At 39.4% G+C, this 72089-nt stretch overlaps 2 protein-coding genes across 3 annotated transcripts; both read right to left on the bottom strand.

Annotated features, from left to right (window-relative positions):
- Positions 1-917: 917 nt before the first annotated feature.
- ISCA1 (iron-sulfur cluster assembly 1) lies at positions 918-8356 on the bottom strand. Its single transcript, XM_050329792.1, has 4 exons — positions 8145-8356; positions 6051-6104; positions 4260-4365; positions 918-3355 (listed from the first exon to the last, which is right to left on the bottom strand). The coding sequence occupies exons 1-4, from the start codon at positions 8223-8225 to the stop codon at positions 3207-3209; spliced, it is 390 nt and encodes a 129-aa protein (XP_050185749.1). The 5' UTR covers positions 8226-8356; the 3' UTR covers positions 918-3206.
- Positions 8357-12582: 4226 nt separating this feature from the next.
- TUT7 (terminal uridylyl transferase 7) lies at positions 12583-46919 on the bottom strand. 2 transcript variants are annotated; one of them, XM_050329684.1, is made up of 29 exons: positions 46809-46919; positions 44374-44894; positions 40186-40361; positions 39549-39665; positions 38661-38838; positions 38097-38185; positions 37135-37186; positions 35305-35374; positions 34299-34425; positions 33435-33554; positions 31268-31399; positions 30351-30531; positions 28850-29988; positions 28574-28724; positions 27805-27891; positions 26958-27058; positions 26395-26452; positions 25558-25661; positions 23502-23591; positions 23300-23413; positions 23114-23191; positions 21709-21886; positions 20668-20715; positions 20464-20555; positions 19914-20029; positions 16988-17304; positions 15198-15274; positions 14984-15047; positions 12583-13330 (listed from the first exon to the last, which is right to left on the bottom strand). In XM_050329684.1, exons 2-29 carry the CDS (start codon positions 44861-44863, stop codon positions 13263-13265), a joined length of 4614 nt encoding a protein of 1537 aa, XP_050185641.1. In that variant the 5' UTR covers positions 44864-44894; positions 46809-46919; the 3' UTR covers positions 12583-13262. The 2 variants fall into 2 exon arrangements, with proteins under 2 accessions (XP_050185641.1, XP_050185642.1); XM_050329685.1 differs by lacking the exons at positions 35305-35374; positions 37135-37186; positions 38097-38185; ... (3 more) ...; positions 44374-44894; positions 46809-46919 and adding an exon at positions 35141-35147.
- Between the last annotated feature and the right edge of the window lie 25170 nt (positions 46920-72089).

Raw genomic sequence — 72089 nt, 5'->3', positions numbered from 1 at the left:
GTCTCATTACCTGCATCTTATTTTGTAGTTCCTATTCATTTTGTCCTATTACCTGTTGTGCAGATGACTTGCATATTGAACTGTACAATATTTTCATAAACAAAGTTCATCTGAGCCGTTCAAAAAGAGTTATATAAACAAGGATACTGACCTGGTCCTGTAAGCAATTTGTTTCTATAGGTTCTGTATGAGCTGGAACAGAAAGGTTACTGTTGCCTTTGCAGGCTCCTGAGGAATGAAGGATTTGTTTCTCTCTCTCCAGCATCATGAGTATGCAATTGTATCAGTGATCTCTCACATTTTTCCAGAATTTATTACTCCACCTTCTGTTGTTCAGAATCTTCATGTAACAGGAAAAGGAAACCTAACTTCAGAGATGGAAAGACTATACCTAAGAGAAAACCCCAAGTGTATCGTGAGCACTGTACACTACAGGGTATTAATGCCATGGTACAGCACTTAAGTGGAATGGCCAGGTATGCCCTTTGACTCTCCCCCTCAAACTGTCTCACTAGTTAAAAGAAAGTTTTATGTCAACAGTTACTTTGGTCAAAATCATTATCCTGCATTAAAACATACCACAATGACTTTTTGGTACATAAAAGCCTTCAAAATCTTGCCTGCCAGAATTTTTACCCCGAGAAAGCTGTGTTATGAAGTTTAATAGAAGCCTGTGCATTTAGTCACCCTTCTGGGTATGTGTAAATACCTTACATATGTAGTTAACTAATTCTCCCCCACAATATGTTTCTATGCCCTTTCAGTGGTGGAATATAATAATATTTGGAAATGTTTAATATTTTTGAGAAATACTAACTCAGGTAACAATAGCATTGCCTCAACTTTGTAATCCCAGCACACAAACCTGTTCTCTCCCCACGCTTTATTACTTAAAAAAATTGTTCAAGATAGGAATATTTCATGGTTATCAACAGGTAATATTTATTATTATAATTGTGGACTCTACATATATAGTTGCATAAAATTATAATAGATCAATCAACAAAGTCATGTTCATATGCAACTGTAAATAGCACTTTAGCAGAAGTTTAACACATTGTGCATTAGTTGTCTAAGTAAGGTGACAACTTAGATAATTATTTCATGGGAATACAAAAGTGCAAACTTTCATTCAGGGTATACACACAAACACATGAAAAGGATTGCTATACATGCCACAGGTGTAAAATAAATCTCAAACCAACCCCCTCCACCACAAAACAAGTTAAATGAGTAAGTACCAGCACTTTTAGCAACCACCAGTGTCATCACATTTGAAGTCTTATTTCTAGTAAGAAGCAGAGAAATGCATTGGAGTTTCAGGTGTAATGCAGCTATGTCATGTTTTAGTTTGGCAAGACTGAAAGACTTACGGCACTACAGAAGCACTCAGCCAGTGTATTACCAGTGATTTCCGAATTACTACATAAAGTAACTCTGCACAGCACTTGACTGTTCAAGGAAACAGTGTTTTTATTTCAAAAGTTGACATACAGCCACAATTCAAGTATTTAGTGTTAGACTATAGGTAATTCTGACATTCTGTTCCTGTGCACTACATAAAGCAGATGAAGCATTATTTCATTTTTCAATTTTTATTCTTCCCTCTGGCCTGGGGAAAGTGAAGAGGGAAGAACCAAACCACAGTTGCAGTTCTATGTCTACAGCAGTTGGTGAAAGGCATATGGGCACAAGTGTCCAGATCAAGATGACCTCCAGACTGTCAACATGCAGCCTTAATGCTCTCAGTTCACTCCCATCTCAACCCTTTCTTGTTCTTGACTGCAAGATCCCTGTTGTCCTCTGCTTTTTATTTGCATCCATTTCACCACCTGTTCCAATCAGTTGCCCAGGCAGACGTTATCTTCTCTCATGCACAAGTGAGCAGCTTAGCTGCACAGTGTATTCTTTGGATAATCAGGACATATATGGGCAGAACAGTTCCTCTCTCGTAAGAGATTTTGGGAACATCTGGAGAGATTTTACACTTCCACCTCAGCACCAGCAACAAAGTGCTGAAGACTGGATAAGCTTGAAAAACATTTGTTTTAAAAAACCCAAATTCTTATTAGGTACATTTAAATTCCAAAGAAAAAATGGCCTTTTATACTATTTTAATTACTGTCTAGATTAAAACTACTATGAAATACTAATTTTTTTGAAATTATAAACACACGTTCTCTTGTTACCAAGTTAACCTCAATACAGGAGTTAAATAGAAGCTACCATAAGCTTTGGTGAAAAAACCCTATACCTAGAGAGTTACGAAGAAGAGTTCACACTGTAACAAAATTAGTAGCAGACATGACTACAAACAAAAAAATTAGTAGTAATGAGAAATCTAAGATTTGTCTCTCAAAAAAAGCATTCATAGCTTTTGGTGCACACACAGAGTGCTCACTCTTGTGAGCATGGGGAATCAGAATGTGGAGGCAGTTTTATCAACTCTTCAATTTAATTGAAGATCGACAAAACAACAGAAGTGTGAAAAACAAGGCCCGTGTGTATCGTGGTTTAGTCCTCCAGTGCCCAAATATTTCATGTTCTGAAAATGACCAAGTATAGCAGAGACTGTTCCTTCAACAAGAAAAGGAAAAGAATTAAATTTAGGCTAGCCCTCTCTGAAGCATTTCTACAAGCAGTGTAGCCACCATATTAATACAAGAACAACACTTCTATTTCCCTGGATTTAAGGGCAGATAAAACACCAGAAATGAACTTGCAAAATGAAGAAAGCATCAGAAAACTATAAAGCAAGCAAGGACTGTGTGCCTGTATGTAAAAACTGCTATAAACACACACGTGCAAATGGTTGGGGTTTTTTGTTCATTTGTTTGTTTTCTCCGAATCAAAGCAGAACACATCTATTCTTTCAAATGGGTTTTGGACGGGCAAGTATGAGTAGGATGGACAAAGAAAATGACAAAGGAAAAGAACAGTGAGATTTTATTTCCTTGGCAAGTGGAAGTACAGAGATGTTACTTGTAGCACTTACTGTTCTTACCTTTTAAATCCTAATTCATGACAAATTACAGGATAACTACATCAGTGGTAGAATTTACCACACAGCTTACATTTTCAAAATTATTTATTTTTCTTAATAATATCCCCACTTTACACAGCCTACGAACCTGAAGGAAACACATCTGCTTCCAAACGTCATAATAGTATGGGCTGTTCAAAGTCAAAGAAGTAGTCCTGAGATTTCAGATGTTAAAGCTTTCTCCACAGCCACATGTTCCTTTGATGTTTGGGTTATTGAAAACAAATTCACTGGACAGCTTATCTTCTACATAGTCCATTTCAGTTCCTAGAAGTGTCAGCTGTGCCTTCTTCTCAATAAACACTCTAACCCCTTAAAGACAACAGAAAAAAGAAGGAATTACATACAGCAAAATCACTGTTCACTTTGAAATTCTCTTCTGACAGGTGATTAAAAAGAAAGGAGCTAAATAGAAGACTACCAGTACAACTTGGGTTTCCCTGGCCTAATTTGGGGCACTTTCATCACTGTTTTCACTCTACATACAGAAGTCTGGCAACAGTCTAGAACTGTTACTTGTGTGTGGACATGCATGTCTGTATTTTGATGGGGGACAAAAAACAATGATAATAAGAAGCTGTAGAACTTGGGAACGAATCTCAGTTTCAGTACACAATTCCCATGCAATACAGACAGTAAACCCTTTCACACCCTTCTTTGTAGGAGAATTAGAGACCTTTTGGGTCAAGGCAGTAGTGAACCAGCTGATGGGACTTTGAGGAGTCTCAAGGACTAAGTGTTTTGAGAACACAACAAGGACTGAACATCTGCAGGAACGAGAAAAACAACACCTGCAGGCAGGAGTTTGAGCTAGACCTGTCAGGAGGCATGTAAATAATTTTTAGAAGGAAATTTAGAAGGAAAGAATTTAGAAGGAAAAGAATTTAGAATATAAGATATGTTGGCTAGCCAATAATAATCGTGTGAACAGTGTGTGTTTTGTGTGTGTGACCAATAATAAGTTAAGTAGTCAAATATGTGGTAGTTACTGAACTGTATAAAAGTAAGTATAATTTCCAATAAAGATGAAGCTTCCAAAATATCATATTGGTGTGTGTGAAGTTTCCATTGGGTCTTGCACGTGGCAACACTTCTTAAAGTCTGTGAATCCAACAAGACGACCCAAAACTTTGAAAAAACAAATGTTCTTCTCTCAGAATTACTGGTTTTTATCCCCACCACCACCAAATGTTCTTCTGTTGCACCAGAAACTCACCATCTTGAACTACTTCTTCGTCAGAGTCTCCTTTTGATTTTGTATATTCTAACGTGTAAGAAAGTCCATTGCATCCCCTTGTACGAACACCCACTTTCACACCCACCTAAAAAAAATAGATAACAGAAAGCCACCACCACATGCATGACTTGTCTTTTAAAACCTATTATGGAACAACAAGTTAAAAAGTATGCAGAACAACAAAACGCTGACGTTTATTACTCTTCACTGCCTTAATACACCAGTGAATTTCCTTAATGGATTAAGAGGTAACATGTTTTTCCTTTTACAAATTTGACTGCCAAGGTACAAGAAAATATCAGATACTTGCTGCCATGGATCAAGCCTTAAAGGATGTCAAAGTTTTGAAATAACAAATTGTTGGCATCCTAGTAAGTACCGGGTCTCATAAGATAGTCAAATTTCGAAGACTATTTTTGTGACTTTAAATGGAAGTTTACTCGGATGCTAATTAGGGTGCTACATTAAGATTATTGACGGTAAATTAATTATAAAGCTGTGAGACCAGACAAGGGCAGTTACTAGATTTTCACAGAACTCTTGCAATGACACCATCAGAAAACTTACTTCAAACCAAAGTTCTGAAAAACTTACTTTGATTTCATTACCTTTATTGCCAGTTTCACCTAAAAAGCAATCCCTTCCCTTAAATCAAGTATGTGTATTTGCTTACTGTTTCAATTGACCTTAAAAGCTAACCTAGTCAGTAACACTTACAGCATTCAACAAGTCTGACAAAAAGAGGATACCTGTAAGGAAAGAGCTAAGAAAAGGTTTTAATGAAATTGAAAAGTATTTCTGCACAACAATCTTTCGGAAGTATTTGTATCACCTTCCACACACCAATGCTTCATAACTGAAGAGGCTAATTTTATTATCTATCTCTGTAATCAATGTTATGATAAAAATGTATCAAAACATATTACTTGTCATCAAATGGGCTCTCAAACTGTGTCTGATTCTTTCGGACCTTTCTCTACAGGAACTGCTACCAAGTAACAGCTTGGAAAACGTAAACACTGTTTATAGCAAGGAAATTGCCATGTAACTTGTAGGCCCAAGGATTCCTTAGGATGGTTTAAAACATTAGAACAAATAGTCTAGTGAATTCCAGATGTGCAGGAAGCAAAACAAACAATGGGCCTTGTACTAAAGAGAAAAGAGAAATACTCTTCTTGTAATAATAATATTTACAGTAAAGAAAATCTAATGCTTTGTTTTACAATGGCTATAAAGGAAGACTTGTGTCTTTCGCCAAAGAAGAAAAGATGACAGGCTCAATTAGTTATCTAGGGAAACAATGATTGCTTGAAAAAATACATTGTCTGGTAAGTTTCCTAAGAATTAGATGTTTTCTAATGCATATGAACATAATTCTATTATTGCATACTTCACAGTGAGAATTTCTAAAAGAACTTAAATAACTTCTAAATATCAACAGCTGAAGATCTCTTTCCCCTCTAGAAGTCACCACTGTGACTTAAAATTTCTTCAGCTTCTTTAATCTCAATGGTAACTGTACATTGAAATCTCATTATAGTCAGTTATTTCCTGCATTTCATTTCATTCCTGTATTTCATTTTGTAACAAAATGAAGCTTGACAGAGAAACAAGCTTATGCATTCCCCTCCAAAAAAAGATGTTGATTTCACTAATGAACACCTCAGTGTTTATTTCAAACTTCTAAGTTAGCCAGAAATTGTTTGCAATCATGAGCTGTGCTAATACCTTAGCACCACCTACAGACTGACCCCGCCTATCTATACTTACATGCTCAGGTTTATCTTTCAGAAGCTCTTTTATCTTCTGAACAGCAGATGGGGTCTGAAAGACAGAACCATATACATACATTTGAAATTTTCCTGTTTATTTGCGGTGTTTGTATGTATTAAAGTGTGCAATGTACTTAATTTCACTATAAAAAATTCTATTATTCCAACTCCGTGTACTCAGATTTTCTTAGTTTACATTTGTTTTCTACCTGCAAAGTCCCCCTTCAGCATCAGCCACCTATCAGTATTGACTGTTCTGTGTTCTACTTGAAACTGATGCCTGTTCTGGAGATACACACTCTGCTGTAAAACAGATGTCTGTTGAAACTAATCTATACAGAACACTAACTCTCCACTTGCCTCCCCACCCACACTGTCAGCAAACAGATACCTCAAGAACTGCAGTCCTATTAAAGTAGGGGTTTTGGTTGTTAGAATCATAGAATGGTTTGGATTGGAAGGGACCTTAAAGATCATCTCGTTCCAACCCATCTGTTGCGGGCAGGGAACCTTCCACTAGACTAGGCCACTCAATGCCCCATTCAGTGTGGTCTTGAACATTGCCAGGGATGGTGCATTCAGAGCTTCGCTGGGCAACCTGTTCCAGTGCCTCAGCACTCTCACCGGCAAGAACTGTTTCCATAAATCTAACTTAAACTTCCCTCTTTCAGTCTGAACCCACTACTCCTTGTCCTATCACTACAGTTCCTGACGAAGAGTCCCTCTCTGGCTTCCCTGTAGGTCCCCTTTGGGTACTTGGAAGGTTGCCATGAGGTCTGCACAAAACCTTCTCTTCTCCAGCCAGAACAACCCCGACTTTCTCAGCCTGTCTTGGTAGGGGAGGTGCTCCGCTCCCGTTATCAACTTCATGGCCTCCTCTTGACTTGCTCCAACAGTCCCATGTCTGTTTTGTGTTGGGGGCACCACAGCTGAATGCAGTACTTAGGTGACATCTCACTAGAGCAGAGTAGAGCGGCAGAATCACCTCTTTCATTATGCTGGCAACATTGCTTTTGATGTAGCCCAGGATATGATTGACTTTCTGGTCTGTAAGTGCACACTGCTGGGTCATGTCCAGCTCTCATCCACCAGTCCTTCTCAATTAGGCACTGGAGGGCTTACAGCCTACTTCTCTCTTACCACTATCCTCGAGGGTGACTTTACAGCAAATAAAATTCAACTTTCGTGCAGATCTAGCTGTTGCAGAAATTCAAGAATGCAACATAAACATTAAAATTTCCATTACATGCCTGCAAGTTTCTAAGACACTGAGAAAAGCAAAAGCACTAGTAAGATGAAGTTCTTACTATGAGCCGGCTTAAACACACAAAGCAAACGACAAACAGCCTTGCAATAGAAATTTTTTTTCTAACTACAGCTACCAGTCTTCGTTTGTTACAGAACCACTACTGGAAAGGAACTATCTGCTCTGAAAAACGACTGTAAACTGTGCGTGCACACGATCTGCCCCTGCTCCTGCAGGGAAAAGACTTTAAACTGTAATTTTTCTCTGCACTTATCCCTCACGATCAGCCAGGCTAGAAAAAGACCTCTGAGATCATCGAGTCCAACCTACGACCCGAACACCGAGTTCTCAAGCGCGGCCTCCCCCCCCACCCCCCCAAGTACGACCGCTAGCACGGAATGCGCTTCCTTCCACCATCAACAACAGGATACAAAGAGCCTTCGCGAAAACAACCACTCGTCAGCTTCGGTGGGTAAAAACTTTAAAAATTTAAAATTAAAAAAAAACCAAACAAACAAACAAACAAACAAAACCCACAAAAATTTAAATAAATACACAAAACACACTCCTTCGGGTGCCCGCGCAACATTAGGCCCTGCGCACCGAGGGCCCCGCTCCGGTGCCGCCCCGGCACCCCGCGGTTCCCCAGCCGGCCCGGCGGGGCGACCCCTCCCCGTCCCCGTCCCCATCCCTACCCGCCGCCGCCGCCAGGGGCGGCCGCCCCTCCGCGGGCCAGCGACGGGGGGCCCGGGGAAGCCGTGGCGCAACTCCCTCCCGCAGCCGACGAGCCGCGGGCCCTCCCCCGGGGTCCCGCCCCGCCCGCTGCCCGCACCGGGCGGCACTGACCAGGGTGAGGGCGGCGCGGGTCGCCTGGATCCGGCGCTTGCTGACGGCGCGCACCGTGGCCCGCACCACGGACGAGGCCATGGCGCACCGCCGCCCTCGGCCATGGGCAGCGCCGACCGCCCGCCCCGCCCGCACTGACGACACCGCGATCGGCGCCGCCCGGCCGGGCCGCCTGTGACGGGCGGCGGCTCCGCCCCCGAACGGGGCGGAGCCGCCGCCCGTCACAGGCGGGCCCGGCCGGGGCGGACGCGCTGCCCTTCAGGCCTTGGCGGCGGAGGACGCAGCGAAAAACCCCACCTCCTTTAGATAGTGGAAGGTTTCTTGCCCGATCACCACTGGGGAGAAGATACTGAATGTTTATTGACAGTCTCATAGGCAAGCGTTTAAAAAAACAACTGTGCGTATGGCTATTCCGTAGGGAGCTTTGGCTCAGCAGGCAAAAGATGTGCGTGGAGTGATGCAGTTTGGACAAATCCCTGAGCAAAGTGCACAGGACTCAGAACCTGCAACTGGTGCGATACGCCCCAGACAGGTTATGCCAGAAGGAAAACAACAACTACCTTTTTTTGTTTTAATTTCCTCTAACAGCATCCTTAAACATGCTAGATAATACTTTAAACTTGTATTTATGAAGCCCAAGCACAAGCGACACATCTGGGTCTTACCACCTCTTACTTGGGATCCCCAGTTCCGGGCTTAGCAGTTCTGAAGAGTTTGGTAGTGAGTGTACAGTATCTTTTTCCACACATAATTAAGAAAGTTGCATTGTCTTTAGATACAAAAAATCTGTCTTTTCACACACAATTTGTGCAAGCATCTCAACTAAACCACTCCAACTTAGGGGCAGGTGGGTTTAAATGCACCTTTGGCCTGAAGCTGAAGTCTTCCCCACTTGGGAGGGGGGAAGCCTATGTACAAATGCAATTTATACCTCCTTAATCCCTGTAGTGGGTTTCTGTGGCTGGAATTTGGCAGTGGGGGGACTACAGGGGTGGCTTCTGTTAGAAGCTGCTAGAAGCTTCCCCTGCCCAATGGAGCCGATGCCAGCCGGCTCCAGGACGGACTTCCTGCTGCTGGCCAAGGCTGACTCATTGAGGAGTAACAGTAAGACCTCTGTGATAACATATTTAAAAACAGAAGGTTGTGGCACAGAAAGAATGCCAGCCAGGGAAGAGAGGAGTGAGAACATGTGAACAACAAGGTAGACACCAAGGTCAGCGCTGAAGGAGGGGCAGGAGGTGCTCCTGGCGCCAGAGCTGAGGCCCTGTAGCCCGTGGTGCAGACCATGGTGGGGCAGCTGTGCCCCTGCAGCCCATGGAGGTCCCTGTAGGACCATTGGGGTGCAGAGACCCATCTGCAGCTCCATGCTGGAGCAGGTGGATGCATTAAGGAGGCTGTGACCCCATGGGAGGCCCAGGATGGAGCGGGGTCCTGCCAGAGACCTGCAGGCTTGTAGAGAGGGAAGCCCACGCTGGAGCAGGTTTTTCCTGGGTAGGACTTGTGGCCCCTGTGGGGGACCCATGCCAGTACAGGTCATTCCTGAAGGACTGCACCCCATGGAGGAGTGACCCACAGGATAGCAGTTTGGGAAGATCTGCTGCCCAAGGGATGGTCCCATGCCAGAGAGGTCCATCAAGGACTGTCTCCTGTAGGAGGGACCCCACAAGAGGAGGGGAAAAACTCCTCTCCCTGAGCAGCAGCAGAAACAACTGACTGTTAAATCCATTCCCTATTTCCCTGCACTGCTGGGGCAGGGGGAGGGAGAACATGGAAGGAAGGAGGGTTGGGGGAAGGTGTTTTTAAGACTCTTTTATTTCTCACTCTTTGGCTCTTATCCTGTTACTAATAAATTTAAGTACTATCTCCAATTTGAGTCTGTTTTGCCTGTGAAGGTAATCAGTAAGTGACCTCTCCCAGCTGTTATCTCAACTCAGGAATCCTTAGCTGTTTTTTTTTCTCTCTCCTCTGTCTAGTTGCAGAGGGAGAGCGAGAGAGTGGCTTTAGTGGGTACCTGACATCTGGCCAGGATCAGCCCACTACAGTCTTTTATTCCTCTATCATTCCCAGATAGCCCCCCAGAAGGTAACTCCCCCAGCATAACAAGGCCATTAGTGTGCAAGCAAAGCACGGAGCCCTTGTTTATATTACTATGTTCCCAAAACTTAGCAAAATAAAGTGATAAACAGTGCAGCCAGCAAACTCCATGTCCCACACAGGAGCTTGCTATTCAATATCTACTACTACTACTACAGCATTACATATTTTATATATATATATATATATAAAAAAAACCCCCTGCCTTCATCTCACCCCATGTTGGGCGCCAGAAAGAACTGTGGCAGGTTGACCCTGGCTGGACACCAGATGCCTAACCAGCCACTCTATCACTCCCCTTCCCAGCTGGACAGGGGAGGGTGTAAGGTAGAAAAACTGCTCACGGGTTGTGATAAGGAAGTTTATTTAAAGCAAAAAGCAAAGCAGAATCTTTCATGTGCAAAAGTGAAGCAAAGCGAAAGATAACGCGGTTTATTCTCTACTTCCCACGAGCAGCGATGGTTGGCCACTCCCGAGCAGCAGGGCTTCAGCACACCTGACAGTTCCTCAGCAGGCAGCCACTGGAGACAATGAATGCCTCCCTTCCTCCTCCTTGCCTGAGCTTTTATATCTGAGCTGATGCCCTATGGTCTGGAACATGCCCTTGGTTAGTTTGGGCCAGCTGGCCTACTTGGGTCCCCTCTCAGGATTTTGCCCTCAGTTGAGGAAGGAATGTTACAGTGCTGGTGCTGTGCTCAGCAGTAGCCAAAATAGTGGTGTGTTATCAACACCCTTCTAGAGACCAATGCAGAGCACAGCACTGTGAGGGCTACTGTGGAGAAATAAACTGCAGCTCAGTCAGACCCAATACAATCACTCACAGTTTACCATGCAGGTATAAAGGGGCAGAGTATGCACCTGGCTCAAAAGAGATCTTCTAAAACTATTTGTTTGTTAGTATTTATTACATTTTATTAGTATGAATCTAGTTGTAAACTATTATTTTATTACTGTTACTTTTAATTAATTCCTTTTCTAGAAGCTTTTTATTAATGCAGTGTGTCTATATGCAAAGTTGCTCCCTTGAGAACATACTGTCATAAGGCAAACAGGGTATCTTGTATGTCAAGAATTGTTATAAAGAACTTACATGTCTTCAATTTTAATTTTCAGTCTCCTACACTTTACAACTTAATACAGCAGATATATATGCTATGCCTTCTCAACTGTGTTTCTTCTCTCATGCATCCTGTAAATTATAACTGTGGTATTTAAAAACTTTTTAAGCAAACAAAGGATTGGTAAATAGTTTAATGTCTGTAATGGATATCCCAAGTTCGGGCATTTCACTTCAGGGCTATGAGATTAGTAACTATATAGAACTAGTAGTTTCATACGAAAACAGCATCTTCAAATCAGAAAACTCCTAGATCTCCAGAATGAGTTTTTATCCAGATGCAAGTTTAGAAATTTCACTGTTGTAAATGTAACCACTGAACTACAAAGTATCACAAACAGAAAAGGGTGATTATATATAAATCTCATTGTGTTTTTCTTCTAAAAATAACTTCTGTCTTTGAGATTAAGCCATAGTCCCCTGGAGGTTTACACAACTCATTCTCATCAGCAAAACTGGAACTCTGAACAGAAGTCTAAATAAAGCACACAGAATTCATGTCAGCCTTTTTTTATATATATATGAATGAAAAACTACAATAATTAACTTATTTTTGAGGGAAAAACTGACTTTATTTCAGATGATGAAATATGCTATAGAAGACAAAGTTGGAATTATTTTCTCTTTGTTGCTGGCTAATATTTTGCCCGAAAATATGTTTAGGAAAGAACACAGAACAAATTATTTGTGAAAGTAGCACATCTAAAAGTTTGCAAATAGCTGACTTCAGATGGATGAAAACCAAAACACAAGTTAGGATCCCAGTTCCTTAAGACCACTTTGGCAATTCTAGTTTTCAACTTTAATAAAAACAGATGGACAAGGAAAAAAAATTGAACATGATATTTCCAAAACAAGATAATTCTAATAATTCATCATTAACTCTACATTTATGTCAGGAACATTGAAAACTACAGCCTAAAAATAAGTACAAGAACTTAAATCTTATTTTTAATTTTTTTTTTTTTAATTTATTTCAGATTCATAAATTAACAGTGGTTTCCATTTTAACATGTAATTTATTCTTTACTGAACAAGATAAAATGGTACATTACCAGCTCTGGAAGGACTTCAAGTAAAGCTCAAGTTCATACTACTAATGAATGTAAGGTTTTGACTGGTACAAGGATTCTCTTCACATTCTATGAAAACGGATGTGTGTTTTTCCCCATTTGCCAAATATAATACCTCTATTCTGTAAAATACCTCTGTTCCTTTTGTCTGTATCCCCAAGTCCTTGAAAAAGATTCTTAGCAGCAACAAAACAGGACAGACCTGTTCCTTAGTTTTTTTTTTTTTTTCTTCTTGAACACAAGCACAGCAGCAAATGAACTCCCATGAATTCACAGAACAGAAAAAAACCTCACAAAATCTCAACAGTGCTGCTTGGCCAGAGACTGTTTTACGTACGTTTACTAGTTTCTATGTTTTCAGTTCTCTACAGAAATTAAAGATAATGTACCAATCTACAAACATTTCAAACACTTACACAAGGATTCAGTAAACAATTAACATTAATAAATATAATTTGCTCCTTCAAAAAAATTAATTTTTGAAGAAAATATAATTTATTTGGCTTGCACACAATTTTAGTGCAGTTTAAGATGGTCAGGTGGAACAACATAATACTTGAAAACAGTTCATTTTTAGTACCTGCCCTTTTCTAGATGATTTACCTAGTAAACAAATACAAAACATCATGGCTTTGTATGAAAATGTTTAAACAATCTATTTAAGAGCAGGGTTCCATATGAAAACACATAGTTGCTTGTACTAGCAATCTAAAACAAAACTGAAGTTGAATGTTGTCTGTGCTGCTGTCCTGTGAATCCAGATGCTTTAGCCAAGGACATTTCTTTTAAATGAATGACGGGCCTGTATTGCAATTTGCCAGTGCTTAATAACGCTCATGATTCTTGTTGGGTCCTCTTCTGTGAGGCTTTTCCCTGAGTCATGTATTTATTGGAAAGGCTGCCTAAGATTGGGAGGAAGAAAGCATCACACTTTAAAGGTATTGGGTTTTTTTTTTCTTTCTTTCTTTTTTAACAAAAGACAAGGCATAAACCAACTGAAGCTATCAGAAAGGGGAAAATTACTGTTAAGTCAAACTGTAATGAAAGGACACACAGATCAAGTTTAGATAATTACCTGCTGAAGGAAAGTAAGAAATATTAAAATACAAAATTGAAAATGAGCATTTTTTTCAAATAAACACCTAATAACAGATCACTTTGTGTTAAAAATCCCCAAACACAGATTTAAAAAAGCCTTGCAGTGAAGACAAAAACCACTGTGTTTTCCCAACAAAACTGATGATTTGAGATAGCTAATTGCAGTCTTTACAATTTTGGAAAACTAATTAGGTCCCCCTTCACCTGTCTTAGAAGATATTTGTGTATTATACACCCAAGCTGCTAAAAGGTTTGAAGAGTTGTACTAGAAAATCAAAATAATTGAAAAAAAACCCAGTTGTTTTTAACATCTTCATTGTACCTGTTAATAAGTGTGTGAAATTACTGTAAGCAAGCTACATTTGCAATCACGCATCTGAAGCAAAACATCTCTGATCCAGAAAGAATACATAAAGGCCTTTATAATATAATCTCACTACTACTTTTAAATGTAATTCTAACTTGTTTGCATTTTGGCAGCTCAGACCAAGGATGTGGTTTGATTGTCTCTCCTAAGTTATTTCATCATGTATAATTCTAGACAATTACTCTGAGGAAGATGCCCAAAAAAGCACTCCACATTTTGTCCCTGAACAATCAAAGAACCCCATCTGTGCCAAAACAGGAGAGAGGTATTGATAAAAACCCACCATTATCCTTCACAATGAAATAAGTGCACAGAATTTTTACGGCAAAGTTTTGCTTCCAAAAGAAAACTCAAAAATTGTCAAAAATGTTTCCAGCTTAAAAAAAAAAAAAAGAACTGTGTTTTCAATCTATCCAGACTGCCACTGTGTTCAGCAAATTAAGCAGAGTTCCCATAGAGAGTGATGGAGAATCATGTAATTATAGAATAGTTAGAGTTGGAAGGGGCCTCTAAAGGTCATCTAGTCCAACTGCCCCACCGTGAGCAGGGACATCTTTAACTAGCTCAGGTTGCTCAGAGCCACACACAACCTGACTTTGAATGTTCCCTGGGATGGAGCATCTACCGCCTCTCTGGGCAATCTCTGCCAATGTTTTACCACCCTCATTGTGAAGAATTTCTTTCATTAATCCGATCTTAAAGTTGACTCCCAGTTTTAAAGCATCACCCCATGTCCTACTGCAATAGTCCCTGCTAAAAAGTTTGTCCCCACCTTTCTTACAAGCCCCTTTCTAAAACTGAAAGGCCAAAATAAAGTTTTCCTGGAGCCTTCTTTTCTCCATGTTGAACAACTCCAACCTACTCAGCCTGTCCACAGGGAAGATGCTCCATCCCTCTAATCATTATTGTGTCCCTCTTCTGGGCTTGCTTCAACAGGTCGATGTGCTGGGGTGCTTCCTGTGCTGGGGACCCCAGGGCTGGATGCAGTCAGTGCTCCAGGTGGGTCTCACCAGAGTGGAGCACTGCCCTCAACCTGCTGGCCACACTGCTTTTACACAGAGTTTCTAAATTGAAATGAAGAGATACAAACCTGACTGGGGACTCAAAAACACTTTTCCTTTTTGTTTCTTTTTTTCTTCATGTATAAGCACTCCCTATAAAAAACATACACACATCAACAAAATTGAAATATGTCATTCCACAATATAAAAGGTTTTTCCTGAAAGTTATCATTAATTACTTTATATGGACTTAAAAACATATAAAAAATAAAAGATCAAACAAAAGGGACTCTTGGTGTTTACCTGATTTAATCTACCAGCATGTTTGACAGCACTGGGCAAAGAAGGGGATCCACACAACACTTCTGGTTTTAAGCCACCTGAAAAGGTCGTAACAATGAGTTGAAAATTTGAAACTAGTTTCCATGTCAAATATCATATGAGAAACATATCAAAATATTTGCAATCTAGAATCACAGAAAGTAGAAGGTAAGACACTGTAAATTTCCTCAATTTTAACATGGAAAACTTACATAGGTGACATGCATCTAAGTTAGAAACCCACCCAGAACCAGGGAACTTAGAATGAATGAAGATATGGCGATAAATGAATTGTCCGTAGTCTCACAATACGTAGCAGATCAAAGAGCAAAGTCTGACCTCTCGGGTTCATTTGTTCACAGTACTTTATTCAACTAGAGAGAACACTTCAGACACTAAGCAAGCAATAAAAGACAAAGCCCAGCCTACAGCAATTCCTTTCAAATTCAAATAAAGAAGTTCCCAAAATTCAGGTAACAGACAAAAATGTCTACTCCAGAATTTATTATTTTAGACATATATACCATACAGCCTAAGCACAGTTCCCCTATGATCGATGCTAAATACTATTAACTACAAGTCAGGCATATTCCCCTCTACCTTAGCAAGCTCAGTATCATGGCAAACAGAATGGTAGAAAGAAAAGTTGAACGAGACAAGGTCAATGATAAACAAACTCAAAAGTTAAATTTAGACTTGACATACACCTTCAAAAGGTCAGAGGCTGAATGAAGCATGGCTTCAATTTTTAAACATCTTTTCTGTCCATCCAGTACTAGCAGTGGTCTATCAAACTAAGAATACTTCTAAATACCTTCACAGTTCTGATTATATTCGCACCACTTTTCTCCCTTTTCCAGTATATTAATAAAATCTAATGTCTTCTTTCACTAAATACATCTGATTATGAAGGGTCTCCTAACCTAAGCCAGACAGAATATTTTTGCTAGTAGAGAAAAGCTGGTTTGAAAAATATTCATCCACAAGATTCCTATCTGTTCCTTTAAGAAGTCAAGTCATGAGTAATCTGTTAATTCCAGCCTGAATTTAAACGCACTTAGGTTTACCTACAGGGAAACGGTGACACAGTGTTCCTTTGGAACCTAACCACAAGTACCATCTGCTGTCTTAAGTCTCAGTTTTATCTTAGAAAGATATTCCTTTACAACACAGGTGATCCAACTTATTTGAAGGATGACTTAGATACTGCTAAGCAGAAGTATTTAATTTTTTTCATTCAGGTCTGTCAGTAAGGATCTGTAAGACAGACTGCTGTATCCCTCCAACAGCTGAACTGGAAGAAATATTCTTTATTTCATTCACAGTGTTCTATCTGAGCAATCTGTGTACTTTCATACTGACTTCAGGTTCGTATGGAATAATTCTGATTTAGGTGATGTGAAGAGCTCTATAATGCTAGCTTTTGTTGCAATTATGATGTACTGGAAGAGAAGCTGTAATCTGACGTGTTAGCAAGCTCATATATTGTGACGACACTGGAAGCAATTTCAACATACCTGATACTCATACCCTTTTCCTTACAAATATCTTATCTGCTAAGGGAAACCATGCCAGATCCCTTGGGATACAGCAAATTTCTGAATGGAAGGTGAGGACGAGGGGAAAAGAGGTAAATGTGACTACATTAAAAAAAAAAAAAGCATTTACATGATGTCTTTCAAGGTAAAAACCTTATCCATTAGTTAACCCTCAAAAAATTACCAAAAACCCGTAAGTGCTGTTTAAACTACTTGGCCTGATCTGCTTCATACCTGTAACTCCTTTATAGTGTGGGCATTCCTTTTTAATATGACCTTCTCTTCCACAGATAAAACAACGTTTTTCTCTTAAGTCTCTGTCTTCCAGGCGCTTCCACTTCTCTGCTGATTGCCTGGGAGTCTTCTCTCTTCCACTTTCCACTACTACCCTTGCTAGTTTCCTCTTCTGAGGTGTACATACATGCAACTTCCCCTCCTTGATGGAGCTCTCCTTTTCTGTTGATTTACCCTGTATTTCTTTGTCTTCTTTGCTTTTCTCCTTGACTTCAGCATATCTCTGTGTACCTTCATAATCACGACGCCGTCTTAGTCTGCAGAAGTAGAGAAATGCTGCAGAGTTCATAGGCCTTATGTTCATACACAGAGTCAAAAAAAACCAGAATGAAAAACTATGTGCTGTCCACAGACAATCGTAGTTCTTCAGTGGGTTAAATAAACTGAATTGATGTACCTTTCCCTTTGGTGCTCTTATCAAACAGTGATTTAACATGTATTTAATAACTTAACTTTACAATTAGATGACAATGCAGTCCTAAATTCTAATAATTATAACTCAAAAAGTATAAACACAACTGCAATTCTGGGTGCTCAAGTTGCAGACAGTGGAAGAAAAGAAACACCAAGCAAAATGTCAGCAAAGTGTAAAAAAACAGGGCTATTGTTCTATTTTTTCCTATTTGTACAATTTGATCAGAACTCAGTTCCTTCCTTCTGAAACTGTGCATATTCACTCTAAAAGTCTCTCCTATTGGGAGAAGCTTCTATCACTCTATGTAACTTAAAGATCTAGCAGTAGGGAAACAGCTACCACTGCCAGACTTGTTCCATATAACATCTTTATACATGACCTAGAGACGGAAACATCAGTGAAACCTCCAAGTCTGAAAATGATACTAGGCTCCTTCAGTCATGAGATGCAGTGCTAATTGCAAGCAACTTGAAAATACTCCACAAAACTGAATGAATAGGTAGAAGAACGGCATGAACTTCAAGGTGAGCTTCCTTAAAAAAAGCGAAAAGGAAGACCTGGGGCTATTTAGTTTCACCTCTGCCTGGTAAGATCCCAGAGCAGATCCTCCTGGAACCTATTGCTAAGGCACGTGGAAAACAGAGAGGCAAATGTGACAGCCAACACACCTTCACTAAGGCAAATCACACCTGACAAATTTGGTAGTTTTCTATACAAGGGCTACAGAGTTGGTGGGTAAGGGTGAGTTGAGGCTAAGAGTGACTGATATCATCTACCTAGACTTGTGTAAAGTATTTAGCACTGTCCCACACAACATCCTTGTCTCTAAAATGGAAAGACAGGGACTTGATAGATGGACCATTCATTGGATAAGGAACTGGCTGGGTAGCTGCACTCCAAGCGCTGTGGTCAGCGGCCTGGTGTTCATGTGAAGACAGCTATGGGTGGTGTTCCTAAAGGTCTGTATTTGGACCGATATTATTTAACATTTTTATTAGGGACATATCAAGTTAACGGATGACTAAAATGAGATTGCCTTCAAATAGATACAAGAAAGTATTACTTTACACTTCACTCAGAACTCTTATGCAACCGGTTGCCACAGAAGACTGTTAAGGAAATCAGGACAATCAGGTTCAGGAAAAAAAACCAAACCAACAACTAAAAGGACAAAATCATAAAAAAATCCAATCCACAAATGAGCATTACCAGACCAGGGTATGTGTGCGCTCTAACATCTCTCATACAGCAACTGCAGATGCTGAGGGAATAAGAAGAGACTGCAGAAAATAGACAACCAGTTTGACCTCCATAGACAGCACCCCTATTGCAGTGAATAGACAGGGACTCAGTGTATCAGTGGTTTTACCCTCTAAGGCATTTCCCTTCTTAGATGAATAATCCATTTACTTTCCCTGTCTGTGCAAAGAACTGGTGTTTCACTTTAGAATGCAAGATTAAAACTCCACGTGAGACAGTAGTTTAGACATTTCACACCAACTTCAGCACTCTTTAGTTTCAAACTATCATCAGCTACTGTACTTGCATTTGCTGCAAGTTGAGTAAAAGTCCAAATAATAAGTCTCAACAATTTAAGTTCACAATTCTCTAATGTATAGCAGAACAGCTACTTCATTCAACCCAATGTATTTTTTTTACTTAGTTATATAAAAGCACAGTTGATTTTTAGTTACAGCTTTTAACATAGATAGACTTTAAACAATGGTTAGATTTTGCCATCCATGTCACAAGTGAGCATAAAGGCTTTCAAGATTTCATTCTCTTTAAGTTTTATTTGCCCGTTTTCACTATTTTATAGACATAAAGACTTTAAAAAAGTTTGTCTAAACTAGAAAACAAAATGGAAGAATCAGTTTCAAGTTTAGATATTTCATAACAGGAAGAGCAACAAAAGCCACATAGCCAATTCATTTGCTGCAAGAAGAAAATTGTTCAATATTTGACATGTGGTTGCTCAGGGTCAGGAAACATTCTCTTGGATGTAAAACGGAACACTGTTCTCATATATGTGTGCTTACAAAAAGTAATACATTCTTGTTTTGCTTTTTGACATTAATTACAGGATTCTGTGAGCATGATAAAATTATGTCTTGCTGGGAGCAGCACAGTTCTGGCAGGAGAAGCTATTGAATAAAAGAAGTACAAAATGCACCCATGAATGCTTTTCACAAAACACAGTTATTAAGCTCTGTTTTCCTCTTTGACTTTCCTATATAATGAAGTGCAGAGTTAGCATTGCTACCTTAAGCTAAATAGTTTTGCAGCAATATCATCCACCGCTGCCAAAATTGTTACTGATATATCTTAATTTCAGCAGTGAAGGAAATAATCTGCAGTATGTACAAGTTTTGCTTTAGCATTACTATTCTAATCTTTCTTAAACAAACCTAAGGAAAAAAAGCTATACACGGACGCCAATACTATACTCACTTTCGTCTCATGGGACAATCTTTCATGAAATGGCCAATTTTACCACAAGTTCTGCAGCATCTATCATTTGGTGCCAATTCTCCTTCTGTTAGTACCTCAGGATCAAAAAAGTACTCCTGTGCAAGAAATCATGCATTTAAAATGAAAATCCATACACTTGGGAATAAGGACAGATATGTAAACTGTTAAAATAACAGTAAGAGTTATAGAAAAGAATAAACTTGGTGTCTGCAGATGAACCCTGAAAGACCCGATAAGTTAACTGGCCACTGACCTTTTTAAAAAAAATAGTGGTTTTAAAAAAATGGTGGTTTTGATCTAGAATAAAATATGTAAGTCTGTACAATGAAACTGTGACTTGACTAGCATTCTCCTTACCAACATATTTTATGTGCAAATAACATTGAAACAGTACTCAGCAATAAATCCCGTAAATATTTGTAGAGTACTGTGGAAATTTAAGAGAAATAGCTTAAAGTAACCGTATTCCTGCTAACAGTAAGTTAACACACCAAAGAGCACACATATACTCCTCTTAGAAGGAACTTACCATTTTTGATGGGTATTCTTTAGGAAATGTTTTTATAGGGGTACCAAACACCCTTCTGCCATTGATAAAAGCCTTCATTATAAAATTTGTCACTGGAGAAGAAAAACAAACTGAAATAATCATCTAAATATCAAATCAGAAATTAAAAAGACATCCAAGACAAGATCTTCACTTTGTAACTGAAATCGTTAACAGAAGACTTACTTTTTCTTGACAATCCAGCTCCAAGATTGTGGTTCAAATCAAAGGGATCTGTAGAAAAAACATTACTCAAGTCCAGAGCAAGATCACTAACATATACATACATATGAACAACCCAAGGCAACTATTCCAGATGCAGAATTAAGACAGTGAAATTGATCTGTTCACAAATCTACTGGGAATAAATTAGGTCCATGGACAAAGGATCCCAGCTGTCCAGCTATGAACCAACTGAATTACTGTAAAAGAGTAAGCTGGACAAGCAAGCAAGAGAATAGAAATTCTTTCCATGAAAGTGAAATGGGCCAGAAAATGGTTTACAGAACACTTCTAAAATGTGTCACTGCATTTTCTTGTCAAAGACCACAGTAATACTTAACAGTGTAATCATACACAGGATGAGTTACATAATTATGGGCTCAGCTAAACTTAGTATTTGAGAAAACCTCAAATGCATTATAATTAATTGCTTTACCAAAGCATTTCCTTAAATCTATTTTTCTGTCAGCTACTGTCATATAATGGCCAGTCTTCGCGAGCGAAGATCCGGGGAAGGTCTTTACACCTTCCAGCCTGCGCATTGGATTTTTTAGGTGAGACACAGTGTGCGCGGAACTGAGCCCACCCTTTAATCCTAAGGTTCATCTGCCGGGGCCAAGCGAGCTTGGACGGTGGCAGCGAGGTCCTCAGGACGTAGATGGGTTGCCTTTAAGGGCTAACGAGCCCCACCTGCCCGGGAGTGGCCCTGACCGGGAATCGAACCCGGGCCTCGGCGGTGACAGCGCCGCACCCTTAACCACTAGACCACCAGGGGCTCCACTGTCATAATGAAAAGTATAAAGTCTGCTATGCAACTTCTTTTCAGCAGCAAAAAAACCCTTAAGCACTACCAGAACTGAATCACAGTTTTGTGATGATTTCAAAACAGGAGCAAATAACTTATAATCTAGTAACAGCAAAATAAATAAGCCTTGTGAGAAAATCAAAATATTCAAGTAGGCATTAAAGAAATTCCATGTATTCACATACTTCATATGCTTTTACCTTCAATTACAATATATTTCGAGGTCCACTGCTTCTTGAAAGTTGTGAGCAGATTTTTTCTCCTAATGCAGATGACATGCTCTTTAAAATCAAACTCTTCCGTGTAGAATCGGAGAAGTCCCAGCCACAGCTGCCCAACAGATTCAGTGTTTTTGCCATAGTCTGGCCAAACAGTTGACTGAAAATGACAGAAATATTTCTATGTCCAGCATTTACATTAAGCAGAACAATTTTCATAATTTCCCAACTCAAACAATAGAAGTCTTATTTTATAAAGAAACACAACTGAGTTATACCAGAATATTTCCTTTCATAATTGGTATTAATAATCCAATATTGATTTAAAATGGTACATTTTTTATCTATTAAAAACACAAGTGGACAATTAACAAAACTTCTAGCATTAGGTTTTGCCTGTATAAAAAAGAATCTATTAATTCACTTTATGTATCTATACTATAAAACAAAATTATTCAACAAGATTAATCAGCTATGACCATATATACAGGGCGTATTTGTAAGAGTTATCTCCACTCGGTGAGACATAAAGAGCAACTAATCATCATAAACACCTTAAAATAACTTTTTGATCTATCTTTTCAGATTTCAGAGATTAATTTTTCACAGATGAATTACAACCAACCATATTCTAAAAGCTTTACAGCACAGAACTGGGATTTCAAAGCAGCAGTTCCTCTACTTCCATTCCTATATTCGTTGGTTTTTTTCAGTTGTGATAGATAGAGTTTCTTCTTTGTAGCTGGTAAAGTGCTGCAATTCGCATTTAGTATGTGAATAATATTGACAACACGCTGATGTTTTAGTTGTTGCCAAGTAGTGCTTACCCTGAGTCAAGAACTTTCCAGTTTCCCATGCTCTGCCAGCCAGCAGGTGCACAAGAAGCTGGGAGGGAGCATAGTCAGGACAGCTGATCCAAACTGGCCAAAGGGACATTCCATACCACAGAACATCATGCTCAGTATATAAACTGGGAGGAACTGGTCAGGAAAGCCCCATGGTTGCTGGGGGATGGGCTGGGCATTGGTCAGCAGGTGCTGAAAATTGTGCTGTGCGTCTCTTGTTTCTCTTGGGTTTATTCCTCTGTTTTCTAATTATTATTATTATCAGTAGTAGTAGTATTGTAAGTATTGAGTTTTATTATTTTATATTGTTTAAATTAACAAACTGTTCTTATTTCAATCCACAGGTTTTTTTTCTTTTGAGTCTCCTTCCTGTCAGGAGAGGGTGGGGTGAACGAGGGATTGACTGTGTGGTACTTAGCTGTTAGCCGGGGTTAAACCACAATATTCAGTCACTATGTTTGGGAACAATGTCTTTAAAAGGAATTTCTTTTCATTTGCCAAGCTACAGGTGACAGCATTTCCAATCAGCTTGATTTACTCACCAACTCGTCTATCTTATCAAAGAAATATATGTTCCAGCCATCAACTAAAATTTCAGGCTTTTTCGGTTCTTTGTAGATCTGAAAGTATAACATTAAAACTTGTTAGAAGAGCCTCTCATATTCAGCACTGACATTCTTCTGGTCAATACTGTGCATGGATACGCATTTCTTTCCAGTATACTGTACCTCTTGAAGAACAGGGATGACAGGTGGATTTCTCTGTTGAAGAAAATAAAGCACCATAAGAGTATATGCATAAGATGACAGGCTACCTCGAGATGCATCTCCAATGTCACACATCTAGAAAAAGAAACGTGATTTGTATCTTTCATGGTTATCACCCCCTGCTGCAGGCACTACTGCCTTTAAATGTCTGAAATATACTTACCTTTGTGAAGACCTTCATTGTGTAACACAGATATTTTACTCTAGGATCAATAGCTGCATATGATGACAGGAGTCTTGTGTTATGCAAGGCCTACAAAAATAAGAAAGTCATATAGAAAACACCGGAGTTCTGAAGACATTAAGGAAGTAAGCTGAAAACACAAAAAACAAAAACTCTAAGTTGTGTCCTCAGGAAATGCAGATGTGAAGCCCTGCAGAGTAGGAACATTGATTAAGAAAGGAAGTATTCCACCATGAGGGTATCACCTGCTCTGTTAAAAAGGCAATCAACTTCTTTAATCTCTGTGGAAGTCGTACAAAGCAGCACTCACAGAACAGTATTTCAAAACAAGAAGTATTAATCTACTACTGCAGTTTAATATTTGGTAGAAGGTAATTTCCTGAACCAAGAGTCAGTCCAGAAATGTGAGAGCTACCAATGGACCCATATGGATGTATAACTGCAAGAAAAGTTTCAGACTTACTTAGTGTTTGAGGTGTATTTCTCAAGACTGCCCTTGAAATCATACAAAACCTTGAGAAAGTTTAAGAATTTCCTTTGTTTCAAGGAACTGGTTTTCAAAATTTAGAGATACTGAAATAAACAAAACCTGGTTTTAAAGTATTTGGCCAAAAATATGTTTTAGTTCAGGCAAGCTGGGTTCAAAATCACTATTTCAGCTCTCAAGGCTAGGCAAAAGCCATGATGGGAAGTGGAGTATAAAAAGACTGAGGTTACATTATTTTCTCTCATTTACAGAAAGACTTAAGACACTTAAACCACTATTTCTTACTCTTAGTGAAGAACTAACAGATTTTTCTTAGAAAAGAGGTAACTCTAAAGTTGCAATTGTACAGCTGATTCCACTAATAGTCAAGTAAAAAAAAAAAAAGTTTTTTTAAAATATAAATCCACAACAGCTAATTGGAAACAGTCAATCAATCACTTCAATCTCAAGAAGGGGAGGGGGGGGTGTCGTGAGGGGATCCCGGGGGCACTGAGGGCATGGGGGATCACCGGGGAAGATGTGGAATGGCATCGAGCTCCTGGTCAGTGATGACACAGGGAATGTGCTGCTCCCTGTGGGTTTGCGACAGGAATGTGGCACTGCATTGTACCGGGTGGATACACAGCAGCAAATCACATCTTCAGAAAAGGTCTCTGTTAACCCACAGCTCCAAGGGTGCAGCTGAAGGGATGGCAACATTGTGGTTGTTGCTGACAGATCAGTGGCACTGTTACACAGCACCAGGCTGTCTCTTCTGCTCCACATTCAGTTTGATACTAATCTGGATGTAGTTAGTATGTGTCAAGAAAAACAATTCCTTGTGGTTGGTGAGAGAAGTGGCAATTTCCATCTTATTCACATTCCATCCAAACAAACCTTGCTAACACAGTTTTTTGTTGAAAATTCTTCAAGTGAAAAGGTGTACTTAAACTTCTTTATTGTAAAAGATAATGCAGATGCAGATGTTTATCACATGTTCATTCTCACAGGCAATGGAAGTTTCTGTACTACGCGTCTCCCACTTGCTAAAACGCAGGAAGCAATTGAGAAGATGGACATGACTACAGAAAAAAAATTATAAGGACAGATAAAGTCAACTTCATTTCCACCGAGGAGCATTACAGTCTGGGGTGTCAGGATTCTGTGATTAGTAACACAGTGAACAAGATCCATTTGATAACGGGGGGTAAAGGAGATCACATGCTCTCCAAATGGGACGTGGACACTACCAATGCCCTGGGGTCTCTTCAAAATTTTGCTGATTCAAGTCTGATTGAAGGTGCTGCAAAACTTCAAGTCCTTGACAATATGCTGTTTTAGATACGGAGAACACCTTAAGCCTGTCGGATATTTATTCTCTTACTCTAATTTGGGATTGGCCTTCAACACATATTGAAGAATTTTTTTTAACTACAGAATCGTATTCTTCTCAAGTCATGTGGGAAGGGCTTGCCACCTTAAACTGATTGTCATGACAATACCAGACAACAAAACAGATCTGCAGTTTTTTGCTATAAAACATAAAATAAGAAAAAGAGATAACCTTACCAGAGTATTATATAAACTGATGTCTACTTCAAGACCACTTCTGACATGGAAAAATTTGACAATGGGGACTTTAGCAGTGGTTATAGGCAAGACATTTCTTAAACCTAGGATGAAATGTTTTATTACTGAATGACTACAATATGGTCCTCATATTATCAAATAACTTCTAACTGTAGCAAAAATGCTACAAAATAAAATCTTAGTTGACACCAAACTTATGTTGGTTGGTTACGTTTTAATAGTGATTTTAGACATGTGTCAAACATGATCTATCTGCTAAATATATTTTATACAAATATACATTTAGCCCCCTCAAAAAACCAAGATCAGTCTAAATAAGAGAGAATAGAATTCCTTTATAGAGAAATAGGCTAAAGAGAATTGACATTTCACTCCAATTATATGCAATTAACTCGAGATCCATCAAAACAAGCACTAAAAAAATAATGATTTCTTGTAGAAAAAACAGAATTCCCATTGCAAACTCGTATCAGGATATTTTTGACTATCAACTTACTACTCACGGAACATGCAAATACAACATAACTACTAACTTGAATCCTCAAATCTTAAATTGTTTGTTCTTATGCATGTAGGTTAGAAATATACTATCTGTCCAGTTCAGATGTGGACCTATTACATTATAACCTCACAGACCTACATATGCAAACAACAATAAATCCAAATGTTCACAATATTTAATCGCACTCTTACTAACATTCTCTTTGCTCTAGTTATATCTTATGGATTTTCATCTACAGTGCCCCAGAACATTCTCGCTACATCAACTGAAGTCACATAAACTGAATCACTTATTTTAATTTTCCAGAAAGTTACCTGACTGTTTCTTGAGAACTTTTGCTAAATCTTCAATGATTCTGATGCAATCCAGTCCCTTAGACATGAGAAAAAAAAATTATATTTTAGCAAACCTTTTATTATGCGCCATTAAGCTTAAAGTTGTATAACTGAAGGTTTCCTGTTATACAGAAGTGTATATATTTGAATATCAGGAATTGTTTCAAAATAGCATGGGTAAAATAAACAGAAGATAATATATTAATGTAAGCTTTTAAAAAACTGGTATTAGGCATGAAGGGAGAGTGTTGTGCCCTTCCACTGTTTCCCATTCCTAGTTGTTTATGCTACAAAGCATGTTATTTATCTGCACAGATAAAACTAGAAGTGCAGCATTCAGAAGAAAATTGGCTACTGAAAGTTATTCTTAAACTCATGCTTAGATCAACAGCAAAGACCTTAAAAATAATCTGCCTTTGTGGCACCTTCTTCTAATATGAAAAGCTTTTATAAAATAATAAATTTGTTAACACTAGATACACAATATAACAATAACATTTTGCATTTTTTTTAACAACAAACACAAAATATTTTCAAACTACCTCAGCTGTTTTCAGACCATCTATTGTCATACAGATATCAAGGTCACTTTGTTTGAAGCCAAAGCCATTTTTTGAGGAGCCAAACAAATCCAGCTTGGTTCCTGTAAGAGATGTGATGTATTACAACCACATATTGAGACAGAATTTTTTACTTGTTTGGTTTTTTGATTTTTTTACTGTTTCAAACAAGAAGTCTGACAAATCCAGAAACAAGTTAGCTTCATCAGCATGCGGGTTCAAGTTGAAATTTGATAAAAAATGTAAGACTGCTCTGTACAGAGATTTGCAGGGTAAGGGATATACCTGGCTCCAGCCAAAAAAAACCCTTCTGCTAATTTTAAAAGACCATGTACTGAAGTCCAAGTGTTACAGATAAGAACTCTAGAAACAAACAAAATAAAAAAATTCAAATACCTAAGTTCTGTGAACAGGACAGATGTTGTGCCTGTATTTTAAAATACTCCAAGCCCAATAAGTTTCAGTAGGAAGTACCACAAAAAACTTGTTTGTTAGAGCAGAAACAACAAGCAGAAGTTGAGCTAATAAGTTAAAATAATTACTACAAAACTACTCCTCTGATGCTTCCATTTTTTTTCCTTAACTTGCTATTGGTCCTTCCTACTGTGTTCTAGATAAAAATAAATAACCCCCCCAAATATAAATAAAAGCCTTAAAAGACTTAGAACAGAAACTAATGTAATGAAGTGTCGCAATGCTGATATAAATGCAACATTTATATGTTAAATGTTAAAAGTGTTTATTATGCTGAAATGATAGGTTTTCTTGGAAAACACTCAAGTATGAATAGTCAAAAGTATAAATATGAAGTTAGAACTGGCCTTTTTACCTGGAAAATCCCGTCTAATGAAAGTTTCCAGGTTTCGTCTTATATATTCCCGAGCCTGATCCTCTACTATATTTGGAGCAAAGTCATCTTAAAAACAAAAGACAATAATTTAGGCATCTGTAGAAAGAGCAAACAGCAAAGATTCAAATGAAAATAGTGAGGGGTTTACAGTAGGGCAGGGGAGGGGAAAGAGAAAAAGCAAGAGAAGATTCACATATGAAGGAAAGAAAGCAAGGATGTAGGAGAAAAATACCTGTTCAAAGAAAAACATTAATTAGACAAATAATGCATTTTGTCTGGTCAGAAATGGCGAGAGAGAAAGGAGGAAAGTTGGGTCACTCTGAAAAGAACAAAAGTGGAGAAGTATTACAAAACAGTATTTTGACTGTTTTTTCCTAGAACACTGAAGTCTTTGTTTACTAAAAACCATAAGTTAAGTAACAGTAACAAAATTCAAAGCAGACAAATGTAAAAGCATCAGTCAAACCCCCCACCCAGAATTAGACTCTCAGAAATTAAATTTATTTGCCTATATGAGTAATCAGCCAGCCACTCAGTGGAAGACAAGTCTAAACACTTTCTGTTTCTCTAGATACAAACTACTCAGTAGTCCTAATAAGCTGTTAAAAATCTTAGAATTGTATCTAAGAGTTGGAGGCTGTGTAGCAAATAAATGGTCACCCTTCGTAATGCCATTAGCCTGTGGTTATTTCATTATTTTTCTGATTTGTTTTTTATGGCACAACAATATTCAAAGGAAAAAACTTACGGTAACACTGGACACAAACTTGATCTAGAATAACTGAAAATTTGGGTGTCAGTGGTGGCAGTGGGTCAAGCTCAATTTTCTTGAAGTCTTCTGGACAATCATTCTTTAAATGACCTTCTCGTTTGCACAAGCTACATACTACTGTAGGAGACTGCATGAACAGAAAGCAAGATTGGTTTTAAAAACTATAGTCCTTTAATGAATTTGAGCAACACCTTCATATAACTTCTAATAGAATATAAGCAATATGTTTATGTTCTGATACAGCTTGCTTACCTTGCCCTTTGTAAAAGCTTGTTTACTGAATTCATAAAAAAGTTCAGATTCTAAGCACTCCTCTGTTGTTGTGTCCTCCTCAAAGTGGCTTTTCTTCTCATTAAGATCCTCTTGACTCAAATTAATCTGCAGAGGTCTATCTATATTTTCTTTAAAATGTTTATTCACATATTCACTTAGGATGGACAAACCACCTTCTTCCTCTGACAGTGCATCATCCTCTCCAGATCCAGCGTATGTGTTATCTAGTTCATCTCCAGCTCTTATGGTGACACTGCATTCTCTCTGAAGGCTTGGTGCTTCCTCCTCTTCCTCTTCATCGTCTGAGTTAATTATTTGGGATATTTGACTCCGTACTGAATGTACGAATTTTTGTGGGGATTCATCCAGTTCATCAGAACCTTCAGTGCTATCCTCATCAATGTCAATCTTGTCATCCATTACACCACCGCACTCTAAACCAAACCCATCATTCTCTGTAAGTGCAGCATATTGAAAACCTTCTAAGTCTGAAGTACTACATGTTTCTACATCATGCTCATTCCCTGTAACTAGGAGATCTCCACTGTCACTGTCTTCATCTATTCTCTGCTCAGCAGCCAAAATATTATTCCATTGTCTTTTTTGTTGTTCATGTTCCTCTTCTTCCTCCTCTTCTTCATCTTCATTTCCACTCTCTGTCTCTTCACAACTTGGTTTAAAATCCTCATTATCTCCAGAAATAATTTCCTCGATTATACAGTCTGAGTCTTCATGGGTAATTCCCAAATGACTTATATCATCAGCCAATTCTTCTTCTGTGAAACCTTCTGAGCCATCACACAGTTTTGAAGGACCAATTTTATGTTCCTTCGGTGTGCATGTAGTCTCTGTTACGCAATCTTCCCCTACTGCTGTGTTTGTTCTACCATCCAAGTTTCGCAAGTCAGAATCCTCATGCTTTATAGCATCTTTTCCGTGGTTTGGCGTTTGGGATTTCTCCTCACTGGCATTTAAAGAGGATCTTTTGTTCAATTTTGCATTTCTTCTATGAGGCAAGGCAAAATACTTGTAAGTTACCCTCAGGCAGTGAAGAATATACTCATACATTAGCTGGCTGTTCACAGTCCTTGCCACATTCCTTTTGATTGAATATGGATCTAGTAGAAAGAAGAAGCGAGCCAGCAATGAAGGAGTTCACTTTTTAAAAAAAGAATATACTTACAGCCTTACAGAATTTGAATATACTACTGTTAAGTTACTCTTAAACATTGTGTAAGGACATACGATCTACGAATTGTGATGAAGACAACTTTTAGGTTTCACTTAATTACTTTTGATAATGTTGAAAATAATACACAAGAGAAATACTACTTAAATTTATTCTTTTCAAAACATACTCTACTATATTGGAAAGCACAGTTCAATATTGAAAATTTCCATGTTATAACACACAATGTCAATAGCCAAGTCAGTACCCTATAAAATTAAAACAACAGTTCTTTGAAGTTTGTTGAGATACCTTCCACAGCAATGCGCTTTTTAGGCCAATCCTTTGATTCACGAGACACCACTTCTTTGAGTCTTATGCTAATCACCAAATCAGCCATATTGAACTCCAAGGCATAGAAACGAAGCAGTTCAAGCCAGAGCTGACCAACAGGTGCTGAACACTGCTGACCTAAACGAAATACTAAGGGAACCTGTCAATTATAGAAGAAAATCTTATATGATATTTAATCCACAGGTGTTCAACTGTTACAATACTTCGTAATTCATCTGTAATACGGTATGACAGAATTTATCATTGCTGCTATACTCCTGCAATTGCAATACAACTGCAATTAAAAAATTGGGAGCCATAGTATAAAATCAGATTATAAAACTTCAAAATTAAAGACTGCAGCAGTGGTAAAGAGTAGTGTCAATGATGAATAACAATTGCTTCTTTAGGTTTTTATGCCATAGTTTATAAACTTCCAAGAAAGAAGCATATCTCATCTAACAGGATAGAAAGGATTATAAAGCTTATTTTTTAGCAAAGCCTAGGCTATACTGTTAACTCATAACATGCAATCATATAGTAATACCATTTCTTACAAAGTTGTTATGGTAGAAATAAGAAACAGTTCAAAGCAAGGAGGAAATATTTTTCATACGATAATCTCGATTCTGAGGTAAAACTGCTCCAACTGTATAAGCTATTCTCCCATGACAGATTGAAACCCAGGGTCCTATTAAAGAGTTTGAAATAACCTCTATTTGCCTGCCAGCTTCTTAGCACCAATAGGTAAGGAGAGCAAGGCAAGCAGTCATGCAATCTCTTAGTTCAGCTCATGGTTTTGAAACATAAATACAAAACTAAAATAGAAGATGGTTCTTTTTTGTGAACAGAAACAATTGTTAGACTACTACAGAAATAAATTTAAAAGTTCCAACCTTGCCCTCTCTAGGACAAGTTTCTTGTGGCAAGTCAGAATCGTCAGTAGGGTTATGCTCCCAAACCACAGCATCATTCTTGACTTCTTTCAGATGAAAATTACTTAGTTTGTTTAACGAGAATCCTCCAATCTAAAGAAACAGAAAAAGAAACATAGAGCTAAACATCATATGAACTTTAAATCTTACCCCCACTCCCTCTGACAGTAAGCCAAATGAGAACAAAGTTTAAAAATAGCTGTTGCAGGTCTAGAATATGCCCCAATCTGTTTCTCTCTTCTCCACATACTTCTCTACTAAAAGCTGTCTAGAGCTTAGTGCTTTCAGAAGGCTATACACTCTGGAAACGTGGACAAACATGAGGTGGACTGAGAACTGGCTGGATGGCAGATCCCAAGAGGTTCGTAGGCAGCGTCACAGGGTCTAGTTGGAGGCCTGTCAGTAGTGGTGTCCCCAGAGTTCAACACTGGGCCCACTGTTGCTTAACCTTCTTGTCAGTGACTTGGATGGAAAGGACAGATGCTTCCTCAGCCAGGTCACTGACAATACAAAGCTGGGAGGAGTGGTTGATACCCCAGGGGCCTGTGCAGCCTTTCAGAAGGACCCTGACAGGTTGGAGAGATGGGCAGAGAGCAACATTGTGAAATTCAGCAAAGGCAAGTGCAGGGTCCTGACCTGGGGAGGAATAATAGTCTCAGGTACCAGCACAGGCTGGGGACTGACCTGCTGGAAAGCAGCTCTTTGGGGAAGGACTTGCAGGACAACAAGCTGTCCATGAGCCAGCTCTGTGTCTGTGTGGCCAAGAAGGCCAATGGTATCGTGGGTGCATTAGGAAGAGCATTGCCAGCAGGTTGAGGGAGGTGATCCTGCCCCTCTACTCATCCCTAGTGAAGCCATGTCTGGAGTGCTGTGCCCAGTTCTGCATTCCTTAGGACAAGAGAGACATGGAGCTCCTGAAACAGGTCTAGCAGAGGGCTATAAAGTCGATTAAAGCACTGGACCACCTCATGAAGAAATGGTGAGAGAGTTTGGCCTGCTCAGTCTCAAGAAGAGACACCTGGGAAGGGTATCTCATCAATGTATACGAGTATCTGCAGGGAGGGTGCAAGAGGATGCAGCCAGGCTCTCCTCAGTGGTGCCAACAAACAACACAAGATGCCACAGGCAGAAACTGATGAACAGCAAGTTCTAGCTGAACACGAGGAAGAACTTCTTTACTGTGTAGGTGACTGTGCAGCGGAACAGACTGCACAGAGAGGTTGTGTATCCTCTCTGGGGATATTCAAGAATTGTTTGGATGCAATCCTGTCCCATATGCTCTAGGATGACGCTGCCTGAGCAGGGAGATTGGACCCTTTCAACCTTACTCATTCTGTGATTCTGTATCATGCAACCTTGTTCTTTGCACGTTAGACAACCACAAACATGTATCTCAACCATAAACATCTAACTTGCATGACCATACACAACAGGACATTTTTCTCATTCAGTTCCCTCATCCAGAGAGCGGAAGGGCTTTGGAATGAGTCACTAATGTACTGAATTCTTAACTACAAGATCCATGTAATTGGTTACAGAAACTGGAATGTACACACTAAACATAACAAGAGACTAAAAGAACAAAAATGGGTGCCATGAATATAACACCTAAATGGTGTCCTGGAGAACTGGATTGTGGATTTGCGTCCATAATACAACTCTTGATATTAAGAAGCATTTCAGTTTCTAAAACTAAGAAATACATGTTCTAAACTTCTAATCTGATCCCCTGGGCAGGTATCACACCGGAGTACTCCCCAAATATGTTTTGAAGAATTAGATGTCAAATTCCAAGACACTGTTTTGGGATGTAGCTATGTGGATTGAGTTCACAAGAGTCTGGAAGAAAGGCCAAAAAAGAAGAAAAAATAAATTGTTGCAAAATGCATTATTCAATGTCCAGCTCTCCTTATTCACAAAAGGGGCAACAGAACACTTAATGTGATGGCTAGGTTTGTGAAATGCAATCTTACGGCCAGGCATACAAAGGTTATGAATTCACATTCTTAATTTCTGCAGAAATGGCTTGCTTATGGCTTGCTCAGAATATCATGAAGCTGACAGATTACGCAGCACCACAAGCGACTGGTCCTCTCATTCACACTATTCAGTGTATAAATACACATACCCATGATCCCAAATAGACAGGTAGTAAAGGTTCTTTCCTCTGTTGTAGGAAGAAAATAACCATTAAAGCGAACACATAAGGTGACAAGCCTCCCTCTTCAGGACGATCAACACAGCACAACTGCAAAAACGAATTGTGCAGTCATTAAACTTTGAAGTGATACCATGAAAAATATTCTTTTAATTACTGTTCAGAAGCCTGTCACATTAAATACTGACAGAAATTCAGATATCTTTGAGTTCTTCATGAATGGAATTTGTTCTCAAGGCCTGGACATATACTGCAGTTACGTTACTACTATAACATTCTCAGTGTAAGAGCCATAGAATGCAGACTGGCAAACCAGACAGCATATAGCACACTTTCAAATAATGTGCCCCTTTTATGTAGGCATGGTGAAGACAAAAGTTTTTCAATTTTTAAAATTAAATAATATTTTAATGGCGGGCACACAAAATTTTAGAACACATTATGTTTATTCACAAGATGGTTTTCATCTACAATGGAGAAAAGCATTTTTTTCCTTTTTTTTCCATGATGGATTAAGTTTATGAGGAACTCACATTTCATATACATTCCTCTGACTAGTTTGGTAAAAAAGCAGGATACTTACAGTCTTCATGTGACTGAATGAAGCTTAAAATTCCCCTTCTGATATTTAGTAGAACATTATTCCAGACAAATGATGATAGTTACATAATTTCCAAAATTTACAATTTATAAAAATCTATACCATTATTCCAACTCTTTTTCCAAGGACTGTTTCAACAGTTGTTTTCTCAACCATAACAATAGTCTTAGCAGCGTAAAATAGAAGTTCATTCAACAATTATTCATAGATGGGGGAACACAAATGACTCTTACCTTCGCCCAGTACCTGAAGGCAATCACTAAAGGTACAACAGTAGGCTCCAGCTTTCCAAGTGTAGCCAAATGGTTTGTTGTCAGACAAGCATTCTCATTCCCTGCACTCACTTTACAAATAAGGCCACTAAAACCCAAAAAGAAACAAAAGATGTTGGAGGTTTTGTAGCAACACCCACAGTCCAGATAATATCTCATAATATCTCATAGAACAGTGTAGCAGAAGGCTGTAAGGAAAGACTTGACAACCTCTCAAAGACAGCGTCTCTGCATGAAAAGCAGCATGCAATACTAATTTAATTTATGGTTAGGTTGAAGATATATGCATTATAATTTCATGTACAAGTGCTTTAAAATACAATTCAAATTTAAGTACTTGTTTCTAATGATATGAATTTACTGAACTGAAAAAGTTACAGTATTAATTTCCTTCATGAAACAAAAGTATCTTCCCATACCACAACCACCAGAAAACAGTTTCTGTGCTGTTTACACAGCACATGAAATATTTTCAAACACTAAAAAATAAAGGTAGCAGCAAATACTGGTAACATTTTTATCAGTAGCTGTTTATAGAATGTTTCATGAATCTTAACTGATATTCATTAAATGGGCAAAATAAAATAACTTTCACTTGTTCTCAAAATAGTAGCGAAGCTAAGCGAACTGATCTTGTCCTTACAGAAATCCATAATTTAATATGGTATTTAATACACTACCTATAAGAAAGGAAAGTTTCTGCTTAAGCAATTATCCCAAATGGAAGGGTAAGGGTACATGCTGGAAGCCATAATGGTTGAAGGGATTGGGAAATACACAGCTGATGACAGAACAACCCTTACCCTCTTATTCTAGGCTAGGAATGACTTGCCCATGAGTGTTAGTTTGTGTTTCAAGATCCATGGAACTGTAATAATTTAGTACAGAAACGTCATTTATCAGATGTTGGTACACATAATTTTACATTGCTATATACTATTAGAACACACAAAGTGACAACTGAGACCTTTGCTTTTCTCTGCACACCACCACTGGTACTCTAGCATGGAAATCTGCATCAACTTCCGTAAAAGATTCTAGATAGGAGAAAGAAAAAGAAGCCATGTTAAGCATGGTGTTAAGGAAAAATATGTTGAACTGGATGGAACTAGAGCAGTACAGCTAGATTTCAGCTTCTAATACAATGACTGATTTTGAGAAAACCAAAAATTATATCTGATGATTTACAAGAGTGACTGGATTAATTTAACTGTTTCACATGTGACGGAAAGAGTATGGTCTATACAATAAGCACTGTTAAGAAAATACTGAAGAAAAATGTAACTTTTCAGAATTCCTATATACACAGACACAGTAGCTGTAATTAAGGAGGTATATTTTGGTTAAGAGTTGGTTTCAGTAATTTAGGCATACGTACAGACAAATGACACCTGTGGAACAGTGCTAGTGTGAAAAATGAAAATCCAGAGCGTTATGCCAATATTATGCAGAAAGAATCAAGGTTTGTTTTCTTTTATTATCTGACAGTGCTCTATGTGTACAGAACTGGCTTGCCTACCTGATGTAATGCCTTTTTGCTATGCTTTTAAAATCTTTTTTCCTCCTATTCTTTATACAGTTTTCCAAATACAATTCATTTTCACTTTAATCTAAACACTAAAAAAAGTACGAATCCCGCTGGAGTCTTTTCTTTGAGTAGTGTTTATTGCTTCAAACTGGACTAATTTTTTGATGCCTCACTGTTTCACTGGGCCAGGAAGAGAGAAAACTATGAAACAATTTTAGATGCTCAGCTCAAAAATTCTGAAATGAAAAGGTTTTCTTGATGTTACCTAGCCAACTGGACACCTAATTTCTTCTAAAAGTATCCTACTTTTGCCACTGGGGTACCTCAAACACCTAATGCTCTATCCCTGTATCTTCTCACTCATAGAAAAGGTTTTGCACAACATGTTAATGCAAATATTACTTGTATTTGAAACACATTAGAGATCCTAACTTCTTATGAGATCTCTCTAATGTGGTTGAAAAATTCTCCATGACCATAATGGTCATTTGACTAGACAATAAAATACACATACAATAAGGGTAGGGGTGGTACTGAGAAAAATCTAGGTCAGTAAATGCATGCATGTTTAATATAAATGCTGGGAACCATATGGTCTGATTTTTCAACTGTGGCCATAATGCAAGGCAAGAAAGTAGTGAAGCTTTTTGCAATCTGCATTTTAAAAGTACAGACCTTTTTTCTGCCTTTTTTTTTTGTCTGCATATGCTTGAGTTGGTTTGAGTAAGTGCACTCTTTTTAAAAGATTTTAAACTTTACTTCCCTGTATTAGTGCATAGAGTCGCACTCGTTACCCAAAAAAAAGCCCATGTGTCTGTAGGCAGTCATTTGTACATGTCCTCACTGCACTAACAGGCATATTCATGATTACAGGAAAAGAGACCACAACGTGAAAGTACGTTACCAAGTTCCTGTTACATGCCAAAGAGCTTAGGCTACTTTCTGTACTATGCATGGCTAATAGAGCAGTCTGGGGAAAGAAAGACAGCAGTCTATCTTATGCGTAATGACATCTTCACTTAAAATGTAGAAGAAAGCTTCCCACTAGGAATTTCTCACATCAGCACAAGTAGTCGAAGTTCAACCCTCATAACACTGAATATCAAATCAAAAGCAATTCTGCCTGTATTCTGTCCTGCAGTATTTTTCAGTCTCACATCTTTCTAAAAAAGGGATAGCATGTGGCATATCTGTTCAACAGAGATGAAATTCAACCATACTAGGCAGTAACAGCTTAACGGAATTGAGAAGGCAGCAATTTTTTCTTACCACTGCTCTGGAGACTTTCTTGCACAAGTAAGAGAACATCTGGTTGAGCCATCTGTCAATAAAAGGAATAAAGTTGTTTTCATAGCTGTCAAAAAGGTGATTTTCTACAATTCAAATTTAAAACACTGCCTCTAGGTGTACTTGGCTATTATTAAATTGTATCAAAAGGAATAGGAACTCTTCTTATTTTGAAGGAAAAGAAATCCTGAAGTAATTGTAAGTAAAGTTATTTTTACCTCTATGAAAGTCTTGGTTGTGGGAAAAAAATCACTATGAGAACTACTATTTCAGTGCTTAAATATGACTGCATTCTGACATAGTGAATTTACATCAGGTCAAAGACTGGAATCATAGCCTTTTAAAATCATATGCACTTTAAGAACTTGGATTATTCTTTGTTTCCTAAGGGAAATGCTGAATTCTAACAATAGCACTGCCAAATCAACTACAGCAGGAATAAGTTTAAGTATGGAGTCAAGTCCTTAATTCCTTTTCAGTGTTCAAGCACAAAGATGCATAGAAACAAGTAGCATGACAAATCAAGACTTCAAATTACTCTACCTATAAAGCATGTAATATGGTTTTGTGGTTTAAATACAACCTCGTAGTCAAAACGTGCGTATATGTGAATACCTCAGTACAGTAACAAGATCAGTACAGAAGATGTAAGAGAAGATAAATAATGATCTGTCTCATAGGTCTGCTAGAGCACAGATGTTTTAAATGTTTTCAGTTTTTCAGAAGGAAGTTTCAACAAAACACAAAGCGGTATGGTACTGCATGATCGTTACTGCTGTCTGAAGAAAGGAATGTTATCCCAAGACCAGACCTGCCTTATTTACTCACTGGGTTTTCAGAAAAAGTATTACTACCACACTGTAAGATATATTTAAACTATAATCTATATAAGATACAAACATTCAAACCCACTTATACATACTTAATAAAATGGCCTTACTTACATGAGTAGGAAACTGGGTATCTATGTTTATGTCTGAAGTTTTGAAACCAAATCTGCTATAGGAGGAGCCATACAATCTTAATGAACACTCTGTAACAAAAAGAATTATACTGCATTTACTCTATGCCTAATTCTAAGTCTGTAGTTACTTTACAGCATTCTCAATAATCTTAAATCTACACCTGGTTTTAATAACCCCAGCAAAAGAAGAAGGTCTTCCAACAACCCAGAACTGTTAGTAAATCCTGCCTTTCATGCTGCTGCTAGTAAAGGCTTATCATGAAGGTCAAATTTCATCTTCACTTGTTACTGCAGGTCAGTATGGGTCATGAGCACCATTGCAATTTAATTCTGAAACATGGTTGTATTGATATATCATGTCATTCAAAAGACTAGTAACTAAATAAACTGGTTTAGAATTTGGCTAGCCAAGATTTTTAATTCGGTTTTCACTTTACAAACTGGGTTTTGGGTTCTTTTAGTCGATTTCTTTTTTGTTTCCTTGGTTTTTGTTGTCACTGTTTTAAGTTGGCATATTTAACACAAAACAACTTGCAAATAATACCTGGCAATTTTTGACGCAGTAAGTTTTCCATCACTGTTTTAATGTTGAGCCTTTCTTCTAGATCTTCACTATTTAAGCCAAACTCCTGCACTACATTTTCAATAGCAACACCAATAGCTTGTATCTGGGAAGCCGTCGGAGGAGGCAGAGCAGTCAGCAGCTCTTCTTCTTGCTTTTCCTTTTGAGATAATAAGACTGATGTTTTAATGGTTTCCTTGAGTTGCCTAATGTACTAGAATGAACACCAACACCTCATTCCAAGGAACACAACCACAGGTTTTCCAGATATAATGCAGGTAATTAGAAACAATAAAGAATCTAATACTCAAGGAGCCTCCAGTGATGTGCAAAGTTCTATATACATGTATTTGATATGTTAAAAAAAAAAAAAAAAAAAAAAAATCACTGTTTCTTCCATTACCTACAAGGTGAGAAAAGGTAGGAGTTAAAGAGGAAGAAACAGAAAACCTGCATTGGACATATTTTTGTCCACTTCAAGTGGAGAAAGCAGAAGGAACAGAAGATATTTCATTAAAAGAAATAGAAAATAAAATTGACATTGTGCTGGAAGTTATTTTGATGCTTACAATAAAAACAAACCAAATTTTCTTTGAATATAAACAAGTTCTTAATCAAAAAGTTCTTAATTTTTACATTATTTCTGAATTGAAATATTCACTCTGACATATAGGTTATAATTTCTAATTCTGCCATACCAACTACATTTGTTTATTGCTACTGCTCATTCTAAAGTCCAGGTCCCAAGATTGAAACATAGGAAAAAAAAAAGAGGAATGATTTTAAAACCAGTGCAGTTCCATTGTCATTAGCGGGTTAAGAAAGATATCATAAATATGCACTTTATACTTTTTCTTGTCCTTAACTCACCTTCAGGTTTTTCTTGTGTCTTTTATCTTTAATATGCTTATGAGCAAAACCCACTGATTCAATCAAAACGTCACACAATTTGCAGGTATATTTTGCTGATGGGTAGCTTCGAGGTTGCTAAAATAAAGACAGGAAAAAACCCCTCAAATATACAAAGATATTAGCTTCATTCAATACCCTTTCTAAGTTGAATGACTAACTCTGAAATCCAGAACCACTCTAGCTTCCTAATTCCATATTTACAGTTAGAAAGTTTGCATATCAAATATAATGCCAGAATAATGATGCTACTTTGTCAATCACCATGTCTTTTACAGTAAAAAGTACCCAATGCCCATGGAAGAATATACTAACTAAACAACTGCTCCAGCATTTTAATTAACACCTGGTGTTAATTCATGAACTAAAGGAACAGACAGTAAACTGTTGTCAAAGAAAGACTTATTGTAGTAAAAAAACCAAAAGGATAACCTGCCTTTGCTTGACAAGTCATTAACAGTACCCATACTTATTTTACTTAAATTCCGTAACTAAGCTTTCTTGCTACAATCAGAGAAATTGCTCAAAGCATACTCTCTATACTGTATTTATAGAATAAAACAATAGGAGAGGTCTATACAAGTAAAGACAGTGGCACCTTCTTCAGTCTGTAAATGCAGTCTCGCTTCAATCGTTCTTCAGCTTGCTGCAGCCTGAGAAGTTCTTTTGCTGACAGCCCAGATTCATCTATGACTGGACCATCCAATTCATCTTGATCACACTCATCTTTTCTAGTTCTTCTTGATCTTCTTGGTTTTCTAAGCTTCTTCATTTCTTATAAAGAGTTATGAGAGCAAATATATCAAATAACTGCAGAGTACCACACAGCATTTCTTTTTTATTTTTCCTTAATTACCATTCTACTTATGTGCAACTCAAAGAAGCACAATTCATCCACCCTGTATGGTTTCATAATCTCTTCTGTGCAAGTCTGATACTAATAAGTGTGTATATTAGTGTCTACAGTACCTTTTTCTACAGTACCTTTGTTCTGAACTACAAAAAACCCTACTGGTTTGTCCCATTTCAAACAACCTTACTTAGATATCTCTGTTAAAACTGCAAAAAAATCAAAACTCGGTGCAATAAATTTCACTGCCTAGCTGAGATGTACCTGTATGTCATCATAATGATAAGACAGAATACATCCAAAGATTTCAGGATGCCTGGTCAGGCTTTGGTAGAAGAATAAGCTAGACCCGTTAACCACTACAAGTATCACAGAATTAAAAAGAGCAGCACAATTTGAGTAATTCCTAAGAGCTAAAAGCACTATGATATAGCAGTGCCATGGCTTACATGACATTTAACGATTTATTAACAGATGGTTATTAATGGAGATAATGTCATCTGCCTTTCAATGAAACCAGTATAGTGTTTCCTTCCCATTATTAAATAGAGAAGTGAAAAAAATAAGAAGCCCTGTTGGCAACTGAAATCAATAAAGAATAGACTTGCTAAGTATTTGCACGCATTGCTTAATAAACCTGCGAAACACACTAATAATGCTTAGAAAGCTTGTTATGTTTACAGCAAAAGTTCTGGAACAAAATAATGTAAATACCACATCTGCTTTTAAGCAGATTTTGAAGAAGAAATTGCTATTGGTCCAAAGTATACCTGTAAAAATCATCCCAGGAATGAATACACATAGGTCAGATTTTCACACTGACTTATCTTGCACTTGTACAGCTATACAGGATATCCAGATGCATTCTCCTAAGAAAGTTTATGTAACTTCCTTAGACTCCCAAACCTTTATTTTAACATGATAAAATCCAACTGCTGTACCAAATACATTTAAAAAGTTTCTTTCCTGTGAAAACATTTTTTGTTTTTAATAATTGGCAAAAGAGACATAACATGATTGTGTATTTTCAAACAGTTATTTGTTTCAGTTCACTAAGCAGCATGCATGTGCTAGCAGAGTAAAGAGGACCAAGATAAGAATGGTAATATAACTTCTTTCAGCAGCAGCATGAGGAGTAAACCAAACTAAGCCTTAATAGGTTGCAGAGGCAGTACTCCAAAGGAACCTCCAAGGAGCAGAAACAGAAGTCTGAGCTTCTGAACTTTACACAACCCTTCCATTTTTGCATTGGTTCTCCTGCTTAAATTTCTAAGACCTGCCACAGCTGTTTGACTACATCGTTTTTAACTGATCATTGTAGACAGAAACTGAAAAAAAGGTGTATTAATGTCTTTACAGGAAAGCCTGTGACAACTACCTACTTATGAATTATTTCTGTAACAATTAAGTAACTTTAAAAAAATTGGAAGTACATAAATACTGCTAATATTTGGTAGTTACAACAGTGACAATCTAATTATAGGCTAATGATTAAATAAAGTACCAAATGCAAGGCAAGATAAAGCTCCAGCAGAAAAAACAGTGCCTCAGAGATGATGTAAACTCCTTCCTTATGAGTTACAGTAAAAAGACGTGAAAGTAATGGAAAAGGACAACTGCGCAAAATATTTCAAGTAAAAGAAAATGCTAAAAGAGACATTTTTAATGATTCTTTGCTATTGACATAGAAGTAGAGCTTCTGAAGGGACCTCAAGAGGTGAGCTATGCCAAGCCCATGCTTCACTGCAGGATGAAATGAACCTTGTCAATCCTGAGCAGTGCTCAGCTAACCAGTTCTTAAAGACCTTCAGTTACGTTTTTCCTAGCTTAATCATCAGAAACTTTCCCTTTATTCCTCCGAATCTTTCTTGATCAATTTTGGGCCCATTGCTTTGTGTCTCATCTATTGGAAAGAAACAAGACAGATTACTACATCAGATTTTTACTATCTCCCTAGACAGCGGAATAATGCCTCCCTACCCTTTCATTCTGCAGAAAGGTTGGGTACTGTTCACAGTTTTGAGTAGTTTCTGTTTTCTGTATGTTTTGACAATCTTCTTACTTTTAACTATTTCTATTTTATTCATATAAATAAAAACTTTGCCAAAACTGGACTCAGCACAGTACAGCAACTGAGTTTACAAAAAGCTTTTAGAAAAGGGGTACTTGAAGCTGTATTTTTCATGCCTCACAACATCGTGACACTTTACTCATTATCATCTTCTGATTCACTATGATTTCAGATTCTTCTCTGGAAAAAGTACTGCTTTATAATAACTTTTCCTCCTTTATTTGTATAGTTGATATTTCATCCTATATGTAGGTCATTTCTCCAATTCTGCAAAGTTATTTTAATTGACCTTCCTGCTTTTCTGCATTCCATTCCTACCAGCTCCACAGCATACTCAATTTTAACAGCACACAATTAATAAGCATGCTGTCTTCATTCATCATTAGAGTAGTATAATAAGCACTGAGTGGGATAGAATCCTCACTCATTAGATGTCCACTCACTACTTCTTCTTAAAATTTTGACAAAACCTTTAGTATTTTCTGAGTATAGTTACCTAATTAGCTCTGCAAGTCTCTTACATTAATTTAATCCAGAGAATTTTCCTCTAGTTTACTTACAGAACTGTCACATAGGAGTATCTAAAGTAGTACAATATAGTACCAACAATATTTACCAAGTGCTTTTCCCATGTCCACTTTAAAGAAACAAACTGGGACTTGACATACCTTTTTCTTAACAAATTCATACTTACTACTACTTATCTCTGTTACTTTTCAAATACTTACAATAGATTACTTTATTTTTTCCAAAACAGACTCCCAAGATTAAAACTGCATACCAGTTTTTTCAATTCCACTTTTAAGAGACACTTGCCCTTTTCTATATATTAGTAGCTCACTTCCCCTGAGTATGATTGCCAGTGGTTCCAAAAATCTATTTCAGTGATTTCCTGAAGTTTCACAAAAAAAAGTTCATTAGATCCAGTAAATTTGAGAATAAACTTGTGAAAGCATTCTAATTCTGCTCTTTCCTCATACAAAGTTGAGCTGTGTGCAGTTTACTTCTAACAATGACACACTGGGCACCTGGTCAGTTTATCTTTTAAGTGACAGTTAATATCAAGAGAAAGGACATTTAATTCCTGGACTTCCTAGTATCAACCAGCAATAGCTTTTCCTCTCAGCAGGGGGTCAGATTAGTGCTGTCTTTTGCTCCCAGTCTTAACTAAAACAAGATAGATTTCTTGTCAACAGATGTTCTGTGTTAGTAGCACCTTATTTGTGCCTTAGACTATCCTATTTTTCTAATCATACCCTCTTCTTTAGAGCTTCCCCCTTCTGCTTTACTTGCATTCAATGAAGATATTAGGAGTACTGATCACTTTGTACTCCCTTAGCCTGTCCTTCCTTGCATTTCAATGCTTTGGGTTTGTACTCTCATTATTAGTACCAACCGTGCACAGAGAAGTTCATTTGTGTTATTGCTGTATTAAGTTCTCACAATACTGACAAGGCATTGTTCTCAATCTTAATTAAGAAACACTGTTATAGACCTCATAAGTAGCTCTAAAATCTGTATCAACTGTATCGACTTAATTAGAACATCCCTTCCCAGCCTTGACGACTCAATCAAATTTACAGGGAAAACTGCCAATAGGGACACCACAGACGCTCCAATCTACGCACTCCTACCACTTACAAACTAGCTTACAAGGACAACACAATTTATAAAACAAGTTCTCTACCATCTGCTGTAACAACTTGTTTAAAATGCTGCAGTACAGTGCAGTCAATAGTTTGCAATATATGACAAAACACTTTTTTACTTTAACAGCGAATTCTTGAAATTTTACTTTTCAGTAACACATGTAGGAAGCTACTTCACTGGATAGCTATGTAAAAACAAACAAACATGTTGATTACCAGAAGTTCCTTTCTGTACTTCTGGCACATCTTCACTCATTAAATCTTCCTGAAGTTGCCGTCTTACATTTCTTTTTCCGGCACCTTCCACTTCATGAAAGGAGCCCTTTCTTGTCCTGCCATGCACAGGAGTCCAGGAAACAGATCGGTACTCTCTCCAGGTGTCAGAGGTACAACAGTAGTCATCAGATACCCACTTCTTCATTTGGTCTCTTTGGGTATCATTTAACTTTGACCCTTGACTGGAAGTTGTGTTTTTAAGTGAGCTTGGGTTACTCAGTATACTGCGTGGCCCTCGCCTCGGACTGCTTCCATTATGACTTGGTGTTCCCTTTCTCTTTTGCAGGTTGGTATCTATTTTATTGCTATGGCCATTTCCATATTCATCCATGGCTCGGTAGTCTTTCTGTAAGGGACTTCCTTTTAATTCTTCTTGATGCAAATGTTCCTTATTTTGTTTGGCAATGCAAGGTTTTGCAGCATCTCCCATGGTTATTGCTGTTCAATTTAGTGATTCCCACCTAGAAATCAAAAGATAAAAGCTGTATTTTAAAAACAATCAAGCAATAAATGCTGGCTGTTATTTGTTATGGAAATCTCAACAACCAAAGCCCTGGCTCTGAAATAAGGCAAACAAGTCTTGGTGGAAAGCAGAGTTTAATCCAAACAAAACAAAAGGCAGCCCAAAACTCAGCTCAGTTTCTTCTTTTAAAATGTCTAAGATCTATATGTTGTTCATAAAATGCAGAGACAGCCTATGGCTTTTCCAGCATTAAGGTCTAGATGCCTTTAAAATAGTTAATTTTATGAGTCTACATCAGAATTTCAGCTCAGTACAGGAAAGCTTTGAAAGAATGACTGAAGGAATTTTGTGGCATGTCGATAATGTAAGAGATGATAACTAGGATGGCCCCAAAGCCATTTTACATATCTGTTCACCTTGAAACTGTTCACCCTGTTAAGAACGAAAATTGTGATGATCAGAGGAGACAGAGATGAAGAAGCTGAGTTGTGATCTAGCTGTCAGGCAAATATGGTACAATTATTTAGAAACAATGCACTTCCTGTGGACTCTGCACATTTTACCCAGACCATCAGTGTGAAGTCTCACAGCGCTCAATATAGAGTACTCACATTCATATTATTTTAGCATTGTCCAAAACATCTGGGCTACTGATTAGCTTGTGTACCTCCACCCCCTTCCCCAGCCACATCCCTGTTCTTACCGTAAAACATTTCCAGGGAGCTGTAACTCCCATGCTGGCATAAACCCATGTCGTCTGTGTAAGGGGGAACTACTAGAAGAAACTGCATAAAACACAAACAGCAATGGTCTCGAGGACACCAAATATTGTATGATTTACAACCACAACCAAAGGTTTTCTCTCTCAAAATATGCGCAGGTGCTTAAGGATGCAGATAAAGCTGTAGGGCATTTTTAAGAAGCACTTAAGCAGCAGGAGATGCCCTTCTGTTGGCTTTAATATTGGAGTAGGATACCTGATTGTCTTACCTTTTTTTTAAGTTCTGCAGGCCACAGAGGAACTCTCAGGCATCTCAGTGTCTGCTTTTTATAGGCCTGAGGCTTTTAGTTTTATCCCCCTCTTACACAGTTTTTTTTTGCTCCTACACAAGCAACAAAACAAGTAGGATTCCTGTCCTAAAGACCACAGCTCTTAGCCAGTTATGTACAACTGTGAAAATGAAGCTACTATGGCTAAATGCTAAAAGAAAAGTTTCAAATGCACAAAGTACTTGCTTCTTATTTTAGGAAAGAAACTGCTGTCAAATCCGAATTTCACAGTAACCTAAATCCAGCTTGTTTTAGAGTCATCCCCAGAAGCAACGCCCACACTCTGTCGCCAGGATGGATGACGACACTTCTCTGTACTCGAACGAAGCAAAAAGTCAAAGTTTGCGCTCGCCTCTGGCTCCCAACCACGACTCAAGGTGCGAGCTTGGCGCGGGCAGGGGGAAGGGGGGCTGGCCTGGAGGATCAGCGGCATCACAGAGGGGCCGACCAAGCTCCTGCGGGGCCAGAAGCAGCAGGCAGCGCCGGCCAAGCTGCCAGCGGGACGAAGGCAGGTGTTAGGATACCAGCGAAGGAAACACGCTGCGTGGGCCAGGGCTCCCTCGCTCCCACGCCGCAGCTCCCGGCTCCCCTCTCCCCGTTTCACACCGACTGACGGAGGCCCCCAGCCCCCTCCTGCCCACCCCGACCCCGGTGCAGGGGTTATGGCGACACACAGCCCGGCCCCGCCGCCTCAGCCGGACACAGCCCGCGGGCGGAGCGGCCACGGCAGGGACGGGCCGGCCAGGGAGGAAAGGAGGGAGAGAGGCGCAGGGCGGGCGAGCAGGACAGGACGCCGGGAGACACCGCCCGCCCTCAGGAAAGGCCTTGCCCCGCCGCCGCCTGCTGAGAGAAGGGGACTCACCGCCCGCTACGGCCGGCCCGCCCGGCGCCCGCCATTGTGCCGCGGCGGAAGCGGCGCTGGGCCCTCGGCGCGCCCGATCCGCGCAGGTCTTCCGGCTGCGGGGCCCGCCCTCCGGCCCGGCGGGGCGGGGAGGGGGAGGGAGAGGTGGGGCAAGAGTGGGGGCGGAGCGGACCTACGAGCAGGAAGGGCCCGAGGGGGCCCCGGGGAGCGGCCGCTGGAAGGTCGTACCCGCAGACGGGTGCATGCGGCAGTTCGTTTTCTGCGGGACCCAACTCCAGTCACAGAATCACAGAATAAAATTAGCTTGGAGAAGACCTCTGAGGTCATCGAGTCCAACTTGTGACCGAACACCAACTCGTCAATTAGAACATGGCACTAGTGCCGTGTCTAGTGTTTCCTTAAACACCTCTAGGGGTGGTGACTCCACCACCTCCCTGGGCAGACCATTCCAATGGCCAGTCACCCTTTCTGTGAAGAAATTTCTCTTGATATACAACCTAAACCTCCCCCGCAGCTTAAGACTCTGTCCTTTTGTTATACCGCTGGTTGCCTGTGAGAAAAGGGTGATACCCACTTGCCTACAGCCTCCTTTTAGATAGCTGAAGAGAGGGATAAGGTCACGCCTGAGCTCCTCCAGGCTAAACAACCCCAGCTCCCTCAGCTGCTCCTCACAGGGCTTGTGCTCTAGACCCTTCACCAGCTTCCCTGCCCTTCTCTAGGTTCCCTCCAGCATAGTAATGTTCTTGAAGTGAATGGCCCAGAATTGGACACAGTATTCGAGGTGCGGCCTCACCAGTGCTAAGTATAGGGGAAGAATCTCTTCCCGGGTGTTGAAGATGTGCATTGTAATCATCTCCCAGGAAATCCAACTGAAAATACATGGATTGGCACAGCAGTCACAATATAAGCAAGAACTGCATAATAGTTTCTGAATGTGATGTTGTTGTCTCTTGTGTGGGAGAACTGAAGACATTGCTGCACCACCAGCTACCAAACCCAACCCAGTCAGACAGCCTGTGTGTCTCATCAAACAAGACCCCTGGTTGCAGCAGCTAATGTTCAGAGCAAATTACCTGTGAGAAACATAAACACAAATTACAGGAAGTGGGAAAACCTGGGGCAGGTAGGGAAATGGACACATACCTGTTTTCTTGTAGAAAAAAAAAGTAAATTCTACTTCCTCCTGTTGCACTAAGTTACCCTTCTCACTGGATTAAGTGACCTGTGCATTTTGTGAATATTACTTGCATTTGTTCAACCTCTTCCTCCTACAACTTCATCCTGTTTCTGCATGCCCTCTTCATTACCTGATTACTGCCTGGTTTAGGAAGGTCTTTTCCTGCTGCTCTTTTGCATTCACCTTTATGGAAAAGAGGTGCTCTTATCAAACCTCATGCGAATTCACCTTCCCATTCCAATTCAGACTTCACTAGCAAAATGCACATATGTATACAGGTTTTGAAAGGAGATAAATAGCAGAGATTTCCCAAAATCATTTATGGCACCTTTCCATACAAGACTTTATAGCTTGGTGCTTTGTATTAACACTTGGAAGATACTTTTGCCTTCCCCTCTATTACCCTTTCCTGGTAAGACAATTTCTGGAGAGGGCCTGGCATGGAAAGATACCTTAACTTACCAAAACAATTGCTGTGAGCAGATGTGGCTGGGGGACTGGCATGGTTCAACCTCAGCCAGCAGCCAAGCCCCATGCAGCTGCTCGCTCACTGCTTCACCAGTGGGATCAGGGGAAGAATTGGAAGGGTATAAGCCAGAGAACTTGTGGGTTGAGATAGTTTAATAGGGAAAGCAAATACCACAAACACACAAGCGAAGAAAGACAAAAATTAATTCACTGCTTCTTGTGGGTGGGGTCAGCCATCCCCAGGAGAACAGGGTCCTATCACATGTAACAGTTACTTGGGAAGACAAACACCATCGCTCCAAAAGTCCCCTTCTTCCTCCTTTCTCCCAGCTTCATATACTGAGCATGATTTCATATGGTCTGGAATATTCCTTTGGTCGACTGGGTTCATCTGTTCTGGCTGTGTTCTCTCAACCTCCCATGTACTCCCAGCCCGCTCACCAGTGAGGGAGTAAGAAAAGCAGAAAAGGCCTTGGCTCTGTGTAAACCCTGCTCAGCAATGACAAAAACATTTCTACATTATCAACCCTGTGTTCAGCACAAATCCAAAACACAGCCCCATACAAGTCACTGTGAAAAAAGTTAACTCTAACCCAGCCAAAACCCCTACAGGTACCAAACTCAAAAATGTTTCTGAGCCCTGTCTTGCCTCTTTTTTCCATAAAATTGTTAAGTGGTTGCAGGCTGAGCATTTTTCTGTCATATTGACTGTGGTGAGTGAAAGAGTTTTTAGTTTTATGGAAGCTCCTCACTAGTGCACATATAGAACACTGTCTAAACTTTCTGTAATTTTTATTAAACTAAAATTCCTGTAGTTTCTGTAAAACTTACAGATTCTTGTTTATATTTCAATTACGTGAATTATTGTATACTCAAATATTAACATTTTATATGATCAGATGAAAGGAGAGGAAGTGAGCTAAGAGTGTCGTATGTCCTAAACACACTTGTCGCTTCGAAGCTTGCTAAATCTAGCGAATCTTGCTAAATTTGTCTGTAATAAAAGAAAACAAGAGAGAGAAAAAAATTGAAAAATAGTAAAAGACTACAACTCACTAAGTCAAGTAAGATCAGCCAGATGCATGTAAATTATAAGACTGAGCTTAAAGAACAAATCACAGTATTGGGCATCACAGAATCATGTTTTATTTTTTAAGAGATGTAGTCTCTGGAATTTTTTGAGTGCTGATCTTGAATCTGCTGCAGACTTTTTGGTCCAGCTTAGAGCAAGTCACTACATTCCCAACTTCTCCAGTTTGAGCTCTTAATTATCTCAAAACAAGTATTTTGTATATCTTTTAAATAGTTTTGGTGTGTTTTACTGTTGTCATACAGAAGATACTGTTTTCCTTTACAAAAGCTTGTCCATCAAGAAGTAAAAGATTGCATTTTTTCTGGAGCACTTTGGGATCCAAAACCTGCTGTTCTTGTGCTAACAGGGTGGGTTTGCCCAGGCATAGAAGTGGTAGGAAGCAGAGATACACTGCTTGTTTTGACTATGACTCAGACATCTCTTGGAGCCCCACCCATGTCTGCTGTCTTTGTCACCTCAGCATTTCACTGTTGTAACACTCTCCAGCTTGAAAAACTACAAGAAGTACTGAAAATGTTGCTGTTTGTCTTCATCAGTGAAAGATTACATCACTTGCAGATAAAACTCTACTGACAGGTATTTTACAGTGGTATTTTCTGAAGGGAGCGGATCTGACCATTTACACATGAAGATGACCTGACCCACTGTGGTGTCCCCTCCCAACTTCCTGTGTATACCTCCAGACTGCTTGCTGGTGGGGTAACGTGAAAAGCAGAAATGGCCTTATTGCCGTGTAAGTGCTACTCAGCAGTAACTAAAACATCTCTGTATTATCAGCACTGTTTCCAGCATAAATTGAAACCATTGCCCCTGTAAAAGTTATCATGAGGAAATCTAACTCTATCCCAGCCCAAACCAGTACATTCCCCACCTGTTATTCCATATAATTTATGCCATATTCAGGTCACACCTATCTCAATACATCCCATTTCCCCATAATGTGTTTGTGAAATGTCCATAAATATCCACAAAATGCTCACTGTGTTCATTTGGTCTTTGACTTTGGGCTTCATCTGTTATGGTGGTCACTCAGGATGGAAGAGATGGTGTGTTGCATAGAGTTATTTGGCACAAAAGCCAGCTCAGGTTAGGTGACTGCTGCACTTGCACCAGTGCTTCTTATGAGGTTCATCCCTTATTGGTTCAGGTCATTTCTGCTGTAGGACCTTCTGTAACATCCAACTCAAATAATGGTTTACAACAATTTAAAAGTGTATCCATTACATTCCCCAGCTCTGGTCCCTTCAGACAAGGCTGTATGTTTTAATATGACAATGAATTCTATCTAGCTTTGCTGTAAGCAAGAGGTTCCTGCTATAATACTTTCAATATATGACAGCCACAAAACTTACTTTTCAAAGTCTGAAATAGTAATATGGGCGGTGGCATGGGTCACAGGTTATGTTTCTAACCATCCAGTAATCACTTCCAGCACTGTAAACACACAGTGCTTGCTATGTCAAGTTCATGGTTGTGTGATATAATCAATCTACCAGGCTTTCCTGCATGTATGTTTCAGCCATCATCTTCTATACCAAAAAGGCTTCAGCCACTTGGCTTATTTAGTTATGGCACACATTCATGGATAACCTATGGCATCAGTGATCAAGTCCATGGCTTGATCATGAGCCCATTTGTATATTTCTTCCCTTGCTATGTGTTCTGATATATCATGGGCCCATTGAGATATAAATAGCTCACCCCTGTATTCCCAGTCCAGATCCATCTGAACCACTTCCATTCTAGCAGCCTGGTCCACTTGCTCATTGTTTTGATGTTCTTCAGTGGCAGACACTTCAGTATGTGAGCATCTATGTGATGTACTTTTACAACAAGGTTTACCACATGAACAGCAATATCTCACTGCAATTTGACAGCCCAGATGGGTTTACTTCTGCTCTGCCATCTGCTCTGCTTTCATTGCTGTAGCAACTCTCAGAGCATTTGCCATGATCTGTGGGTCAGTACAGAGATAAAGTATTGCTTTTTCAACAATGTCTAAAACCAGACGGAGAGCTTTATTTTCTGCAAACTGACTCAATTGACCTTGTCCTTCAGCAGTTTCTGCAGCTGCTGATGTAGGACTCCACACAGCAGCTTTCCACCTTTGATATTTTCCCACAACATGACAGGATATGTCTGTAGATGAGACTTATTCTTTTCATTTTCTGGTAACTTATTATACAGTGGGGTCTCTTCAGCATCAGTCACCTCCTCTGGTGACAGCCTGAAGTTTCAGCCCTCTTCCCAGTACATGATCACTTCCAGGATTCCTCAGTGGTTAAGGCTTCCCACGTGAGCCTGTTGGGTTATCAGTCTGATCCACTTACTCCATGTAGTATCAGTTGCATGATGTATAGAGCAGAGTCTACACCATATATATAATCAGAGAATATATTAATCGCAGAGGACTAATCTCTTCTTTCAGAAGCATTTAGACTTAAAGTGCAGATGACCCTGAGTGTAGAGATTGCTATGTAGAGCCTGTCTTTGTAAAGCTGTGATAGGGAAGACAGCAGGTAAGGAATTCACACACTGAGAGGTCTGTGATGAAATTATATCACCACTGGAGGTGAGGAGTTTTCTAGATTTTTCTAGACTTTCCTTGTTCATATTCTCCCTCATTCTTACTACCCATGACCACACTGCCACAGGTCCTGGGTCATATCCCTAATTAGCTTGTTAGCCTTAGAAAAAGGCAAAATAATATTTCTAATAAATACCAATAAAAGTATTTTAACTACACAAGGATTTTCAAGATACTGAAAAGTTATGGTAACAAGGGAGAAACCATCAGAGAAGAAGGTGGTGAACCCAAGAAAAGTGATGTAAATGAAAACAATTGCTTATTCCCCAAAGACCAATCCCACTAACCTTCCCTCAGTTCTGTATGCTGAGCATAGAGTTATATGTAGTGGAGCATCCCTTTGATCAGCTCTGATTAGCTGGGGAGAGGAGCAGAAAAGGCCTTGGCTCTGTGGGCTGCTCAGCAGTAAAGAAAGCATTTAGGTAGTAGCAACACTGGTTACAGCACAGATCCAAAACAGCAGCCCCACAGCAGCTACTGTGAAGAAACTTAACTCTATCTCAGCCAAAATTAGTACACCCAGTCAAAATCCTGCATGTTCACAACTTTTTTATTAACATTTTCAAATATGGGTTTATTAGTAGAGAGCAGTCAAATGAAAATCTCCGGTGTTAAAAATGAAGTGATTTAGAACTAGCCAGAGAAGGTATAAGGCACAGGAGACCTTACGTCAATTATGTCTTTTCATCTGGGAGTCTACTAGGGAAATGCATGCAAAACCATACCATAAGCTATGCCTTGACATGGAGGGAGAGCAGAACAAAATTGTGCATATCTTAGGAGCTAAAAACACTGCTGACCGCAAATTCAACACATTTCAGTGTGATTTCTGCTCACTAGATGGCAGCAGATTCAAAAGAATTGCTGAAAAACTGTAGCTTAAACTACCCACGAAAACGGAGTTTGAAGACATGCTTATGCAGCAAAATGAAGGTACGATAATAAAACGTGATAAGAAATTTAGCTAATCTGGGTAAGGTGGGATGGAAATGGCAGCACAGGCTTCAGTCTGGTCTAGTAAATACAGTCTTCTGTCACAACTTCTGTACAATCTTTACATTGCTGGCCCTCCTAGGCTGAGGTTTCTGCCATTCTTTCCCCAAGCTCACTAGATTAAAGCTAGCATGTCTGTGCCTTCCTGTGCCGCATCCAAGAGCTCTATGTCAATAGAATCTAAGACAATATATTAGAATAGTTTCCCACTCTGTGAAAGACTTTAGTCCCGAATATGTTCTTTGCCCTGAAATACAGAGGCTATAAAAGAGAGGCAAGCAAAACCTATTTAGCTAACTATCACCATTATCTTAACGAGCTCCAGAAGACCTCCATATCTGATCTTTTCCTAAAAACTGATTCAGTTGCTATACCTGTTATAAAATTCATGAATTGAGAAATAAAGGGCCTGAGGAAAAATTCCATAAATTGAAAGTGTAACACCTTCTGCTGTTGTAGATGGAGTTAGAAGACACGCCTGTCAAGGGACATGGATCTGTAACCTTCATTCTAGTTCCAAAGGTTTGTCAGCATCATAGCCACAGAATCACAAGATGGCTGAATTTGGAAGGGACCTCTTGAGATCCCCTAGTCTACCCATCTCTGTCAAGAGTTATCTGGAGCAAGTTATATAAGACCATGTCCAGCTGGATTTTGAGTATCTTGAAGGATGGAGATGCTTCCCTCTGAGCAAACCTGTGCCATATTTGTCTACCTTTACAATAAAAAAAGTGTTTTCAGATGGAATTAAATGTTTTAATTTGTACTCATGGTCTCTTGTCCTTTCAGTGGGCACCAATTAAAAGAGCCTGGCTCTGTCATCTCTGCTGTCCCACATAAGGTAGTTATGTACAGATGAGACGCCCTTGAGAATTCCCTTCTACAGCTAATAAGGCCAGCTCTTCTCCCCCTTCTTGTATGAAAGATGCTGCAATCCCTTCATCATCTTTGTGACCCTTTGTAGGCCCAGAGCTCCAGCTAAGTCTCATTAGTGCTGAGTAGAGGAAAATTATCATCTCCCTCAACCTGCTTGCAATGTTCTTTTCAGGAAGCTTTGCCTCAAGGGCACATTGTTGGCTCATAGTCAATAGCTGAACTTCATGAAGTTCCTCTGACCCAATTTTTCCTGCCTGTCCAGCACCCCCTGGCATATCATCCTCTCCTCACAGTTTTGTACTCTGCAGACTTGGTGAGAGTGTGCTCTTTACCAGTGTCTTGGTCATTTGTGACAATGTCAAACACTTGTAACACTGCAGTATTATTCCATAGAGTCCACCACTAGGAAATGACCTCCAAGTCGGCTTTCTGACACTGATCGCATCCTAAAGCTGGAACCTGAGAGACAGCTACACAGTCAAACCCTCCTGACAGAAGCTTACATGTCAAACCTGTGGTGCAATGGAAATGGCAAAATGGTTCACATGCTGGTACAGCCTGCAGTCTCTCACCACATGAACTAAATGATATTGGCAAAGGGATTTTCTAATGTTCAGCACCATGCCTACAACAAGGCTTCTGCTGGCATAAGCAGAATGATTTTTCCATGCCACTGTGAAGTGTAAACTGGGCTTAACTTGTGAAGGGATAATGAATCCCGTTTGTGATACTGTCTAATGGCAGATATTTCCAGGACTGTGCTCATTCCAGCACATTCCAGAATATGTGCTCACCCCATAAAACAGATGTCTCCTACTCTCAGTGCAACCAGGGGATTTTGACAAGATTGCTGACGTTATGGAAAATATTAAGCAATAATCCTTTCCATCAACGTAAATCCTGGTTCCTCAGCTAGCTAAAAACATTGTAAGTCTTTTATTAAGTGGATAGTTTTACAACTCCCACATGTTTTTTAGTTCCCAGGTTAATGTATTTTTTTGACATTATAATAAATTAGAGGAACAGAACATGGCAAGTTATTCATTGTGAGAATTTCTTGTTGTAAAAAGTGTATAGATAGCATTGACTTCCCTAGTTTACTGTTTATAAGAAGAATTACCTTGTAAAAGAACTTAAATACTTCAAGTAAATTCAGCCTATGTACATGCACTTACATATATGTATGCACATGTGAATATGTAAGTCTGAGGGGTCAGATACTCAGTTCATTTGAACTGACGTATTTCTATTGACTGGCAAAATAGAAGACAACCACAATTCAGTAAACAATGTTGGCCAAAGATCCTTTTACACTAAGATTTTCTAAAGTTGATTGCCTGTAACAACTGGGCTTTAATACTCAAAGTACACTCTGTGTAGTCATAAATATTGATCTTCAGTTCAGTACTTCCTGAATTCAGTGGTGGTGCTAAGTACCTCTAAAAATCGGGCTGGCTGTGTTAGGTGATATATCATCTTTAGGCATTGAAATTGAAAATATTTGCCTCAGTTTTGAAGTAAACTCTTGTTGTGGTTGTGCTTTTGTACCATAGGTTGTTACAAGTGAGAAGCTACAAACAGATGAGAGACAATATGGCTTTGTAATGCTCTTCATTTTTTTTTGGAAGTTTCCCATGTTTTCTCTCCAAAAGCTACTTTTGGAGCACTAACAATAACAGTTACAGAGCAGGACAGGACCCAGAAAATTTTTCAGTTCTGGACATTATCTTGTGTGTCTATAGCAGCACAGCACAAATGTAGGTGAACATGGCTGTGTTGGAAGTGGCCCCTGTGGGTTCACTGAAGGATCTGCACTGGCCCCTGTTGTGGGACAGCACATCCTCTGTGCCTCTACAGCTGTAGCTTCTGCCTCAGCTGCTCTGGATAAACAGAGAAAGATGGGATTTCTGAAAGATGGGATTTGAAGGCTGGGTACCCTATTTGTGCCAGAGCAGAATATGGAGGGTTTTCAAGTGTCTACTGGGAACAAGTACTGCCTCTCTGCTGAGGCTGTTGGATGCCTGAAAATCTAATGTAATTATCCAAAGTCCCCCAAATCTTCCCAGAAAAGACTTCAGTCTGGAAAAGAGGACATAGCTGAGAAAATCGAAGAACAGCTCAGTATGGAAGTCACAAAAAGGAATAAAAAGAACTACTGAATAAGATAACTTCTTTTGACTAGTTTTCATTTGCAAGCCTGTGTATTGTTAAGAGGGCAGTTGAATGTGAAAATGTGGGTTTAGGTCCAGTCAGCTTTACCTGCTTAGTGCTGGCATTTAAGGAATTGTTAACATTGTTATGGAATGGTTTTCCAAGCAGTGGAAAACACTGCTTTATGTTTAGGACACATTACCTTTATGTGGGAAAAGGTCTGCCTTCCCTCTGAAAGGAAACAGAACAACAATAATGCATAAAACAAATTCTACTGTGTTTTTTGTATTCCTATCAAAATATGCACTTCAGATTCTCCAGCATTAGAAATACATTGTATTATCTTTTCACATGCATCAAGTTATTTGTATTTAGGTACGTTTAAAAAGCATCTTGAGTATAGGAGGAATGTAGGAAGATGTAAATATTTTTGAAATGGGGAAGCTATAAAAGTGAACAGTCTTGGGCCAAAAGCATTAAGATTGTCTTTCTGATGCTTTGTCATTAGATACGTGGATTAGAGAATTATTTGGAAAGAAACAATGAGGTTTTCCTTGAACATACTGATATATATTGTTTTTTATAATTTCCAGGAAAGCGTGTAAGGAATTTTGTTGCCAAAATTGAAGATGCAAGTTGTTACACACAACCCTGCTAGATGTTTGATATATGTACTAGTACCTTTACCCTCAGTCTGGAGAAAATCAGTTCTTCCTTTAACAGTTCCTTTATGGCAAATAACAGTGAGCCAACATTATAAATAAACTGAGAGTAGTTTAAGGCTTCCCTGTGGCACAGGCAACACTGAATTTTGCTTCCCTATGGGTGACAGCAAGATAACTCTTTGGGGGCAGAAAAGTGTGGTTTTGTGGAAGTGTTAGACCTGATGCTTCAGACCTGGAAGTGTTAGACTTGAGAAAGATGTAGGTAGATGAAGGAAGTTGGGAGGGATCAGTTGGAGGTAGGAGAAAGGAGCTCAGAGGAGTCCTGGTGGTCTGGAGAGCTGTTGGAAAAACAAGGAAGGATAAGTGGCATTTCAGGAAAATTGCTTTAGGAACATGGTCAAAGCTGCACAGTTATTTCTAGGAGAGGTGGGAAATCACTGATGAACTGAGATGACAGGTACTTGGGCAACAGAAAGGACATGAAGCTGTTAGCAAAGTTGAGCACAATACTGCCAGTGCAAGCAGCTGAGTGACGGTGAAGGCAGAAGTGCAACAAGCAGTCTGGGATAAGGCTCCTTCATTAGCACACATTCCTCCAATCCCACAAGTTGCTGTTGCTGCAACATCTTCGGATGTTACACTGGTCTCTTTGCCCAGCTGTTGCTTCATATCTCTTTGACCCTTTTTTGCCTTCTCAGAATCTGCAGTAGTAATGGAGCAGCTGGAGGGAGAAGACAACACTACTTAAGCTTCTCTGGAACACCTATGACCTGATGACATATACCTTCCTTGCGTCGCCTCTTGGTGCTTGGAGGAGACAGATACCAAAAGAAGCTTGCTGCTTTGACCAGGCCAGGGCTACACATTTTAAAGGAATTTTTCTCACTCTGTCTTCCTCTTGTCTTGTTCAAATTTGTAATTTCAAGCTATGGCCTAATTGTCTGAAGTGGTTTCTAAGGTTGTTATATTATAAACAGGCTGAAATTCAGAAGGAGTGGGTAAGGTTAGCTTTTATATTTTAATCATTAGAAAGATTCTCTTCAAAACTAAATTTATATTGCCCCAAACAAACTTTGCTTTGTAGTAATCCCAAAGCCCACGGCTATGCCTCAGAAGGAGAGTGTGTTCAAAATCTTGAATATACAAATATATCATATGCAAAACTTGAATGCACAAAATATTTGGTATACATTTACTCAGAATCTCAAATATATGATCTTGGATGTATATCTGGAAATAATCTGAGACACAGTCTTGTTCTGATGTCCTTTATGCATGTTGTATTGTAATCTACAATAGTTTCATAAATAATGAATATTATTTATGAATAAAGAAGGTTTCAACAAGAAAATGGAGATACTGTTTGGCTCTACATAGTATTTCCCTGGAATTTCAGTTGTAGTAGTGATGAGAAATGGACATTCAGCTCTCAGATGGATTACTGGCACTCTGTCTTTCCTTTGTCTTCCTTGTCTTCCGGATCTGGCTGTGTGTCTGAGAACGTGCGTGTCTCCCCGTGTGTTGGTGTGTTTGGGATCATGAAAGTGTATGTTAGTGATGTCAGCTAGTTACTGCAAGACCACAAGAGGGACCCAAAGACATGCACTGCTTTCTGGTATCCCCTGCAAACTCGAAGGATCGTTAGCTTCCAGCTTGGGTTTTCAGAAAGCAGCTTATTTTGTTTTAACTTTGAGGAATTTTACTACTGCTTGCCTATAAGCTTTTGGAGGGAAGTCTGAGAAAGACTCTTAGATAAAAGGCTACTGTAGATAACATGTAATTTAAACAACTTTGTCATGGCTGCCAGGTGAAACAGGGAAGGCTATGTGGCATCTAGACTGATAGTTGTAAACCATCTGAAGACGTGCAGAAAGAAGGCATCTGCACTCATGTATTATACTGCAGGTGCATACATGAAAAATATTAAGGAAAATTAGCATCTGGGATTTTCTCTTTATTAGTATTTTTGAACATTCAGCCAAGCAGACAACTGCAGATGTGATGGGACAGTTCCATAAATTAGAGGAAAAACTTACCAGAAGTAAAGTTGCTCCATAAACATAATAAATTGGACACACTCTGTATGATGCAGCTTTGCTGCTGCAGTAACTCACTGTTCCTCCAACAGCTGTGCTGACTCTAAATTGTACATGGCATGTGCAACCAGGGCATGCCTCTTGTAGCAGTGAAAAACATCCTTGATATGGGCTGGTTTGGTCTGTAAAGAGCAGCACTACGTGGATTTAGCTGCCTCAGTGACCTCATTAAGTAGTCCTGAGAAAAGTGTCCCTCAGTGAAGAGATCTCAGATACCTTCTTCTTTGGGACCGCTACCCTTCTATTTCACACTGGGCAGGAGATGTAAGGCAGGGCTGACTCCTGGTGCTCATATACACTATTTTATTCAGTGTAAATAATAGCCATGTTTTTCTGTGTACAAGAGTAATTTCCACCAGGAGGAGTAGGGGAATGAGTAGGAATTATTTTACTGCAGTGGCAGCTCCTTGTTCTTCAACTAAAAGCGCTAGTGAGTGGTGATGTGGTAATTTGGCATCATTGCCAATGACAGAATATTGTAACACTGTACTGCATCTGGGTAGCACCCTCAGAGATCAAGTTGAATTACTACCCTGAACAACCCTGCTGATGTGTTTTTGGAGCAGGTAATACCAAGTTATCCATGATTTATTGATAGGGCAGGTAGGCCCAGAGAGTCATTGCCTTGGGGTCAGGGAGTGAATCAAGAGCACAACTGATAGCAGTCTTCTTCCAGGCCAGGGAGGTGAGGAACAGGTCTTCTCCACAGCCTCTGTCTTCTCCTTTTGCTGTCAGCCTCCAAATCACCTCACCGGGCTGAGGGGCACTAAAGGAAAACATACATATTTCAGATATACAGCCACCCACTATGGAGTACTGCAGGGGCTTTTCTCTGTCTTGTACTTAGGATAGGCCATGCCAAATTCTGCCCAAGATGAGGAGGCTGTGAGAAGTCAATTTGTATTTTCACCTCTGTACTGTATGGAAGAAATATACAGTAAAAAGTGCAATCATAGACTGACATAAAAGGCTGTTCCCTTCCCTCTCTGCTTTTTCTGGCAGCAGCTGAACATGCACTGACAACACACCTTCCATTACTAATAGTTTGAAACCTAGAGCAGGAGAGTGCCTCAAACCACAGCCTTATAACGTAATGAAGAATACACACAGCTGCAGTAACAACCACGTAATTATTTAATTAGTTTTTGACAGCTTCAAATTGCACAGGCAAAGGAATGTATGAACCACACATGGAAACCTGCCAGAAAAGGTTTTACACGTACGCAGATGGTTTTAGCTTTTGTAAGCGCAAAGCCAGGTTGCTGTACTTTTATTGCAAAACCTAATGGCACATCATGCACTGCAGAAGTTATATCAGGGGAATAAAAACAGCATATGTGATTATTTCTTTCCCTTTATGTTGTAGCATTGCTTTTATTATATATAACTTCCCATAACAGCCCCTTGAGACCAAGATGGAAATATTTTAACATTAGTTTAAGTAATCTGTAACGTGACAGCTTCTTTGGGCTTTTGGAATAAGCAATTATAATACCACTAACTAACATTATCTATCAACTTATATTTTAAAGTCCTATTATGGAGATGAATTAATTAACAACTCTGTTGGGAAGTTAAGTATTTCTTTGAAAAAAGAAAGACTGAGGCTCTTAGAAGTATAACAATTGGTCAGAGGCCATGGTGTGATTCAGGGAACAAAAAGACATCAAATTAAGAATTTCCTCAGTTTTCATTTGACTCTGTAGAGAGCTAGAGCAAGAAATTTCAATATATAAATTAGTAAAAATAATTGCCTGCAACAAAATGGATGAAGAGGGCACTAACATTAGTAGCAATCTGTCTTTGGCAAATAGATTATTCCAAAGGGGAAGATAATAATTTAGAAGTGAAGCGAAGCATAATGTACTGTAAATATTTGCTCTTCTGCTGCTGCAAAGCCAACACCCATCTCCCAAGTAATTCCAAAGTGTTTATAATTTCCATGTGTTGCAAGCTCCAGGATTTTATATTGCAGGGGAAGTGATTCTCCTGAGTGCACCTAATTAAGGCTAACAGTTAAAATAAAACACGAATTAATTCAAAACTTCACTCTGCTTTCTAAATGAACACAAACGTTGTCTGAGGTTTAAAAAGTTAAGTCCCCCTTTTTTGCCATATAATTGTAGTTTTCATATTTTCCAGCCCTTGCTTTTTATGGTTCTGGCTGGGATAGGAAATGCTAAAAGCCCACAAGAAAAGGTTATTCCCACAGAGCTGTGTAAGATATTCACAACAAAACCCTAAACCATGTGGAACACATGTGGTTTCAAGTTTCACAAGAAAGTCAAAACCCAGACTCTATTTGTTGAAGTCTGTAACACATTTTGAATGAAACTGGGCTCGTTTTCAAGAAAATCTGGTCAGATTCCTGGTTTCGAGTTGAAACCATCCAAAATTTGGAATTTAGCAAGTTCTGGAAAGAAATCTGGAAGCCTGATCTCCCTGATGCCTTGAGAGGGACTTGCTGTAGATGGAAGGTGAGTGGAGGGAATAGGTGAGGGTGAGGTGAGTGGAGGGCTGTGGTACTCAGCCAGTGGGAGTGGGGCAAGGGCATTACCTGGGGCTTTGGGGCTGAGAAAACCAACACAACATTGGTGGATCTCCTGATGTAGAGAACTTGGTCAGGAACAGTTGTGTGAAAGTCATGTGGCTCACATCCAGGGCAGGAGATCCCGAGGAGCTTGTGCACACCCCTCAAAGGGCACCTTGCTAAGCCTTCTTATGTACTCCCAGAATAAAGGTTAGGAGACCCCAAATAGTTTGGGACTGTATCCATCACTACATTTCATTTTGTAAGCTTTATGTGTCATTGCAGTCACAGGGGAAACACACCTTTACCTACAGAAATATTTCTGACTAAGGAAATTAAAGACTGTGAAGAAATACCTGGCACTTATGATGACACCATGCACTTTTTTAAGAGCTCTGTACAGGAAAGAACATTAGTTGATGCTGCAACTTCAGTCTCTAAGATGTTATCAAGGCAAAACCTATGAACTAAATTCTGGTACTGCAAGGATGGATATAAAGCAGAATTTTTTCTTGTGCATTCCTATAAACATCTTTAGCTGAATTACTAGTACTACTGTAAATTATTGAAACTGAAAGGCTTTTAAATCAACTTTACCTTTAACTTTCTCTGCTGCTAGTCACTTTTAAAATTTCTGTCCCTGCAAATAATGAAAATAGTCTAGGAAACTTATAATTAAGGTTTTAATAATATGACTAGAATGGAATATTATCTATACAGAGAGGTTTATTTCTTGATCTCATAAACAGGTACCATACATAGATATCAATACATTCTCCCACATATATTGCTGTGTTTGGGAATATGCAACTATGAAAATAAAGGCTGTTTTGTGCTGAGGCCAAAATTTAAGTGAAGAACAGAGCAGACACTTTATGAGTACATGGAATAACAGCATATGTCTGTGTATAAGGAAAGAGCTCTATCGCAGACTAATGAGTATGGAATATAGTTTTCCTGTTTTCTCTAACAATATTTTGTATGTGCAGTTCTGTGAGTTCAGCACAGTGAGGGCAATACTTACGCTCACAAATGAAATATAGCTCATTTCAGCTCCAGTTCTTCCATCTGCACTCACTTTGCTTAACCACAGGTCAGTCCTGTGTGTGATAATTATTTATTACTCTGTGACTACTTCTTTTTTTTCCAGATGTCTGTGTTTTGGCTTTAGATAACATGATAAAGTCCCTTTTGCTAACAAGTCTTTTAATGCAGCATGGTTTGCTGTGAATCTTAACAAATGTGCACAGTGTGCAGCTTTTCATTATTCATGCCTGCTGTTGTTCCTCATAATAAAAATACTAAAGGAAGCAGACACTGTCATCCACCAACCTGCTTCCCCAAAATCCAGTCTGCCCATACATTCATCTTGTCCAGAACTAGCTGAAAATCTCCAAAATGACTGGGTTTTCATCACTTCTCTAAGTGACAAACAAGTGCCTTTGTGGTTTCTGTCATGATGCTGTTCTCTTGTTCAAAAAGAACTTGTGGGAAACACCCCCCAAACAGACTTGTTTTCTTTTAAAACCATCCTTTTCTGTAGTGCTTCCAAGAAGCAGACAGCAATTGAGCTTTTGGGATATTGAGACAAACTAGCAAATTATTGCACTCACAGACTGTCTACATCTGCTTCTAACCTCTTTCCTTGGTTGCAAACTCTTTCCATCAGAGACTGCTTGGGCAATGGTATTTCCACTGCAACATGCTGCGAAGGAGCATCTACTGCCTCATGGATGTCCAGTCCACTTGTCTTCACACTGCATCAGCTCATGGGGCTGGTTCTATACGTGGCAGCCACCAGGTGCATATCTGGTTATGCTATCCCTTATCAGATGATCTCAGATATGATGTGGGCATAGATATCAAGTGCTTCAAGGGTGTCCTGAGGCTTTAATGACTGTTGGGAAGGAGAATTACAAATTATGTTCTGCTACCATGGACAGTAGACTGAGAAAATCATGGAGTGGGAAAACTCCCTTGTGTACATAGGACACTAATCATCTTAAATGTCTTTAAGAACAGAAACAGAAAATGTAAGACAGTCCAATTTAGTTCACCATGGCAGAATGGAAATGGAAAATTCCATCTGTTCTGTTTCATAACCAAAATATATTTTAGATTTCCACTGCAATATTTGCAAACGTAACTACAACAAATAGGGAAGAGTAATTCAACAAGTGATTACAAAAACCCAGAAGGGTCATATTGGTCTTAAAAATCATGTTAATTTGTGATAATTGCATTGCAGAATGTCACTTTTTTCTGTTTGGAAACTTTCTTACTGAATTCTAAGGCTCAGTTATGCCAAATTGCTAATATTTAAGATCAGTAGAACTTAGAGAGAAAAAAGAGAGAAAGCAGAACCTACTACGGATACTGCCAAACCACTTCTCACTTTTGTAAAATCAAGCACATGGGCAAGTTTCCCACCACAAAATTAGCATGAATTAATTTCCAAATTGCTTACATTTTTTTTGGCAGTTTCCACCCCAATATTCTGATGGCAATTTGATAAACTATCAAGAAATCTTATAATAAATTTTCTTTCAAAAGGAGATTTACAAGTATTTTGCTGATTATTTGTGCAACATATCTTTTGTATTTCTTCATGCTGTATCAAAGGTCCTGGCATAGTGCTGGCAGTTTCTTTCTTCTATGAAGTCTGATTCTGTCTCTTTTCCTTAGGTTGATTGGCTTCTTACTTGACAAGTAGCTTCACTCTCTTCAGCAGCTTAGTGTTATTAAATATAACACAATCTTACCATTAACAATTAGTACTTATTAAGTTGCCTTTTTTTCCCAACACAAATTAAATATTACTATTTCACAGATATTCCCAGTGGGAATTACTGTGTGTAGTTCCACGTTTAACATCACTCAATGCTTGAAAACTATATGCAGTGCTTATTTTGGATTACAACTAAACAACAAGATTTGATTGAAAGAATGGCTGTGTCCTAATCATTAACTACCATACATATAAATTTGAAATAATGGAAATAATTGTCACTGACAGTTTCAGTTTTACTTTGTAGAAACCTGTTTTCCTCCCTTTGGAATATCTTGGTTTACTGGAAAAAGTGAGCAAACACAAGGAAATACTTTCAAAATTATCAGCTCCTAAAGAACACCAGTAATCACTTTGCATAATCCACATCTGGGCTTTACCCAGTTTTCCTTAATCAGCTACAAATGCCATGTCTGTCTCAAATTTTTCGCTGTTTTACACTATTAAAGTGTAAAATGAATTGGATTCTCAGGTTAAAGAATATTACTTAGTTGGTTAAGTGGATTTAGGAACTATGGCATTTCTTCTACTATAAATAGTACAAAGATGGCTATTTTTCACTTTTTTAGAACCAGGGCACTTCCATTTTGTGAAGATTGCCACAGCTTCATACCCTAGCAAACCGGTATTTAGCAGGTGTTACTTGACCAGTAGATCACACACAGACACTCAGGCCTTCTGTTCATCCTGTAAATAGAAATGTTATTGTAAATTGTGAGTGACTATAGCTTCTCTGAGTCTGGCGTCCATATGACTGCTTTTCATGTTTCCCTTGTCAAGGCTGGATGTGGTGTTCACACCTATCTAAAAGCCCATGCTGCTTTTATATCAAGGTGCTTTAGTTAACTGACCCACACTGCTTCAGTGGTAAAAACACTGTCCAAAGAAAGGGAAGATCAAGTAGCTAACTGGGTCCAGAGTATTCCATTATGCTGAGATCTAGGATAAAGGATACATGAAGTCATATATTTTGCCTACACTGGGAAAACAGGTCCTCCTAAAAATTCTGTTGAACTTCTTATCAATGGGGAATGTACCCTACTAAACACATGAGTGGTGTAGGAGTAGTGTAGATAGGTGAATAGCATCTTCCAGCCCTCTACCATTACCAGTTTTCAGTTGTCACTGAGAATTGAAATTGTATATATGTATATGTACAACCTCAAGTTGCACCAGGGGATGTGTCAATCAGACATTAGGGAAAATTTCTTCACTGAAAAGGTTATTGAGCATTAGAACAGGCTGCCCAGGGAAGTGGTTAATTTACCATCTCTGCAGGTATTTAAAAGATGTGTAAGTGTGGCACTTGGGGACATGGTTTAGTGTGGACTTGTCAGTGCTGTGTTAACAGTTGGACTCAATGATCTTAAGGGTGGTTTCCAGCCTAAATGATTTTGTGATTCCCTAACTCTGTGAATGACTGTCCAGTCACAACATCCTGTTTTTACCCATAGTTGCCCAAACAAGAAACACAAGAGTATATCTTTGTCTCCTGTCAGCTGGAGAAGGATTTTGAAGTGCAACACCACATATGTAGAACCCTTAGCATCAGTGTTGTGATCGCCATCTCCCAGTACTCCCTTATCCAAGCCTGTGCCAAACCCTCTTCAAAAAGGGAAAAATTATCTGCTCTTGAAGATAATTTTTCTCCTTAAATTCAAAACTGCAAGGGAAAACTCAACAAAACTTGAAATTATTTCTTATCTCTGTCTCTGCTTTCCTTTTCCCTCAAATTTTTTCTCACTGATGCATTGTTAAAGGCATGATCCAACCCTTAGTTAAGCCAAGTCTTGTCTTTCCAAGGTCTTGAGAATATGATGGACCAATATATAAATGAAAATGTAAGAAAAACTTAAGAGCTGATTTTGCTTTCGGAAGACAGTGAAAAAGCTTTTGGCACTTAGACTAAGAAATATGGTTGGTATGTTTCACCTTGATTTCTAAATGCCTGGGAACAAATCTGGCAGGCCACTGTGCTCCTTCAGCTTCTGGCTGCAATGTGCAGGAAAGAAACATAGTCCTCAGGTTTAGATCTGGATGCATACATCTGAGGATGTGCTTCGTTTCCCTCACACTCCCAATATGCATGTGCTATGCATATCCTCATGAGAATAGACTTGATAACATGTGAAGATACTTTACCCTGGAGCACTCTCTCAGTTCAGAAATGTATGAATTTAAATAAAATAAACCATTCACTGAATCTTTCCCTCCTGGACACCATAGGCCTGTGTAAACCTGATGTAGCTCTTTGGAAGTCAGTGGTGTTATGTTGCTGTAACTACAGGACAATGCTGCAGGGAACAGCTAGCCTATTTCTATAATCTATCACGCAGAGGAAGTAAAGTGGCCCCAGAAGGTTTCTAAGGAGGAAGCAGTGACACAGTCAACTTCACTGCAGTTGCATGGGACAAATCCAAAAGGTGGAAATCCAACCTGAAGGAAGGACTCTTATAACTGAGAATTTGGAAGATGTTTCTATTCCACTCTATGATAAGTTCTTCCCTCCCTCATCCACCAAAGTGCTCCTCCCTGTCCTTCAGAACTCAGAGCACACAGTAATCTCACACTTGAAATGCATGTTTATGAGTACTGAGGTACCAGAGCTCTTCTTGTGTTTCATGAGACAGCTCTGGTAATTTATGTGGAACTAGGCTGATTTATATGAGTGGAGGGTCTGGTTCACTGTGTCTGCTCAGGGCTTGGCTCAAGGGTGCAGAAGTGCACAGAAAAGTCTGTCCCAAAATATGCTGTTAGCTGTTTCATACCCCTTTCATTAGTGATAGCAGGTGGGTCTTACACTTTTCCACTTTTCAAAATGTGCAAATAAGGAACTGAAGTCTGAAATGATTTCTCCTTCTGTTCACACTTTTGATTAGTTCTCTTAGGTAAGATGTTCTCTTGGAAATGTTGTTTAGCACTACCTACAACTATTTTGAAAATGACTAAATTTGTTTTCTAAAGAAGGATTTAAAAAAAAAATGACGACAATTTATGGACTATTAAAAATCTGGGGTAGAAAGAGCTGTCAGCATGATTGATATCTAGAAATTCTCTGTTCCAAGTCATAAAAAAGCTGTGTTCCAGTCATTTAGCTCTTGGAAGAAGCCTCTCTAAATTGCTTCCTGTTGTCTAATTTTGTAAAATATCCTGCCCAAAAGAGACACAACAATAGAATCATGTCAGAAATGCAAACACCAGGTGAGCCACATGCATCAGCATTAGTGGGGAAAATGACTTAATTTATTTGTTATTTAAACATTTGTTAGGTAAGAAGAGAACAATGTCTGGGATATCTAGATGCTCCAAGTAAATCACTCGCTTTGGAAATATGTCAAGGCACTAGATCTCATGTAACCTAGACAACCCAAAACCTACCTGGCTGAACTAAAAGCAGAAAAGAAGAATACATTAAAAATTTACTGGTAAAGAGAATAGTCATCCCATGACTTGGTGATATTTAAGTTTTGATAAAAAGCTTATATCCTGAAATACATACACAGTATGATTTAATTCAAAGTTGATGGTCTTTCTTCAAGTGTATTTCTAATTCAGCAAATAAACTAAAGGGCATATGGGAATTTTGCTGCAAGCCTCAGAACTGCTGAGCTCAATTCGTTCTTGAGACATAAATGTGAATTATGTGTGCCTGTTGCTACCTGTGAGCTGATTGGAGCTGACGGCAGGCTGCAAGTACTGTGGTGCCAGCCTGGCAAACTTACAGCAGCAGGCAGGCAGCTGCCTCCTTTTCTGGCTCCCAGCAGTACGTGGGTGAAGAAAAATAATGTTAGCGTTTGGCAAACATCACATGATGGCTTCCAAAATATCAGTTCAGAAGGCTTCTCTCATCCAACAAAAATGGGCTCTCGCTGGGTATTTGCAGTAACACACACACACGCTCCCACACCCTTAATCAAGGGTTGTAAAATGTGAAGAGGACATTTGCCAGGGAGCTTTCAGATCCAGAGCTGTGAATGGGAACTGCATGCTTGGAATGGAGGCATGAGAATGCTCTTGCTGTTTGTGTCCTTTTGTTCCTCTGACATTTTGTGATTTTATGTGGGTGTGATGACATATGCCCCTAAAGCCTGGAGAACCAAGTCACGGGTTTCAATACAGGCTACCAGAGAAGGATAGCTTCTCAGAAACATGACTGCAGGGAAACAGAGAGCAAGCCCTGGATTGTAGTGGAAGGATTAAATTGTGCCCAGGCTACCCTAGCTGGTTGAACTAGCAGTGAAGGGAGAGGGGAAGCACATCAGCTCACTCCCACTGCTGCCCTCCTGCCTACATCTGACTGCTGCTGCCATTGCTGGCAGCTGCCCAGATGAGAGTCTCCCACAGGATGTGTGGCCCACACAGATAAACACATTAGCACAGCTTGTGTCTGCACAACTGCATTACTGTTTGCACAAAAGCATGTTGCTTCTGGCTTACACTGAGCTGCAGCATAAATGAAATCATTTCCAAACCGTTTAGGAATGCTGTTCCAGGAGGGTTTGTTTTGTGTGAGCCCTACTGACAGCAGTAGTAGGCTATGCATGTGGCTTTATGGAAAACTGGTAGTAGCTTCACCTTCTGCTTCAAAACTCCTCCAAATGTACTTTGGTTGTTAAGAAACTAGATGTTTACCTTTCTGACCATTTCACAGAACATTCTGAGTTGGAAGGGACCCACAAGGATCAAGTCCCACTCTTATGTGACTGGCCCCTATGGGGATCAAACCCTCCACCTTGGCGTCATTAACACCATGCTCTAACCAACTGCACTAATCTTGGGACAAGTGTAACAGCACACTGTGGAGCTCCTTTATGAAGCTGACAAACTCCTTTTAGTTAAAAAGCCTATGCCCCTAAGTGCTTGAAAAATGAAATAACAAGATAGCAATGGCAGATTGTTCACCCCTGTGTGGAGCCCATGCTGAAGGAAGATGAACCCAGTGGAGAGAAGAGGAATGATGGAACAAGAAGATGTGCAGTATTGTTTGGTCTCCAAAGACCAAAAAACGTGCACACCAAAAAACATACACACTGTCTTGCAGCTGTGAGCTTCCCCTCGACTTTGCACAGCTTGCCCTCTCCCCAGCTATTTTGCCAGCAGAGGAGGTTCAGCAGCAGATGCTGCAGTTCCCCAGTCTACTTGAGGCTGGAGGGGCCAGTGGGATGAACTGCTGTGGGAAAGGAGACTCCCTGCAGGGGAGTTAACTTCCATGAGTTAACTTTCTGCTCTAAGAAAAAGAAGACTTTCCTTAGTCTTCTTCCATTGCCCTCTGTTTACACAAATCTCAATCCTGCCCCAGCCTCCTGGCTCAGTCCCCGCCCCAACTAGACCACTTGCTTCCCTAAATCCTTATGTTCAGTCTCCATACTTGCATAACTCCAACTCCAGACTCCTACTACTTTCTTGAGTCCATTCACTATTTCAGGCCTCTGATTGTGTCTTGTCAGAGCCAACAGGGCCAAACACCACCCACTTCCCACTCTGGCTTGCTTCATCAGTGCCAGCTGCCACCTGGTTGTCTCATTTGAAACACTGCTGCACTTGACATGCTAGGACTGAGCTGACAGCAATGAATTACATCTGGCCATTATAATTGCAGATGGGCACACCCTTTCTGTAGAGGCTTTGCTTTCTGCAAGCAGTGATGGATGGTTTTAAATCCTTCATGTCACCACCTTCTAGCTTGGAAGGAGGAGGCCTTGCCATGTGTTCCACCAAAGTGAATCTGCATGTAGATCGGGGTGCATGTCAGAGAAGTACTGTGGAAGCCACTGAGCTAATGGTCCAGTTAATTAACAGGATGTACACACCCTGGTCCTCTGTCCAGCTTCATGCATCACTACTGCCAAACTTGAACTGTGAGCTGAGGTTTCTCCCAGAAACCTGTCTAGATACCTTGGGATACCAGTTCTATTTTTCTTACTTGTTTTGAACAGCTCACTTAGTCTGGTGGGGCACAGAAGTATAGCAGGTGTATTCAACCACGTGTACAGATTGGGAAGTTATACAGCTCTTTTTGCATTGTGGACCTCTTGGAGGCTGGGGCAGGGAGGAGCATTAATGAATCTCCACACAAATCTTGCAGGCCACAGTAAATGTTCCTCTGTGGGCTGCATATTTCTTATAAATTTAATTGCCTGGGATTAGAGTCTGTTTCCTGAAACCACTGTTGAGATTAGAAATTCTTTTGTGCCCGGAAACCTTTTGCTCAGCAGTTCACAGTCCCCTGGGAGTCTGAGGCTGGAGATGGCAGAAGTGGCCGCTCTTTGCACTGGCCCCTGAGGTTCCTTTTGTGGAGAAGAAATCCCAGCACCATGGATTTTCAAGCTGTTGGGACCCTTCTGGGATTCCTCTAGATGGTAGGAAGCACACAGCCTGCTACTGGGGTGCTGCCCACTGCAGTTCCTCAGCTGCGGGAGTTTATGAACTTGTAAGAGCATAGATGAGGGATATTCTGAGATGGGGGTTACATTTTAAGAGTTGCTTGTCCACCAGCAGTCTGACTGAAAGGCCCTGACCTTGGAGCTTGTTGACTCAGAGCTTTTGGTTTAGTGGTTAGGTTAGCCACTAAGTCATTCCTTTCCCTTCACCCTGGGTAATGCTGTCCGGAGTTTGCTTACCTATGTAGCAAGAAGAGGTTTACATGTTTTCAAAGCAATAAAGTCAGGCTGTGGCAGGCAGATAACTGTTGGAATCTGTGTAGTTGCCTCACTGATGTGCTAAAACGATGTTGGTATGAGCTTTGGTGGGTTTGAATTTAAGGCATAAGTCATGATTGGATTTTTTCTCCAGCTGCGAACTCTATTTCTCTTTATCTCAGTTCATGTTACTAACAAGTACCAGAACATGTCCTTCAAACAGCCTGAGCATTAGTCTGGGGAATGTTGAAATGCATAAGTGACTGTATTAAGAATGTACCAATGTGTTCTGGTCCAGTCATTGTGACCAAAGGGGAGGCAAGGCTACCCTTATACTCCCATTAACCCTTCACCTGGCAGGGGTTGACACAAATTCTTTGCCCCCACAGGGCATTTTTCCACCTTCTCTGTTCTGCATTCACTATCAGAGTGTCTTTCCCAGACAACTCTCTTCCCTGGCTGCTCTGCATGTGGTCTCAACCTGAGCTCCCACAACAACTCCCTGCCCTTGCAGGAAATGACAAGCAGATTATGGAAAACTATGCACTGCTGAGGAACTTCACTTTATCTGCTTTATTTTTTACAGGATAAGTCCCTTTGGACATCAGCTTGAAGCATTAATTTCTCTTTGGAGCATGATGAAGAGGACCTCAGAAGGGTTGTGGCTGTGGCTCTGGATATTTGCTGTGGGCCAAGTTATGCAATGTATTGCTGTGACATCTGGAGATCAATTTTTGGCCCATTTCTTGGGACCACAGTTAACATCCACATGGGGAATTTTTTGTTTTTAAGAACAAGAAGTATTATTCTAATTTCAAGTTTTTCCTGTGATCTCATTCAGTCTGAATCATGTCCAATATACCTCTAGCTGCAGCATTTATAAGGAGGAAAGAACTGGGGTTTTTTTATTGGTGACACAGATTGCTTTGGTGAGCTATGTATTGATAACAAAAGATCTTCGTGATGAGTTAAACATCACCAGAAATTTAAGAACAGTAAATACTACTTGTTCTGCTTAGCTAGAAAATTACATTAGTTTCCTTGCACTTGTAATGTACATCCTATGGTTATTCTTAAAAGTGATATTATAGTGATTTGTAGTTACTAAAATTGTTTCAGATGGGATCAATACTATTATGCACCTGCAGAGTTATTGTCAATATAAAGAGCCCAAAGAGCTTTGCCAGCATTATTTTGGCACCACTGGGCCAGGCAACAT

The sequence above is a fragment of the Myiozetetes cayanensis genome, unplaced genomic scaffold (assembly GCF_022539395.1).
Source record: "Myiozetetes cayanensis isolate MyiCay16 unplaced genomic scaffold, myiCay2020 scf4, whole genome shotgun sequence".
Taxonomy (NCBI): Eukaryota; Metazoa; Chordata; class Aves; order Passeriformes; family Tyrannidae; genus Myiozetetes; species Myiozetetes cayanensis.
The sequence above is the reverse complement of the archived record's forward strand: the minus strand, read 5'-3'. Positions and strand labels throughout refer to the sequence as shown.

Excerpts from the sequence above, each read along its gene's own strand:
- ISCA1 (XM_050329792.1), bottom strand. The coding sequence starts at position 8,225 with ATGGCCTCGTCCGTGGTGCGGGCCACGGTGCGCGCCGTCAGCAAGCGC. Across the intron at positions 4,366-6,050 it reads TGAAAGATAAACCTGAGCAT|GTGGGTGTGAAAGTGGGTGT; the intron begins GTAAGTATAGAT and ends TATTTTTTTTAG. Across the intron at positions 3,356-4,259 it reads CGAAGAAGTAGTTCAAGATG|GGGTTAGAGTGTTTATTGAG; the intron begins GTGAGTTTCTGG and ends GTTGTCTTTAAG.
- TUT7 (XM_050329684.1), bottom strand. The coding sequence starts at position 44,863 with ATGGGAGATGCTGCAAAACCTTGCATTGCCAAACAAAATAAGGAACAT. Across the intron at positions 37,187-38,096 it reads ATACCCAGTTTCCTACTCAT|ATGGCTCAACCAGATGTTCT; the intron begins GTAAGTAAGGCC and ends TTTTATTGACAG. Across the intron at positions 20,556-20,667 it reads AGCTGGATTGTCAAGAAAAA|TGACAAATTTTATAATGAAG; the intron begins GTAAGTCTTCTG and ends TTTCTTCTCCAG.